The sequence below is a fragment of the Megascapheus bottae genome, chromosome 7 (assembly GCF_031878675.1).
Source record: "Megascapheus bottae isolate mThoBot1 chromosome 7, mThoBot2.hap1, whole genome shotgun sequence".
NCBI lineage: Eukaryota > Metazoa > Chordata > Mammalia > Rodentia > Geomyidae > Megascapheus > Megascapheus bottae.
This window is the reverse complement of record NC_143515.1, coordinates 58,704,336-58,776,424: the sequence shown is the minus strand read 5'-3', so window position 1 is coordinate 58,776,424 and position 72,089 is coordinate 58,704,336. Positions and strand designations below refer to the sequence as shown.

General features: G+C 38.7%; 2 protein-coding genes and 1 long non-coding RNA gene across 6 annotated transcripts; 2 read left to right on the top strand and 1 right to left on the bottom strand.

Moving 5' to 3' along the window:
* Positions 1-28,892: 28,892 nt before the first annotated feature.
* Positions 28,893-71,528, top strand: LOC150060861 (regulator of microtubule dynamics protein 2-like). Its single transcript, XM_090337131.1, has 11 exons — positions 28,893-29,189; positions 38,000-38,461; positions 48,806-48,980; positions 50,394-50,496; positions 54,415-54,475; positions 61,532-61,607; positions 62,999-63,076; positions 64,572-64,670; positions 69,460-69,513; positions 69,607-69,687; positions 71,204-71,528. Exons 2-11 carry the CDS (start codon positions 38,016-38,018, stop codon positions 71,255-71,257), a joined length of 1,227 nt encoding a protein of 408 aa, XP_090193257.1. The 5' UTR covers positions 28,893-29,189; positions 38,000-38,015; the 3' UTR covers positions 71,258-71,528.
* LOC150060863 (uncharacterized) lies at positions 30,436-42,664 on the bottom strand. 4 transcript variants are annotated; one of them, XR_016536276.1, is made up of 6 exons: positions 42,511-42,664; positions 39,722-39,781; positions 36,805-36,944; positions 32,191-32,288; positions 31,253-31,307; positions 30,436-30,660 (listed from the first exon to the last, which is right to left on the bottom strand). It is a non-coding gene; the product is annotated as an uncharacterized LOC150060863 (long non-coding RNA). The 4 variants fall into 4 exon arrangements; XR_016536274.1 differs by having other exon boundaries at positions 36,805-36,901; XR_016536277.1 differs by having other exon boundaries at positions 30,436-30,656; positions 36,805-36,901.
* Positions 42,674-44,857, top strand: LOC150060862 (uncharacterized). Its single transcript, XM_090337129.1, has 2 exons — positions 42,674-42,816; positions 43,635-44,857. Exons 1-2 carry the CDS (start codon positions 42,800-42,802, stop codon positions 44,650-44,652), a joined length of 1,035 nt encoding a protein of 344 aa, XP_090193255.1. The 5' UTR covers positions 42,674-42,799; the 3' UTR covers positions 44,653-44,857.
* Positions 71,529-72,089: the final 561 nt, after the last annotated feature.

The following is a 72,089-nucleotide window of genomic DNA, read 5'->3' as shown; positions in this document are numbered from 1 at the left end:
AGTCTGTATCACTGCAGACCTCCCCACACCAACCCTCAATGCAAGGAGAGCCTGGAATGGGACAATTAAGCACTGAAGGTCACCCACTGCCAACCCATATCGATCTACCCGGTGAAGCTATCATTTACAGTAGATGGTGACACACAAGAATTAAAGGAATTCATGATCACTACATCAGTATTACAAAGAATTCTAAAGGGAGGAATACACTCTAAAGAAAACAATCAAAAACTTTAAAAAGTACACATCAGACAAAAATCACTAGAAGATCATTTAGTAAACATAGAAAGAAGAAAGAAACAAAAAATAGGAAATCAAGACTATGGCAGGAAACAGAACACATCTTTCCATGATAACCCTAAACATTAATATTCTCAATTCCCCAATCAATTAACAGCAGCTTAGATCCAAACCCAAGATCCATCTAATGTTTGCATTCTGTTTTGGGTTGTTCTTGAATTGATTAAAGCTTCCACTAATTATGATATATGGTTCTTAATATATTACTAGTATGTCACATTTATTGAATGGATAAAAGATGTTAATCTCTGATCTTAGATAAAAGAATTCAGCTATAGACATTTTCACAAAATAATATGCCTTTGAATATTTAGAACTATATGAATTATAGGCAATTCAGAAATAGAAATACTTCACCTTTAAAAAATTTTCAGAAATACCCCAACAAGAATGGCCAAGATTTTGAACTCAGACAATGACAGTTGCTGGCAGGGTTGTGGAGAAAAAGGAACCCTACTACACTGCTGGTGGGAATGCAGACTAGTTCAGCTACTCTGGAAAGCAGTGTGGAGGTTTCTTAAAGAACTGAAAATTGACCTTCCCTATGATCCCGCCAAACCACTTCTGGGCATCTACCCTGAACATCATGACCCAAGATATGATAAGGACACCTGCTCAGCTATGTTCATCTCTGCACTATTCACAACAACCAGGCGATGGAAACAATCCAGATGCCCTACTGCAGATGAACTGGTACAGAAAATGTGGTATATATACACAATGGAATTCTACATAGCCAACAGACAAGATAAAATAAGGGCATTCGCAGGGAAGTTGATGAATCTAGAGTGAATCATGTTGAGGGAGACAAGTCAAGACCTAAGGAACAAAAGGAGCATGGTATCCTTAATATGTGGCTATTAAATCCAAAGAGTACAAGAGTGAGGACTCAATATCTGCATACCCAATGCTATGGACATGGTAATGGAAATATAAGCATAACTATAAAGACATAAAAACCTATGACTCTATAGACATAATGTTTTATTTCATAAATTAATATGATTCTATGACATACAAACCCTTAGCCTAATTTTGATTAAGTTCTAAATACTAAGTCCCAGTGATTGTAAATAGAGATTCCCTTCTTGAACACTTGTTTGTTAAACTTGTCATTTAAAATATGATATAAAAATCGTTAATAAATTCTTTAATAAAAAATTTTTCAGAAATAGCTATTTCTTGTATTAATATGTTAATTATATGATAAATGTTACCTTCAAGGCCAACAAACAATGAGTAAAAGTAAAATTGCATATATACACCATCAGAAAAGGAAATAAATATACATATATAATATGATATAAAATCCCATCACATATGTATAATGGATTTTGTTGATCCATTAGGAAGAATAATATGTCATCTTCAGGAAAACCCATGAACCTGAAAAATAAAGAATATCAAATGAAGTTAGTTAGGCTCAGAAGACAAAGAGCACATGTCTCTCCTCTGTAGAAGTCAGACCTTGAATACAAACCTATTTTAAAACACATACAAGATCATATAGATTTGTACACGATCTAATTGACTAACGTATAGTTGAGAGGAGTTGGGTTTCCATGGCTTCCACGGGGTAACCCTTTTGAAAATTAACAATTTAGCAAGATGAATATCAGGAAGCCTAGTCAAGTCTTGCCTAAGAGGACTGGGGGTGAAGGGAGAGGGCAGAAAAAAAAAAGTGGAAAGAGGGATGGTGGGAGAATGTAGTCATCACACTCCATGTACCTATGTGAAATTAGAAGTAGGAAACTTGAGGCAATGGATGGAGGTGGGTATAGATGGGAGGGGGGTTAGAACAATGGAAAAATGACTCTGACCAAGATGCATCATAGACATAAATTGACATGTTACACCCTAACCTGTTTGAACAACTATTTGAAAATAATAATTGTTATGAACAATAATGACCATAGCAGTAATAAATAATAATAATATAATGGAGGTTTGGAAAGGCGAGGCATCTAGTTTCCTTTGGGAAAAGGAAACCCCTGGCTCTACACAGGGCACACAGCAGATTGGCCACACACTTCTCCTGGCCCCCTTGCTCTCTGAAAGAGTTCTTTGTAACTCCTGTAAGAAGGAAACACCTCCACCCCTGGAGAAACATCATTAGCTTCCTGTTGGAACAGACTTAGTTGGGATTTAGCTCTGCACCATTCCACCCACATAGGAAATGGTGAATGAAAGAATAGGAAGGGACAGCCCAGGTACTGCCTTGCAGGGTTAGTTTAACAGGAAAGGTCTGGAGAGTTTAAAGCCAGGGAGGCTGCAGGCATAGAGAGAAACAGAAAAGTTTCTTACCTAGCACCTTTCCTCCATTCTCCAGCAGTGTGTTCTCCATGACCTGTGCTTGAAAGGTCTTGGAGAGTACAGATGGAATCCATGAGCAAAAAGCAGAGGCTGGATTCAAGAATCTTTCTATTGTGTCTTTAGAAGCTGACCAGTCACTACTAGGACTAGAATAGAGTCTTGAGGTCCCCAAGGCCCTGACCATATAATGGAGCTTGGTTAAAGGTCATTTCTAGCTAGAGCTGAAAATGTGAGCATGGACCCCCAGGTGGTGATGGAGAGGTGTTCTGCTCTAGTTGTGTCATCTATGGGTGCTGAAGCAGAAATGCAAGGACCCACCATTGTTCGCAAATATTTGGGAACCTTTTGTTAAAGAAACATTAGAGACATTATGGGGAGCCTCCAAAGGCTTCCTTAAGGTTATGAATAACCTAAAATATACTCAGTGGTGTATACTTAGCTTAAGTACCATATTTTCAGCTTAAGTACCATCCACAGAATCTGCTTAGCATCTGTCCCCCAAGGGTGCCAACCCCTTGCACAGTTACCCCACACTCTTACCAAGAAGTATGGCAAGGACAAGATAAAAAAAAAGTATGAGCTATCTCAACCTAAATGCTTCCGATCCAAGTGTTTTTATTTAATTTTCAAGATTGCTGAAAAGTAAGCTGAACACACCACATTTTTTTTTCCAGTCAGAGGACATGAACTCTGGGCCTGTGCGCTGTCCCTGAGCTCTTCAGCTCAAGGCTACCAACCTGCCCCTTGAGCCACAGTTCTGCTTCCAGTTTTCTAGTGGTTAATTGGAGATGAAAGTCTCAAGAACTTTTAGTGTTTTAGCTGGCTTTGAACAGCGATCCTCAGAGTTCAGCTTCCTGAATAGCTAGGATTACAGGCATGAGCCACCACACCCGGTTACCACATTCTTTTTATGGTTGCAAATGCTTTAGTCTCTTTCTTTCACAGGAATCTACAACATCCAAGGTTATTTACTGGTTCTTGGACAAATAAAGAGCTTAAAGACTCAAGTGTTGAATTCTCAATTTCAATTTTCCTGCTTAGTATGATTTTTCCTATAAGAGGTTGAGTTTACAGTATAATAAAGGTGCAAAGTGGCATACTTAGAATGGGCATTACAATACACTACATTGCTTCATTTGATCCTTATGCCAGGTGCATCACACAAGAAATATTTCAGTTTTATGAGAAAAGGTATGTACTGAGATGTCAAGTAATTTGTCTAAAGGTGGGGAAACCAAATATGTCTAATAAAGAACTCAAAATTTGTAGTTTAGAAATTCAACTTTCCTGTTTTTTTCAATCCTGATAACAAATATATACAAATTATCCAGAGAATTTTTCCTAATGTCCCAAATAAAATGTCCAACTCAATCACATGGCAATCTGAAATTCTTAATTTCTGTCCTCCTTTACCCAACTCGAAATCTTTTCCATCTTTTACCAGATATTCTTGAGTTTGTTTTTGCTTTTCTTTTCTTTTTTTTTTTCTTTTTTTCTTTTCTTTTTTTTTTTTTTTCCAGTGTTAGGCTTGATCTCAGGGCCTGAGCACTGTCCTTGGCTTTCTCTCAAGGCTAGAACTCTACCACTTGAGCTACAGAACCATTTCTGCCTTTTTATGTATGTGGTACCGATGATTCAAACCGAGATCTTTGTGCATGCTAGGAAAGCACTCTACCACTAGGTCAAACTCCCAGCCCTACTCTCTATTTTATTGGATCCTTTTAGGTAACTAAAGGGGCTGATATAGTGTGGAAATTTTATATCTTTTGACCATCAGCGCCATCTACTGTCACATAACAACTTCTCAATGAGAAATGGCTCTTAGTTGGGGAAAGACAATTTTATACAGCACCACTTACTACTAATTATGGGCTCCTGTATATTTTTATATTATATTATGGTAAACAACCCATAGATATAACCAAGTGAAATTTAAATAGAGCGTATGATTATATACTGTCTCCTAGTGCTACTTTGGGCATAGGATTAAAATGTGTGAAGCACAGCTAAACTCTTACCTTTAGTCTTCTCTGTCAAGACACGAACAATTGCAGTAACAGGATTGTTCTGTTTATTAAATGAGGTGTAAAATTTATCCCAAAGGTAGCAGGATGGTCCCTTGGTTACAGGAGGTTTGCTGAGTAGATGGTAGAGACCGGGCTGTGCTGAGCACTTTCTCTCCAGTAATTTTTTTTTTTTTTTGCAAGTCCTGGGCTTGAGTTCAGGGCCTGAGCACTGTCCTTAGAATTTCCTCAAGGTCAGTGTTCTACCCTGAGCCACTGCACCACTTGTGGCTTTTTCTCTGTATATGGTACCAAGGAATCGAACCTGGGTCTAGTGCATGCTAGGCAGACACTCTACCACTAGGCCAAACTCCCGGCCCGCTCTCTGGTAATTCTGAGAGATGAACAGCCTCTTAAATAGTAGGTGCCAGACCAAGATGATGTAGTCAGGTAAGAGCCGGGGTTCGATTAAAATCTTTACCTACTTCCAAATTTGATACTGTTCTTGTCAGATTACCAAAAAAATGATTCTGAATCTCCCTCTAATTCTCACCATTAAGTACTCACCCCACGGCCACCAGTGCAGAAGTCCTGCTCTCATACTGATGCGTTCTCTGTTCTCTGCAGTCTGACATGCACATGTCAGTGGATAGCTACAGCAAGTTAGTCTAACTGTAATATTTAAGAAAGTAAGTTCAGAAAGACTCCTAGAGAGTTCAGTGTGCAGCCTGGATCATAACCAAGATTGAAACAGATGATAAGCCTGTCTGCTTCTGGCTTCTCACCGCACTGTTCATGGTTTTATTTATTTAAATAAACAGTCTTTCTGGAATAGAATTCCTCAAGGGAAAAGTCATGTTTGCTAAATGAATGATGACAAAGGCTTACTTACATATTTTCCCGGTATAAAGAGATGATGCCTTAATAAAGTCTTTGAAGACAAGGATCTTAAATTCTCTCTCCAGCAAAAAGTGATTATTTATTTGAGATTTATTCACTCACATTGAATCAAACTTTCCCTGAAGATCCTTCCTTAAGGAAAACCCACTTTAGAATGCCATCCTTTTCTTGCATTTAATAACCAGATCCAAAGAGAATTTGTCTTGACGTTTCTTTTCCATGGAATATAAGAGGATTTTAACAAGATGCAAAAATGTCAACAACTAGAAACTAATAACATACATGTATAAAACACAAAGTTGTATGCTTAAAATTTATTTTAAAATTAGGGATGTTTTTGTAACTGTAACCCAACCCCTCTATACGTTAAAATAAAAAATTAGGAGTGTTTTTCCATTCATCTGTTTAAAAAATAACAAAAGGGGGGCCGGGAGTTTGGCCTAGTGGTAGAGTGCTTGCCTAGCATGCATGAAGACCCGGGTTCGATTCCTTGGTACGACACACATAGAAAAAAGCCGGAAGTGGTGCTGAGGCTCAAGTGGTGGAGCTCTAGCCTTGAGAAAGTCCAAGGACAGTGCTCAGGCCCTGAGCTCAAGCCCAGGACTGGCAAAAAAAAAAAAAACTAAAAAAAACAAAAGGAACCTACTTCGTGGGCATGTTTTGAGTACTAGTGAAATAGTGTATATAGGACATGTAGACACTTTATCACTTTGTTCTTTCACCCCAAAATACACTTACTGAATTGGCTTATACTTTCCATCTCTTACTGCAGAGGTAGAAAGACATGATTCCTTCCTGCCTCATCATTATGGGCATTGCTGATGATCCTCTACCAAAAAGTAAGCTAACCAACAAGGAAAACTATGTTTTGTTTTGCTTCATTGTGGTAAAGAAAATAGACATCATGTAGAAATGGATTGGACAGAATCTAATACTAATAGGCTAATAGATCTAATACTAATAGGCTGAGAAGGAAAATTCCACAGGGACTCTGAATTTGCATGTGTGTGTGTGTGTGCGCGCGCGCGCGCTAGTCCTAGGGCTTGGACTCAGAGACTGGGCTCTGTCCCTGAACTTTTATGCTCAAGGCTGACACTCTACCACTTGAGCTACATCTCCACTTCCGTTTTATTAGCTGAATATTAGAGTCTCATGGACTTTCCTTCCTGGGCTGACTTTGAACCACAGTCCTCAAAACTCAGGCTCCCGGGTAGCTAGGATTATAGATGTGAGCCAGCAGGGCCTTCCTGTGTAGCAGGCCTATAAAGAAGAACTCACTGAAATGAGTCTTCACGGCAAAGAGAGATGGGATAGAATGACCTTTCTAGGTTTAATGACTTGTTTCTGAGGAAAGGGAATCTAATTTCTCTATCTCTGGGGGGAATGAGGAGTAGGAAAGGAGGGCAGGAGAAATGCAGAGAACGAAAACTTTAGCTCTGAAGCTGCTTCTGAGCCCTTCCGATCATCCCTAGTTCAGAGTTTTTGTTATAATCAAGCCTTACACTTTGAGATCTTAGGTACTAATGATATAACAGAGAGCAGTTCTTTCTCTTATGAAACCCCCATTAAACTTTGGTTTATGGCAGGCAAGGGAGCTACCAAATAAGCAAATGAAAAATGCTAGGAAGAGAAGCAATGAGGAGACAGAGGACTAAGAGTACTGGATACGGCTGGTTTAGAGAGGCTCTGCTGAGATGAGAGCTGATGAAGTTAACTGTATCATGACACTAGCTAACAAAAAGCATCTTTGAGAGAGGACAGAAAATAAGACCCTTGTAATGGAGGTTTGCTTAGCTCACCAAACCCCTTCCCACCTCTACTCCCATACGCAAGACTTTTGGAGTTCATGACTGGATCCCAAAGTTATATTGATTTAAAGTGCATACCTACTGACTATGTTTATGCACATGTATAAAGATATTGTTGGCAAAGACTTGCACCTTGAAATGTGCTTCAGGGAAGATAAAGGAAAGGCGCCATAAAGAAATTCTCTGTGGCTGGTGTATGACTATTTGATTTATAATATCTTAAAGCATGTCTGGGTTTCCAGGAGTCTACTACAGGACTCTATTTAATGTCTATTGATGATGGAAGTGGGCTGTTTGTAATAGAATCCACTGGAAAACAACTAATACTAGAGTGCAGCATGGTGTTTCAATTCTCTTTTAGCCCTGACATTCTATAATTCTATCATATGGTATGGAGCAAAGGGAAAATGCATTACCTGTACTCAGAGTTGAATGAGCCTTTGTGGGTTGACCTGAAGACCTAACACACACTTGTAACTTCTCTGTAAAGAAAAATGAGTTCTGAGTTTCAAATGCTACACTTCCAGACATTCAGAAAACAGACCATTTAAGAACTGGAGACTTCCTGTGGTAGGTAAGAATGTCCCTGGTGACAAAGGGCAGGAAGAGATTAAAGAGCAAAGCCCTGGACTACTGTAGCTGGAACATGACTAGGGGTAACACTGAATGACAGACAACCCAGACAAAGAGCCCTGGGAGAGCTGCAATCTGTTGCCTGTGTGGCTCCAATGCCGTTAAAATATATAGCAGGCAAGGCGCTGCAAAGCCTCTCAAGGAAGTGGGCAGGTAGACCTCTGGAAAACAAGAGTTTCAGAAAGAAAAAAAAACAATGTGCTTTTTCCTTTACATTTTGGAGCATGTGGCCTTCCCTCTAGGCATGCAGAGATATCCCAGTTTCTCAGGATGAAAACTGTTATAGCAAGAATGCAAACTTGGGGGGAAAACTAATTATCCAAAGTAGGATTTTATGACACTATGCTTGAAAACCCAGCTTTGTTCAGAGAGAGAAAGTGGATTCCAATTCTTTGATCTGGTTTTACATGATAATCCAGGCACAGACAGTACCAGAAAAGTATACTTAGGAAATGAAGGGATGTAAGGAAAGTCTTTACTCTGAGGCCAGAGAGATGGAAGAAAGAAGAGAAAGTCTGATCACGCATCAGATCAAAAGTTTCTTTATTTCCCCCCTCGACCTCCGTGTGTGTGTGTGTGTGTGTGTGTGTGTGTGTGTGTGTGTGTGTGTGTGTGTTTTGGAGATAACCAGTACTGCAGTATTTCAGGAGTAGCCATCCAGATAAAGAACATGAAATAATCTCTTCCCCAGAATGAAGATGCAAATCAATTTTAATGATACTCACTTATGGCCTACAGAACTCTCTAACCATATACAAGGTAATGAGTACAGAAGCTGAGGGTTACGGTGGAACAATAAAACCACACAAATCTAAGTGTTTCTTAGGTACAAAACTTAAAAAAATAAGATATTCAAAGAAAATGCATTGAGTCCCAAAACTAACAAAAACAAAACTCCGTATTTTTCACTTAGCCATCGTTGTAGTGCTTTGTATGCTGCATGTAAAATAGCAGCTCAGCACAGTCACACGAAAACGCCATGGGCTGCTGCCAAGAGGTCAGCAAAGTCTGTATCACACATGTTTGCTTAGAAATTATGAATGAGGGGCCGGGAGTTTGGCCTAGTGGTAGGGTGCCTGCCTAGCATGCACGAAGACCCAGGTTCGATTCCTCGGTACCACATACATAGAAAAAGGCTGGAAGTGGTGCTGTGGCTCAAGTGGCAGAGTGCTAGCCTTGAGAAAGTCCAAGAACAGTGCTCAGGCCCTGAGCTCAAGCCCAGGACTGGCAAAAAAAAAAAAAAAAAAGAAATTATGAATGAGGGGCCGGGAGTTTGGCCTAGTGGTTAAAGTGCTTGCCTAGCATGCATGAAGACCCGGGTTCAATTCCTTGGTACCATATATAGAAAATAGCCGGAAGTGATGCTGAGGCTCAAGTGGTAGAGCTCTAGCCTTGAGAAAGTCCAAGGACAGTGCTCAGGCCCTGAGCTCAAGCCCAGGACTGGCAAAAAAAAAAATTATGAATGAAGCTAAAGCAAAAGAAAGTATCCCAGTCATATGTTCTAAAGACACTAGAAGTTGGCATGTTTTGAACTGGCTAACCATTTGGAAGACCAAATCTAAGAACAAATGAGGCTAGCCAAGTACTTTTTTTTTCTCTATGTTGAGAGGAAAAATGGTGCCATTACCAATGATGCTAGGCGAGCAGGCTTTGATCAGCATAGTTCAGATTCGATTCTGAGGAAAGAGCAGTCTATAGGGGCAGTCGAAACTCAGCATGTCACAACTGCGTAACCAACTCAGATGTAAGCCGTAGCATCCTTTTATGGTCTATATATTATTTATGAGTACCAGAATCCATGTAATCATCCAAGCAAGACACCTGACAACAAATTCTGATGCCTTCTCCTCTCTCACCACCATATTCTCACTCCCTCTTTCAATTTTAGCAGGGAGTATCACTGGAACATGTCTGTTTCTCCAAGTCCCTATTCCCATTGCTTTGGTTCAGGCTTTGGTCTTTCTAATTGGTCTAGAATGCTAGCAGAGGAGACATGACAGGAGTGCTCATGAGGCAGCAAAATGTGGAATAAATTTGGTTAGGTCACATGACCATGCATACACACACACACACACACACACACACACACACACACACACATACACACACACACACACACACATACACACACACACACACTGCCTGAGATTCCTTTATGACATCATTAATCATGGGTGGTTAAGTGGAGCAGATATAAAAAAAAAATGAAAGTTTCTAGGTTGAGCAAAGGCAAATGGGCATTTGTGAATAGCAAGATCCCAGCAGCATTCCATCTGACTGAAAGTTTCTTCAGTTCTTGAATGGCAGCTGTATCTTAGCTGATCTATTCTCCATATTTAATCTCCTTAAGGCAGTTTTTATATCTGAAGGAATACTAATCACTGGCGACATTCAAGTATAGCAGGGAGGGGGTTCCCCAGACATCTCTTTGTTCCTCCTCAGTTCAAGACACCAGGATTCCTTTTATGCTGTAAATGACAGTTTCTGACAGTCAAGTCTTTGAAGGCTTTCCAGGTGGTCTGTGGTCTATGGCCCAAATACGATGGATAGGTTTTATTTGAAGCCTACTTTCTACTAGAGATCTGAATTCTCCACAGAAGAGCACTGAAATAGATACTGAACATTATAACCACAAAGGAGGTCACACACACTTCACATGGTTGTGGGGTATATGCAGCCTGTGGTTGCTGCGCCAAGCCTTGAGGTGGGTGGGCCTGGAGATTCCTTTAGTGTGGGTCCATCTGAAACCTCGCTGGGAGTGAAGTGACACCAAATATGGAGAGAGCAATGGGAAGTCAAGCTGACTTGTTGGAGTCTTTAAGACAAGTATTTGTAACTGATCTTTCAACTGAGAGCCCAACTTTATCCCAAGCCTTTACAATTTTATTACAGACCTTAATGGAGATGCCTTGACCACATCATTGCTATGTCCAAGTTTATTTCCAGGAGTACAAACAACTCTTTGCCTTTGAAGTTTAATGCTGAGTCACATGTTAGAAAATGGTTTGGGAAGAGACTGGAGAGAAAAGCCATTCTCAGAAAGGAAAATCATCATTACTCTTTTTCTAGTTTGTTTTTATCTTTTATGTAAGTATTAGGGCTTGAACTCAGGCTCAGACACTGTCCCTTGGGTGTTTTGCTCAAAGTTGGTGTTCCACCACTTGAGCCACACCTCTACTTCTGTCTTTTTGTAGGCAGTTGTAGATAAGAGCCTCATGGACCTTCCTGTCCAGGCTGGCTTTGAACTGAGATACTCAAATCTCAGTTTCCTAAGTAGCTAGGACTACAGGTGAAAGCCACCAGCACCTCACATTCTTTATCCTAGTATCTGTTTGCTCTCCCCATTGGTTCAGAATTCATGGCAAAATACAGATTACTCAGACATGCATTATCTGGTTACCAGTATGTTTTTATTACTCTGCCCTACTCATTAAAAACAAGTAGATACAGCAACTAGGTTCATGAAGAAAACCATTGAACTCATCTTCAACACACTAAATTTTAGTACTTTTCTCTGAGGTGCATATGAGTTTGCTCATTGCCCTACTAAATTGTCTATCTTTTTGTAATCGATACATGATTCTTTATATAGTCTGGATAGTCATCCTTTACCAGCTGTATGTATTGTAAATATATCAGTGTATAGTTTGCCTTTTCATTCTATTTTAAAAGTACCTAATTTTAATATGATCAAATTTATCAGTCCCTTTTTTCAAAGATTAGGGCTTACCATGCATATAGTTCTATTCTTAAGAAGAAAGCAGGAGCTGGGCGCGGTGGCTCACATCTGTAATCCTAGCTACTCAGGAGGCTGAGATCAGAGGATCAAGGTTCAAAGCCAGCCGAGGCACAAAAGGGTATGAGACTCTTATCTCGAATTAACCTCTAGAAAATAAGAAGTGGAGCTTGGCTCAAGGGTAGAGTGGTAGCTTTGAGCTGAAGAGCTCAGGGACAACACCCAGGCCCAGGGTAGGGTGGTAGCCTTGAGCTGAAGAGCTCAGGGACAACACCCAGGCCCAGGGTAGGGTGGTAGCCTTGAGCTGAAGAGCTCAGGGACAACACCCAGGCCCAGGGTAGGGTGGTAGCCTTGAGCTGAAGAGCTCAGGGACAACACCCAGGCCCAGGGTAGGGTGGTAGCCTTGAGCTGAAGAGCTCAGGGACAGCATCCAGGCCGAGTACAAGCCCCATGACCCACAAAAAAAAAAAAAAGAGAGGGGGTGCAGGGAAGGCGAGAAGGAAGGAGGGAAAGAGGGAAAGAAGGGAGGGAGGGAGGGAGGGAGGGAGAAAAACAGGAAGGGAGGAAAGAAGGAAAAAAAGAAAAGAAAAAGATGAAAGAGAAAGTCAAAGAAATGAAGAAAACCAAGAGACCCATGTAAGGCTGTTTAGGGGCTGTTCAGCGGTAGAACATTGGCCCATGGCATATAAGGCCATGAGATTAAGTCCCAGTACTAGAGAACCAAACAAACAAATGAACAAACATGTTGGCTTGTTTATGAAAGGCAAGAACTTCAAGCACTTGCATCCAATGGTTAAGTCTTACTACTGTCTTGTGAAGAGGAGAGAGAAAAATTCCTTTATTAAAAATTCAAACTTAGAAAAATAAGTCAAAATTAGTCTAAGTTTAAAAATGTATTTTTTAATAGAGGATAATGAGTGTTTATCTCTCAAGGAGATGAAGAGGCAATTCTCAGACATCATAATTAGGTTACCTCTGGAGGGGGGGAGGAATGGGGACAGAGGGACACTTAAAGGGCTATAGGATGCATGTGACAATCTGGGTTTTAACCTAAGAGGTGCTTGCACAGCTGCAATAAGTACATATTTCCAAAATGCGTTGTTATGTAACCTACTTTCCCAGTAAATCATTTTAGCAAGTATAATTCTCCTAGCAATAGAATTTGTCATCCTGGTTTAAGGGAGCTGAATGGATATCTGCATTCTGCACAGGAACTGTTGCCATATCCTGTGTATTACATATTCCAGGCCCCATCCAAACTATAGAATCAGAAAGTTCACGATATATCTGCAGAATCAGTCATTTTGTCCAAGTCATTTTCCATAGTTATTTATAGAACTACATTAGAGCAGACTGTAATAATTCACCGGAGATTTGTAGTGGCTCCCTGCTGCCCTCTTGTGACCAATTTTTTCTAAAATACAAAACAAAAAAACAGGCAGAAAATAAAGCACTGAAATATGTAGTTATCACATGAGACAGAAAACAAAAACATCATATCTCACACACATAGCAACACTAAATATTTTTAAACCTTCGCTGCTTTAATTTATATGACAGTGGAACAACAATTGTACATGACAACTTGCACTTTGCCTTGTTGAGAAACAGCTGTGGATAAGATAGATACAGAAAGTAGATCTTGCTCCATGTATCACTAATGCTCAAGTTGTGACAACATGGGTGTGTGCAAATAGTGGGGGTCAAATCCTTTCCCTCTGGGAAAAGAACACAATTCTGGATATCCATATGAAATTCTTTAATATTTATTTGTTGAAAAAATGCTACAGGTAAAATGAAGTCTGGCTATAGAATGAACTCAGCCGACAGGGTTTCAGTTTTCCACTTCTAAACTAATAAAACCAGCCTTTTTCTAGCTTAGAGTTCTTGTGCTTGTGAGTGAAATGCTTCACCACTTCCTGATACCTTTCCTCTAAATACTTGGGATGCAGTAGATGAGGAGCACAGTGGGCTTATATGCAGATGAAAAACAAGAGTGAAAATAAATATATGACATGCCAGATGGTGATATGTTTATGGAAAAGACAGAGCAGACAGATGTGTTCGAAGTTGGGAGGGTGTTACAATAAGGAGACTTTTGAGCAAAGACCATAAAGAGGAGCAGAAATCGATAACACTAAATATTTTTATCATTCATTATGAAGACCAGACATTTGTAGGACTGAAAAGAGCATATTTCTAGAATAGCATCATTTGGAGCGACCTGTAGTGCATGTTGCCCAAATACTCCTTTCTGAACAGCTTTCTGGGAGCTCTGCAGGGACGGCTCCAGTTTGACACCACTTGAAAGTCATTCTCTTTCAAACTCCATCACTATTCCAGCACAAAAACTGTTCACTTTGGCCTGAAACTCAGAGGTTCTTATTTGTTTTGTTCATTTGCGTCTTGCCAGTCCTGGGGCTTGAATTCAGGGCCTGAGCACTGTCCCTGAGCTTCTTTTGCTCAAGTCTAGTACTCTACTACATGAGCAACAGCACCACTTCTGGCTTTTTCTGTGTGTGGTATGGAGGAATTGAACCCAGGGCTTCATGCATGCTAGGCAAGCACTCTACCACTGGGCTACACTCCCAGCCCCCGGAGGTTCTTATTAACCAAGTCACCCACCATACCCAATCAGAAGCATGCATCTCCTTTCTCTTTCATCTGCTATTTTTCTCTCTCCCCTTAACACCACTGTATTCCTACATTTTGCTGCTGAGAACAAGACTGTCACCCACATCCATTCGGGGTCACTTGGAGTCAGACTTGGGCTTCCTTGATGAGAGGGAACTGAAGTTTCTAACCAGGAGTTTACATTGTCACCTGCTTCAAACAGGAGAGTTGAATCTCTTAAAGAAACTCTTCAAAGAAGGGAAACTAACAGAGTATGCCATTTCAATATACACCACATAAACACAAGGATTATTTTGAGCTGGGAACAATTAAGAAATAGGCAAGAAAAAAGAAAAAAATGGGCAAAACGCCTCTCTGTCTTTTCACATAGAGGGCCAGACAGTGCTTAATCTCTGAAGCAACTTGAGAATTTGAAGCCCTTGCTTATACATACCAAACCAGAGGATTCTATGTAACCTTATATTTGCCTTATATTTCCCATCATGGCAAGCAAATGGGGTCCAAAAGATGTAAGCTCCTCTCACCCACCTTCCTCCTTCAAGGACAAGAAGAGAAGGTGAATGAGGGAGGGAAAAAACCAGTCCAGATCTGACTGAGTATACCATAGACTTTCTATGAGTCACTGAGTTGCTTTAAATGAACCACGTCGTTCCATTGCTAAGCTGGCCAGAATACCACCCTCTCCCATATTTGCAGCCAAGCTAGGATAGTTGTCAGCAATTTTATACCAAACCAGAACAGAGAAAGAACTCCGCATCGCTCAACATTCTACCCTAGTGCCATATGGGGAAATGTGCGCTGTGCCTCGCGCCACCAGCACACTTAAGCATTACTGCCTTAGCTGATCACAGATTTTGTAAGGAAAACTCAGAAAAGTATGTGCTGAGTACAAATCAATTCTGAAACCAGGCTTACATAATTCAGTAAAAGATAAGAACGGATGCCTTTATCGATCAGTGTGCAATTATTAACCGAGTGATTTCAATTTAGTGTGTTTCAGTCAACCAATTATATTGTTAAGACATTTGTGGTAGATCCTGTAAGAAGAAGAGGAAGTAAGATCTTTGGATTTCTTTCATAAGGATATTAATTCTATTTGGGAGGGCTCATCTCCTGGCCTAATAAACTCCCAAAGGTCTCACTTTCTAATATCATCAGAACACACACATTTGACTCTTAAGCTTTGTCTCTACATTTCATGGCCTAATTTCTTTCCCTATATCTTCTGAGTGGTTTTTTTTTTTGTTAAAGTTTTATAGATTCTATATTCTGGGCAGTCTCTTCTAATAACGCTGCCAGGCTCATAGCTGTAATCCTAACTACTCAGGAGGCTGAGATCTAAGGATCACAGTTCAAAGCCAGCGTGGGCACGAAAATCCATGAGACTCATCTTCAATTAAACACCAGAAAACCAGACGTGGCACTGTGGCTCAACAGATTAGCCTTGGGCTGAAAAGCTCAAGGACAGCGCCCAGGCCCAGAGTTCAAGTTCCACAACTGACCGCAAAAAAAAAAAAAGTGATTCCCCTGCCCTCCAGTTACTATTCCTTCTTGCCCTTTTCCCTTAATTGACTTAATCAACTCTGCTGAGACCACAGGTCTTTACATAAACTTCTGAACACGCAAGAATTCCTATTTCAAAAGGAAAAATAAATATACAAAAAATTTGCCATCTTGCTGAATCTGTTAGCAACTGATAGGTTCAAGACATCCTCAGATTCCGGAGAATAAAAGTTGAGTATTAAAATGGAACCTAAAAACTATGATAGTATAATTACACAGAGGAGCACTTTTCAGTGCAAGAAATTTCTTGGTATGTTCATAGGTGCTGACATATGGCTTGAAGCTTAAAGATAGTGTTATTTGAAGACAGTATAGTTTATATGCTTTAGAGTCACTGTTTTGTATTTCACAGTTCTGGTTCTTGATTCACATTCCAACTCCTTCTTGGTCAGTGCAGCTGACTCTATTGCTTAATTTTAAACCATAGCAAACCTCTTTCATTTTGCTACTCTCGAGGTCAGAAATCTTGAGACCTGGTTTCCCTGCTTTGCTTATGTGCACTGCTTCCATAAATATGCATTTCACAAAGTTTTCTGAGACCTCTTTTCTTTCCTAGTAACTGATCTTCTCCCTTCCTCCTGTCTTTTATTGCTGCAAAGCAAGCAATAAAACAAAAAGCCTACACTGAAAATGACCAACAGAAATCCATGGTCTGCCCTTCAATGGCATCATTGATTAATGAATCAAAGCCAATAGCTTCCTTAACATCTACTGCCAATCAGATTACTTGATGTTACTTGTATTTGAAAGTATTCCCAGTTGATACATCAACATTTTTTTACTTTCTTCTTCAAACACGCTCAGAGCCCATTACCTTTAAAGTCAAAAAAATAAAAGCCCCCAAACCTCACCAAGTATCAAATGTATCAACCAACCTTAGATATATCACCTCTTCCATGAGCACTTCTCCTAATGACCTCTTTGCTTAAGATTTACAACTACTAGTAATACATGTGTCATTTTCATCACTGTGATTTCCTATATACACAGAATTCACAGGTGGAAGAAGAAATACTACAGTTAATGGAATCAGCAAACATCAAGTCCTGTATGCTGAGAAGACGCACCATCATCTGAATTTTAAGACACTTTAGCAGACCAGCCAAGTCCATATGAATAATACAGTAGGCCATTTAACATTATATACCACAGACATTTCAGAGAGACTATTGTGAGCATAAAGAGCATCGTGTTAATGTCAGTACTCAATGTGACAGCCCCTCCCCTCTGCTATCTCTAAAACTTAAGAGAACTACAAACATTTCTAGAAGTTTCCAGGACATTTCTTACATTTGTGTGTGGTGGGAGCAGGGTACTGAGGACTGAACTCAAAACTAAGTATTTACCCAGCAGATCCACTTCTGATTGTTTTGTTTTTAGTTTCTGATAGGATCTTGCTTTTTATTACTGGCTCAGCACTGAGGTTTTGTGATCTTCCTATCTCTACCTCCTGAGCTGCTAGGATTACAGGATGTGCCACTGTGTCCAGCCCCAGTTTCTTTACCCCCCTGCTTTTCTTTAATAATTCATTTATTAATATTATTATTATTATAGAGGTGATATACAGAAGGATTACAAGTATATGAATCGAGTAATGAGTACATTTCCTTTTGTACAGTGTCTCCTGTTCCCTCACTCTCTCTTAGTCCCTCCCTCTTGTCTCCACCCACAAGTTGCTTAGTTCACGTTCATCAGCATACTTCCAGCTTCGCCCATGCATTTGTCCACCCTTTTTCCCTCATGATCTATGCTCTTCCCCACCCCTTCCAAAGATGCACATTTGAATACTCCATACATAAGGAAAACAGAATCATCAAAAAATAGACTATAGGGCCAGGAGTTTGGCCTAGTGGTAGAGTGCTTGCCTAGCATGCACAAAGACCCAGGTTCGATTCCTCAGTACCAGATACATAGAAAAAAAAAGCTGGAAGTGGTGCTGAGGCCCAACTGGTAGAGCGCTAGCCTTGAGAAAGTCCAAGGACAGTGCTCAGGCCCTGAGCTCAAGCCCAGAACTGGCAAAAAAAAATTAGACTGTAAACTAAAAACAAAAATTGAAAAAAGAAAAGGAAAAAAAGAAGAGAGTTCTCTTGTTTCCTTGAGTTCGTGGTACTTAGGCATTGTACCTTTGCATTTCTCTCCTAAGGGTTTTCTCTTTTGGTCTGGCTGTATGTCAGTATTTAGAATCCTATATAGCTTAATTTCTGCATATCAGAAAGAATATGAGCCTGTTGTCTCTCTGAGCTTTGCTTACCTCACTTAATATGATTTCTTCTAGTTCCATCCATTTTCCTGCAAATGATATTAATTTATTCTTTCTAATGAATGTGTAAAATTCCATCGTGTATAGGTGCCACATTTTTTTGGATCCACTTATTGTGGGGCATCTTGGTGGTTTCTATATCTTGGCTATTGTGAATAGTGCACCAGTGATCATGGATGTGCAGGTGTGTTTATCATATCCTGGCTCACCATGTTCAGGGTAGATGCCTAGGCTAGGACAGCTGGGTTGTAGGGAATATATATGTTTAGGGTTTTTTTGTTGTTGCTTGCTTGCTTGTTTGGTTTGGTTTTTGAACTCTGCACCTGGGCACTGTCCCCAAGTTCTTCAGCTCAAGGCTACTGCCATACCCCTGGAGCCACAGCCCCACTTCCCCTTTTCTAGTGATTAATTGGAGCTGAGAGTTTCATGGTCTTTAGTGATCCTCAGATCTCAGCCTCCTGAGTAGCTAGGATTACAGATGCCTGGCACGTTTAATTTTTTGAGGAACCTCCAGACTGCTTTCCAGAGTGATTGTACTAGTTTACATTCCCACCAGCAGTGCAGTAAGGTTCCTCTGTCCCCACATCCTGCCAACATTTGTTGTTCAAATGTTCCAACAATGCATACTACTTGTTCTTTTAGAAAAAACTCTGTGGGCCTTCTCAGTATAGAGTATGACTGTGTTCACTAAACAGTGTTTCCTAGTAGCAGCCATCGTCTTCCCTTAAAAAAAATATATATATATATATATGGTAAAGTTGATCTTCAGAACTACAGTTTTTTGAACAATAAAAGGAGATTTTCTCAGAAGAGAATTAAATTACAGGGTGGTGAAAATTATACAATAGATTAGATCCTTGCTCTACTTTATTGTCTTTCCCAATATCTCTCTTTTCTGGACTTACCCACATCCACTCTCAGGAAGAGAAACAATATATTCCCATCAATTTCTCTTTTCTGCTGCAGAGCGGATTCCCTGGATCACTGTGCAGGTTGGCCCCCTAACTACATATATAAATGTAGCCCAATTGGCATTTTAGTCTCCACCCAGAACTCTCAGTCACCCAAGATCAAGTTAGACTTGCCCTCTACCCCTAGAGCAGACTAGACTTGCTCTTCATTATTCTCTCTTTCTCCCACCTCAACTCCTGCTCCTCTGCCATCAGTGGAGTTGTGAAGGGTAGGGATTCTTTCTCGTGGGGCTATGTGCCCTCTCCTTGCTTGACTGTGATGCCTCCTATCCCTGAAGAGCTTCTGATGGAGAGAGCCAGTGGAGGTGATATTGGTCCAGTTCTCTTTCTTTAGTCATGACAGTTGATCGAGTGCACTGACTCACTGTAGCCTGGGTATGTGTAAGTGGAAAGTAGAAGTAAGTCTGCCTGTATGCATCTTCTCAAGTCCATTCAGCTGAAGGTAAGTACCACACTGTGAGATGCACAAGTTCCTCCCCTCCTTGCAATGGTCCTGCCTTGTAGTGGTCCACCACTTCCACTGGTGAGATCAGATCCACTCTCAGTATTTCTCAGGCATGTTATCTTTCAATGAATCCAAGTCAGAAAAAGGCATACTTAATCCCTGTTTCTGGCCAACACAACAGAAGCAAACATAGAAAGGTCATAGGAAAGGTTATTGGAGAAGAAATATGGCAGTATGCTACAGGAAGACAGCCCTTCAGCCCATCTCAGCCATCTTATGTGTCTTCCTCATTACAGAGGCTAGTCTCAGGTTAAATGGGGGAGAATTGGAGTTCTGATGGGCTTCCTTTCTGTTTCCTGTAAAGTTGTGATGCCAGAGGCTAAAGATTTCATTCCCTGTCCTTGTTTCCTCATTCTTTTGTCCTTCTTAGTTTCTTATTCTTTTGTAGAGCCCTGTCCCCATTCCTTTGGAAGATTTTAGTTTATCAACTTTTCTTGCCATCTGCAAATTCTTTAGGCTACAATTCACAGACTGTTTTTTTACAAACTCAGATCATTTCCTAACCTGGTCATTCTTTCCCGGGCTTCTCCCAGACTCATTTGCATAGGAGGGTGTTGGGGGCCCAGTAAAACCATGTCTAATAACTTTCTGCTGAGGCATGTAGTAGGGATAAAACACGTGGATCTCTTTGTCCTGTCCATCTTGCATACTGATAGGCTCCCTCACCCAATATAAGGAGGAGGGACTTAGGGAATAAAGAGAGAGAGAGATCTTCCTGCCTTGATGAAGCTGCGTGGTGAAGGTTCGTGCTCGGGGTAAGAAGGCTGGGTGCCGGAGGACATTGGGCCCCTTCCTCTCGTGACTTGGCCTGGTCGGGGTGTGCTTTTCCCCATCCTCCCTACTAGTAGAGAGGGACCGGGGATGAAGGACCCCGACATACTGGCACCCAACGTGGGGCACAAAAAGGGCACGAAAGGGGCACAAAAGAGGCACGAAAGGGCATGAGAGTGCTTAAAAAAGAAAAACCAAAAACTTCTCCCAAACCTAAGGAAAAGACTGAAAAACCAGAGAAACCTGAAAAAAACCCATAAAGAAGGCAACCCAAAAAGAAGCTGCAGCTGTGTCAAAGCGGAGAGGCAAGCATGGCAGAAGCAGCTAGGTGTTTTAATAGTAGAAGATTTTAACAGATTATTCCCAGATCACCTCCGAAGCGCAGGTCACTTCGGGCATGGTAGGGAGGAACCTCGCGGGAGTCTCTGGCCAGAGCAGTGTAAGGGCGAGGATATTTTAGAATAGAACCGGAATGGGTTCAGACCGGAACGACCGTGAATGTGTGTGTGAAAGGGGGTATATATATATATATATATATATATATATATATATATATATATATGCCAGAATAATGGGGTCAGATGTTTCTAAGAACCGAATGGTTAGAGTTATAAAAGATTTACTTAAAGCTAATGGTGCTGCAGTAAAAGAAGCCACGGTTGAAGCTTATGTGGATATGATAGCAAAAGTAAGTCCTTGGTTTAAAGGAAGGACTTCTTAATGTGCCACAATGGGATTTACATAAATTAGATTTGGAGAAAGCGCTGAAACAGGGTGACCTGGAAAGGAAAGGTCTAGGAAAACATCTTCAAGGAAATTCTTAGCCTCTGTTTATAACCCCAAAAAATGACCGCTGTGGAGTTGGTTACTCTTAAGGGCTACTGTGAAATCACTGTTAAACATAACATGGAAATCTGATAATCCTATTTGGGTCCCTCAGTGGCCCTTGTCAAAGAAAAAACTCCAAGCGGCCCAAAAGTTAGTACAAGAACAATTGCAAGCTGGCCACATTGAGCCTTCTGCTTCTCCTTGGAATTCCCCTATTTTTGTAATAGAAAAGAAATCTGGAAAATGGCAACTTCTTCATGATTTGAGGGTTATTAATAATTCTATGCAACTTATGGGTTCCATGTAACCTGGCCTCCCTAATCCTGTAGCTATTCCAAAGGGATATCAAATTATTACTATTGATATTAAGGATTGTTTTTTTTCTATTCCATTACATCCTGAGGATGTTCCAAGGTTTGCTTTTTCAGTACCCGCTATAAATAATGAAAGTCCTTGTCAAAGATTTCAATGGAAAGTCCTACCTCAGGGCATGGCTAACAGCCCTACAATCTGTCAGGTGTATATTGATGCGGCCATTAAGCCCCTTAGAGAAAGTTATCCTGACATGATAGTAATACATTATATGGATGATATTTTATTAGCACACCCTAATTTAAATTTACTTTTACAACCTTTTGGCTTAATGTCGTATGTTAAAGAGTCATGGACTCCATATAGCTGAGGAAAAGGTACAATCAGTTTCTTCCATTTTGTATTTGGGATATCAAATTATGGATATATGTATTAAGCCACAAAAAAATTCAGATTGCTAAAGACAAATTGATTACTTTAAATGATTTTCAACATCTCTTAGGGAATATTAGCCTTGGTACTCTACAGTATGTGCATGTGTCTATTGATACCTATTCTGGATTCACATTTGCTTCCTCTCATGCTGGAGAAAAGGTTAAGGATGTCATATCTCACGTGCTGCATGCATGTGCATCCATGGGGATGCCTAAAAGTATAAAAATAGATAGTTGTCTGGCTTATATATCTGCCTTCTTTGCTCAGTTTTGTGCAACTTTAAATATTGCTCATAAAACAGATATTCTTTATAATCTTCAAGGACAAGGGATAGTAGAGTGTGCACATCAGACATTAAAATTATTACTTTTAAAACAAAAAGGGGGAGATTGGAAGACTCCTAAGGATAGACTTTCTATAGCTCTTTTTACTTTAAACTTTCTAACTCTTGGTGCTGAAGGACGTTCTGCAGGAGATAGACATTTTAATCCTTCTAGAAGTCATAAACCTTTAGTATTGTGGAAAGATATTCTCTCTGGAAACTGGAAAGGACCAGACCCTGTCCTCATGTGGGGGCAAGGAAGTGTTTGTGTTTTTCCACAGGATGCTGTCAGTCTCATTTGGGTGCTGGAGTCACTGACAGGTCAGACGGTGGAGACTCCTCGGAAGCATGTCGGTCAAGATGAAGACTCTTCTATGAGTGCGATTCCCTGAACGAATCCACGCAGCAATGACGATCCTATCAACATCGCTGAGGATAACGCTGCTGGGACCTCAACAGTCTTGGCCACTTCCTCTAACCAATACTTCTTCAGTATTTCTAATTCTTCTATTGCTTGGCTATGATACAGTTTGCTTGTGTGATAGTCTTTGTTTTTCTATTGGTTTCAATCTCTAATTATTAATGTTGTTCTCTTAGTTAATGTTGGAATGTTTCCCTGTTTTCTCTGGCTGTTGTAGTCAGAGCCCCTCAGTGTATACCAGTGCCTGTACAGGTGGAGGAGAATGCTTTCCCGCTCATCAGTAAAAGAGACTTTGGTATTTTCCTGACCATGGTGGTGGCCATTGCCACATCTGCAGCTGCCATTACTGCTGCAAGTATTGCCCTTGCCACTGCAGTTTCTACAGAGAATGCTTTGAACACTGCGTTGTAGATCTCAGAAGCCATTGATCCTCATGTGAGGACTGGAATTGTTATGCGTGATCAATGAATTGATTTATTGTAAAAACAATTGAATATTCTGGAGCAGGTGATAAGCACCTTTTGTGTAGCTGCTTGTTCCAGATTTTGCTTGATGACCTGCCATATAACATTTTCAGTTGAGCAATTAATCTGTCTAATGTTTAGTTTGACAACTTGACGACTTCTCTTTGTACACAAATAATTATCGTTAATCAGACACATGTTGAACTTTAGGTGATTGGTTATCTTTACTATTTTAGGACTTGATCAAAGATGGGCAGGATTGATCAGTTTGGATTTGTTTTTGTGTGCTATAATTGTAATATGTCTATATTGCTTGCCTAAAATAATACAAAGTCAATGCAGAAAGTGAATGCTAATGCGACAGGCGTTTGCTCCCATGGAAATAGGTGCATCCCCTCAAGTCTAGTTTGCTTAAATAGACGGCTGGTAGTCAAAGAGGGGAAGGTCCCAGCTATTAGCCTATCGACCTAAGACAGGGGCCAAGTAAAAAGGACTTGGTGATCCCATGACGGGTAAGAAGAGTAATAAGCTTGGAGACACCTAACGCAGGTACAGCCGATCTAATATGGTGGTAGCCCCACATATCCTAAGTTTTGTCTTTTTTAAGATAAAAACGGGGGAGATATTGGGGGCCGAGTAACGCCGTGTCTAATAACTTTCTGCTGAGGCATGTAGTAGGGATAAAACACGTGGATCTCTTTGTCCTGTCCATCTTGCATACTGATAGGCTCCCTCACCCAATATAAGGAGGAGGGATTTAGGGAATAAGGAGAGAGAGATCTTCCTGCCTTGATGAAGCTGCGTGGCGTCTCTGTTCGTGCTCCGGGGTAAGAGGGCTGAGTGCTGGAGGACATTGGGCCCCTTCCTCTCGTGACTTGGCCTGGTCTGGGGTGTGCTTTTCCCCATCCCCCTACTAGTAGAGAGGGACCAGGGATGAAGGACCCCGACAGGAGGGTTGAGCCAAGACTAACCAGCTGAGTTCCCTCTGGGGGTGAACACCAGTTTTCTTACAAGGCAATAGATTCTTTTGGCAAACCTCTACCCCTTCCCATGCCCCTTAGGTAAAAAGAGACACTGAGTTTCCAGCATGTCACTCTCTTCCTACAGAGATCTCAGAAGCAAGGTCAGGTTTGTGGGGTAGGGAGAGGCTGCTGGCTATTGCTGAGGTGACCTCTCTTCCTCAGTACACAGAGAAGAGCACCGATGACTCAACACCGACTGTTTACAGCTCAAGGCTGAAACTGTCTGAACCATAACACTCTTTGCTGATGTGCTAAGAACCACCAGGCCCAGGAAAAATAAGAATGTCTTCATTTTATATCTTTGTTCTTTGGGTATTCACCAGTGCTGTTCTTTTTCTGTCTGCACCTAGTACTCCTTTTTGTTTTAGGTTGGATTTTTCTCCTTTTTTTAGATACAGTTTACGTTATTTTCAGATGGAATTTGCACAGTAGCATGACAAATAAACAACTTTAGTATAAATATATAAGTATAAATATAAATGTAAAACTTATACTAAATTAGAAAAAAAAACTTTAGAATCATGGGTATTAACAGGCTGTCCAGCCTCTTGCTGTTTTTGTGATCCTCTTTTCACCTAGATTTTCCTTCTCTGTGTTTTGCTTCTTTCTACAATTGTCAATATTTACACCATCTATGATTTGGTTCAGTAATGTTACTGATGCTGTGTATGTGTAACAAGTTATTATTGGAATTGAAAGTTAAATATAGATTCACCCTAGAGAAAAGCCCCAGAGCTGGGAGTCCAATGAAATGTTCCCATGGAGGTGACCTCTATTAATTCTCCTCCTATTCTAGGATATGATTGGTCAGTGAAGACCAGGGTTCCTTCTTGTTCTCTCCCACTTAGAATGAGTATAGAAGTAAGTCAGGTAAGTGGTTAATTTTATTTATATATCCACTTATTAGTTCATCCATCTAAGATCAAGATATATATTACTGAATGTCAAGTATTGAGATAGGAAAATGAGTAAGATGTGGACTACCCTTTTAAGAAATTATCCAACATTTCTGTAGTATATTCTTTTGAGCTGGAGCATTAAGAAGCCTACCGAAGCACTCTTTTCTTCTCTAGAAGAATGTGCCTATGTTCAATCCCTTTACTAAGGCTCAGAGTCTATGAAGTATCATGTTACTATATGGTCTATCAACAAGTAGAGTGAAAAAGATGCTGCCAAACACTACACAGAATGGATTTCTCACAACAAATAATCCTCTGGTCCAAAAAGTCAATAGCACTGACATTGAGAAACTCTGTTCCAAAGAGATCAAAAGACACTTATCTGGGAAATTAAAAACACTTTGCCCTTCATGATGATAGTAGCTTTAGTAGTTGGTGAGTGGGTTAAGCAGGTGGAAGCTACCTGAGAGAAGAAACTTCAAACTTTTTAATAGCCCAAGAGGGGAGGCTGAGCTAATAGAATGTTTATTTATTCTTTTTTTAAAAAATTAATGTATAGAGGGGTTACAGTTACATTTATCAGGTAATGGGTGCATTACTTCTTGCAAATTGATGCCCCTTCTCATGTTTTTGTCTTCATTTCCCTCCCCCCACCCCCTCTCCATCATCTTGTTTTCCCCCTTCCCTTACTCTACCACTAGGCCAAACTCCGGGACCTGGAAAATTTATTTATTTAAAATACTCCAATGACAGAGTTTTTAAAGTATTTGAATTAGGTATACTTTTGAAGCAACAATGTAAGCCATAGTAGCAATATATTACTTTACTGTTCTTATTTCTTTAAAGGGAGAGAAACTAATACTCATACCTCAAAACTGCAGTTCATCAAGGAAGATAATGAAAGCATCTTGTCTCCGACTAGATTCGCACAAGTAGATATATTATGAAAATCCTTTAAACTACTGTACTCTCTCTGCAGTATTACTCCATTTCTAAATGTAAATATTCAAATTTATTCAAGTCAGTTAAAGTTTCTCTTCTATTAAGTAGGACACTCCTTGAGTTACACTCTTTGATTGTGTCCAGAAGAAAGGTTCTTTCTGGTTCCTACTGTCTGAGAAGTAAGATGCTTCTGATACCACGAAAACAGGTAAGTATAAAAAAGTATAAAGTCATTACAGTTAAATTGTCTTACTTTTAATTCTTAAGGAGTATTGGAAGGCTGTTTTGCCTACGTAAGGCCACCAAAAAGCCCTGTGGCTAAATGGCTGATATTTTCCTTGCAATTGCTGGAAATCTAGCAGAGCCTGTGGCTGATGAAGAATTCTTTTTGTGCCGGCAGATTACACAAATGGAGAGTGGATTTTCTCTTGTCCTTGGACACTGGACAGTTATCAGCCGGAAGGGACATGTCTACTTTATCCATTTTAGATGTCAAGGCCATTACAACAGATAAAACATTATTAAACAAATGCAGTACAGTGCCTGCCTAGAAAATATGATCTAACAGAAAAAAACCCATATTTATGTAGATATACAATGTATTCAGATTGCCTACTTTATAAAACAGGCATTCTGCTAAAAATCACTAAATTTTAGATGAAATCTTTTTTTCTAGATTTACTTCCCTGAATCAGAGTCCAACTGTGTCATAATTATAGTTTTAACAATGATTAATCTACCATTGTTGGAACTGTGGAGTAAATTCATTCTATAGATATATTTATATACCAAGAGTTCTGTTTTGTTGTGTTCTATGTTGATCTTCTGAACAATTTCTTGGACAAAATCTCCTTAGGAAAGCAGACCTACAAAACTGCTAACCCCTAGCTTTTTCCAGGAGAATATTACACAAAATTGACTTCACACCCAAGATCAAAATGAAATATTTTGTTCCTATTCTAAATAAAACTAGTTATTTTTACTCCTGTTTTATAACATTTTGTCTGATGAATGTTCAACTTTTAAAATGTTTCAACTCTGCACATGACCTTGGCTTGTGACCATGACATACACACAAAGATGTCCTGGACCACTTTCTCTCATGATGAAAGAATGAGGGAGGGCATTTGCAGAAGTGTGTTTGAGTCCACTTAGTGGTGTATCTATTGCCATATTTTGAGAAGGCTACAAACATCGGTGTAAGAATACAACTTAAAAATTCTTCTGAAATCTCTGAAGATACTTCATTCTTGTGTTGAAACAATCTGGAAAAATCGCTGATAACCACTGAGCAAGGTTAGTATCTATTAGGCAAATGTACTGGTTATGCCTGAAGGCAACTTCACTAACAAAATAGAAAGTTTCTAATATGAAATGTCTCTTAATGAGGTATTTATTTTTTTCAGTAAATTGGTTTAACCCTGAATTTCTAAACAGTTTTACAGAAAACGCTTATTTATCATTTTTACAAATCTCTCTAAAATACCACTTTACTCTTTGGCATCAGGAATACTGAGCTAACCATTCTATTGCATTTAAATGATTAGTAATTTGTTTCACTAACCCGTCTTATGAAAATATTTATTAAATGCCCTTTCCTACAATTTTTCAAAGACAGCATTTTTCCTTGGAAAGACCATTTTAGTCAGTTACTTCCAGAAATTTGTCTTTTGTAAATTTCTTGTGGTTTGGCGATCTTCAAAAAAAACCCTCAAAACCTTATTTACATTAAACTTTGTGCTATTTTTCCTTTTCCCCCAAACTCTCTTACCTAATTTGAACACTGGTGGGCACATAGTAAGCCACTTGGGCTACCCTCCACGAGGTAGTATGTTTGCAAACCATAGGACAGGAGTGAGGGAAAATAGTTCTCAGAAAGGCATCTTTCAAACCAGAGAAGAAAATGAAGTATTACACTGCTCTTCACTTTTGTGTGTATAGTACTAGGGACTGAACACAAGGCCTCAAAAATTTGAGCCATGCCCCAGCACCTGCTTTTTTTTCTTAACTTTTAATAAAATGAGTGGCTAGGCTTCAGTATTGCTTTATATAGCAAGAAAATGGGACTGGAAGTGTGGCTCAAGTGGTAGAATGCCAAACTACTGAGCATTAAGAGTCTAAGTTCAAGCCTCAGTACTGCCAAAAACAAAAAGAAACACTAAAAGGTAAACCTCCTAAATATAAAATTCTCAAAGCTCTGTCAGTAGATAAAAACCTATGTATTGCACAATTCATCTGATTCCATGGAGAACGTTGCATGTTTTGATAAACAGGAATATAATCGCTTTTAATTATTTTTCAGGAAGTTGATGAGTAATTTAGTGACTGAATTCTATATACGCTCAAATCTAATCCAGTAATGCTAGAGTATGTGAACAGATTTTTACAGAATTTATTTGCCAAATAATACAAACGACTACAGAAAAGTGAAACTGTCAAACTGAACACCAAAGGAAAAGATGGTAGTTTTTAGTGGGAGGGATGTAAAGAATTTTACTCACTAAAAGGGAACATTAAAAATACCTTATATTCACCTCTGAAATATCACAGTGTGCTACATGTGCTGATAAAAAAGAGCAAAGGGATTTTCATCGTCTCTGCTCCATGCATGGCAGGGACACACTCTCAAAACTCAGTGAGTAAATCGGAAGATCACTAAAGAAGAAAAACAACTAAGTCACGGTCCGTGTAAGCACAAAAGGGAAACGGGTTGGCGTGGAGAGCTGCCCGTGGACGGTGCGGGGCCGGGAGTGCGGGGAGGTTACCGGGCCGGCGGGGTCCGGGGGCGCTGGGGAGGCGGGGCCGGGGCGGAGGCCGCGGCGGCGGCGGAGCCGCCCGGGGCCGGGGCGGGCCAGGCAAGGGAGAGGTCGGCTCGCTTCTCCGGCGGCCAGGCTGCGGGGCGCCCGTCCCGGGGAGCCCTGGTCCCCGCCGGAGGAGGCGGGAGCCGTGGCTCAGTCGCCCCCGCCGGCTCCGCCCCTCGAGCCTCCGCCATCCGGGTCGGGACGCAGCGGCCGCGGCGCCGGACCTCGGGACCCGCGGGCTCCCGGGACACAGCCTGCTGGGTCCGCCGCTTCCGGATCGCCCGCGGGTCCCGGTGTGGGATTTCCCTGGTCCCCCGCGGCCGAGGACCCCGCCCAGCGAACGCAGGTGCGTACGGACGAGAGGAAGGGGCGACTGGGAGGGCGGGAGGCCCCCGCGGCGGCGGGCGCGCGGCCGGCGGCGGAAGCGCTTCTGGGGGCGGCGGCTGCACTTCCGGGTCGCGGCATTGCTTCCCCCCCACGCAGCGGGCTAGCGCGCGGCCGTCATTTTCCCGCGCTGGACTCTCCGTCCGCGTCCTCCACGTCCGCGTCCGCCTGGGCAAAGCCGCAGCCGCCCGGGGGTCGCGGGTATGTCCACGCCGGACGCCCCTCCTCCCCGGGCCGCGGCGGGCTGGCGGCGAGCCCCGGAGTGTGTCACCCGGCCCCTCACCTTCGGAGCCGCCCTGCCGGCGCAGGGGCCCGGAGTCTAAAAGAAACCGTGAGACCCGGGACTGAGGACCGAGCTTCACCGCGGGGTCGGCTCTTCCGGGTCCCCACGGGGGATCCGATCTCAGAGGAACCCAGAGCCTCAGGCTTGTCTGCCGCCTCTCCTCCTGCCGCTCGTGCAGAATTGATTGTCCACCCCTACCTCGGGGTGGTCATTTGGGGGAGTTTGTAACCCTCCCCGCGGACTCAGCCGATAGGTGAACGTAGCTACTAGCTGCGTGCCGGAAGCATTTTCTGTTTGAACACTGGAACCTGAAAGTTAACATCCTCATCACGATCGAGTTTTCTGTAAAGTCAGCTTTGGATTGATTGCACTCGAATTTGCCCTAAGAGAACAAGAATTGCCGCAGGAATTCTTTGTATTTGATTGCTCGTCAGAGTAAATGCGATTAGCTCAACAAAAACTTTTAACTACTGTATTGTTACACCATAGTTCAGACATGTATTATTAACATAATTAAACGTATAAGAACTAAATTTTGGACAGCCGTTAAAATTATACTGCGGGCAAGCAGCTATTCTAACTTACTGCTTTTATACTTCATTTTAAAATCATATCACTTTTCAAATTATTGGCAGGAAAACACCTTCATTTTGTACTGATAGAACATTCAAATAGTGGGCCGGGAGTTTGGCCTAGTGGTTAAAGTGCTTGCCTAGCATGCATGAAGACCCGGGTTCGATTCCTCGGTACCACATACATAGAAAAAAGCCGGAAGTGTTGCTGAGGCTCAACTGGTAGAGCTCTGGCCTTGACAAAGTCCAAGGACAGTGCTCAGACCCTGAGCTCAAGCCCAGGGCTGGCAAAAAAAAAAAACAAAAACATTCAAATAGCTTGAGCTAGTGATTGTGATCCTCTCCTCCCCCCGTTAATTTTCATAGTTCTAAAGTCTTATTTCATGTTGGAACATCTCTGCTCTGTCAGCATTCTTTGTGTCCTTGTTGATGCTTGATTCTTCCAAATGCAGCTGAATGCATCAAGGGAGTTAGAAGGTGACCAGGGAAACTTCTCACTTCGTCCTTGGATAACCCCCTGCGTAAATAAGTTGATAGCTGTGTGAAGCTTGCTTCTCTGCAAAATCATCTTGACCTACCTCCAAAAGATAATGTAGAGCTGTTATAAATTCCTAAAGAATGACCAAAGTTCATTTCTCACATGTTTAAACCTGATTCTGCCTCAGAGATAGTTTTTTCTCCAAAATAGCTTTTGCATTTGTTTAATAGATGAATATTTTCAAACCAGGCTATGTAACATATATGAAATTCTAGGCTGGCACCTAGTAAGAATGGGACAAAGAAACAAAGCATTCTATATAGGTAGATTTTTGTTAGATGTCTACATTACCAAATGGCATCTTACATTAATCTCATATATGTGCGTGTGTGTGTGTGTGTGTGTGTGTGTATGTGTGTTGCTAGGGATCTAGCTGTAGACTTCACACATGCTGAAGGATATACCTCTACCATGGAGCTATACCCCTGTCCTAATGTTTTTATCAATCAAAACCAATGAGGTGGGGAGGGGAAAAAAACCTCAAGATGATCAAATTTAAATGATTATTAGCTGCAATACAAATGTAAGTTGTAGGCAATGGTAACTTTTTTTGTGTGTATAGTAATCTCAAGATAATTTAGTTTTGTGAAATAATGGTTTGTGGAAATAAAATTAAACCACTCAATAATTACCTAAAACTTCAGCTTGAATTTATAGATGGGTTGGAATCTGCTTCTGACATATTTCCTATATGGGTGCAAGTGGGCACATGGTTAGATTTACAGTTCTCAGTTCTCCAATCAGTAAAATTATTTTTTTTAGTTAAAAAAAATCAATCCCAGGCAAAATACCCAAGGTCAGGCAAGCCAGATTAAACCCCAAGGCTTGCTCTGTAATCCTAGGTTTGGAAGTGATTGTTAACCTCTCAAAGACTTCATCTACATCTGAGATAATTTATAGATTATTTTACCAGCAGTCCTTCTCATTAACAATTCAGTCTGCAATGAATTAGAGCATCCAAGTAGGATAATACCTTCAATTCCTACATATAGTGTAGGATAATAGGAATCTAAAGAGAAGCATTCTTTTAAGCAGACTTCTCAGCAATAGATTTTGATGCATATTGTTTCAGAACATTTGAAATTTGCATTCAGTTGCCTAGGTATCATGTGTGGAAAAATAATGCTTTGGCAGAAGATATAGAATCTTAGAATATAAGCTCTGAGAAGCCAAATTTCAGGTATGAAACGCCATTTGGAATTTCCATCTTTCCAGTATTTTTTTCATATGTTTTTTATTGTAATTAATAGAAGTAACCCAGACAGAAGGTGCATTAATTCACATACATTGATACCCTTCCACCTGTCTTGGACCCCATTTCCCTCCCCCCACCCCCATCCCTCATCTTGTTTTCCCCCCTTCCCTATCCAATTTCAAATAACCAAATACAAATATATCCAATATATCACTTTCCAGTATTTTTGTTCCAGTTCTCACAGGTGTTGTCTTCCTATTTAGCACAAGATACAAAGAGAACTTTCTTAAACTCCTACCACAGTGTCTACCTACCTGCCTGACTGTTCGCACAACTGCCCTTTCATTACAATGAATGAATGGTTTGTATTCTCACCCGGCTTATCTCTTGTGCACCGAAGTCCATCACCTTTGCCTTCTCCAGTTTATTGCTGTACAGTGTTCTAATCTTTCTTCTACTTCATCAGATTTTTCCTGAATTGGATTTTTGTTGGCAAACAAAAATGCTATTATTGATCCTTTGGTACTAGTTCTCCTATGGCATCATTGCTCTTTTTTCCCTTCAGTTTCTATTTGTTCATCTGTTCTTTCTACCTTCTTTTGGCCTAAGTGAATAATTTCAGTATTCCATTTGTATCTACTCTCCTGGTTGATCTACAATTTTTATGTTTAGTGGTTACTCTAGGGCCTTTTTTTTTCTTTTTTTTTAATGGTTACTCAGGTTTACAATTATGCATCTTTAAGTTAATATCATTACTGTTCTCTAAATATGAGCCATAAGTAGTATATGTTAGGAAAATGGAGGAAAACAAAGACAATAGGCTGGACACGATCATCAACAGGTGAGGACTGTTTATTGAGAAACAGTGAGGGGCACAGACCTTCCCTCGGGTTTGGAGGTTGTACATCCGAGCTGGGACAGGACCTTGTGTTTTATGAGGTCTGAACAGGGAGCAGAAGTTAATGTAAAAGCCATTGGGTCCAGGGAGGTGGGCCCATGATGAGATGTTTACAGCCAGGCTTAGGTAAATTTCCCGGCTGGAGTAAGGCAGTCTATATTTATTTTTGGTGGCTTGCCTGGTATCTTTAATGCACCTGAGAAAACACAGTGGGAGTCAATCCTCCCTATTCCATCTTTGAATACATAGAAAGAATGTACCTAGGGTCCGAGAGTTTGGCCTAGTGGTAGAGTGCTTGCCTAGCATACATGAAGACCTGGGTTTGATTCCTCGATACTACATACATAGAAAAAGACAGAAATGGTGCTGTGGCTCATGTGGTAGAGTTCTAGCCTTGAGAAAGCCCAAGGACAGTGCTCAGGCCCTGAGTTCAAGGCCCAGGACTGGCAAAAATGAGGGGAGAGTCATGTCCTCTTTGGGTACATAAAAAGAATGGGCCTAGAGGGGCGCAACATGGAGTTATGAGAAAAAGCAGATTCCCATCATTTGAAACCCTGAAGAAGTATAAAAGGTTGAAGGGCTTTGTGGTCTTTTCTGGCGACTTCTTGCTGACATGGGGGCATCGAGTCACTGGGGCTGGGGTGTTTAGGGTCAAGGTCTGCTCTGAGCAGGGCAGGGCAAGTACAAGCAAAGCCTCAGGTAATAGAATGGCCTTGATGTGCTCCCAGGTAGTATCCTGAGTGAAGGCTGTTATCCTGTTAAGGAGAAACTTGAAAAAGGTGAGATCAGGCAAACAAGGTATCAGGACTAGTTGATATGAATGACAGGAATACACTCCCTTGGCCCATGCCAGAAAAGTTCCATTTGGAGCGTAATCCCAGTTATGGCCTATTCCAGAGAAGGAGGTATTTCCATGTAACCGGATTATAGATGTCTGGACTACATAGTATGGATGGGAAATAGAAAGAGCAGGTAACAAAGGCACGAATGCAAGTATTAGATAGGCATGCTTATGAGCTATTTTCTTTTGATCCCGCAGCTCAGGATAAGCATAAAGTGATTCTATTCAGGATCTGACACAATCCCTTCTTAGCTGAGAAGTCTTCCTAACTGCCTCTGTGTGGTGCCTAGTCACCAGGACTGTCCAGGTGGATCTGAGAGACTTCTTGCTGGGATGACATATCCCAGTAAGGTTATAGAGCCTGTGCTCCCTTTATTCCTAATTCAAGCAACAAGGAGATCCCAAGCTTTTAAGCTTGGGAGTTTGGCCTAATGGTAGAGTGCCTAGCGTGCATGAAGACCTGGGTTCGATTCCTCAGAACCACATACATAGAAAAAGCTGGAAATGGTTCTGTGGCTCAAGTGATAGAGCTCTAGCCTTGAGAAAGCCCAAGGACAGCACTCAGGCCCTGAGCTCAAGCCCCAAACTGCCAAAAAAAAAGCTGTTAAGCAGGGCTAAGACTCAAAGTTAAATCTGATGAACTTGTCCCTGTTCCTCTTGTCACCTGTCCCTCTGTGAGTCTGAGGGTAAATTCTATCATGACCAACTCAGTAAACATGAGAGTGTTTAAAAAAACAACTGATTAAACAGTCTAGTTAGGTTTTAACTGGACACAGCAAACTGACACTAAACAGTGGAAAATGGCACTTAAGTTGAAAGATGTTCATTTGAAGGACTTTCATGTAAATGAAACATTTAAGTGAACTTTGGTTTAGTTGCCACTTAGTTTTGTGTGACAAACTTAAGAATGTACAATTACTTTCCTTGATAAAGATGTTTCCATTGAACAAAGCACATTTAGTAATGAACTCTTTTGACATGAGATTTACAGTTGCAGCCAAGGAAAATAAATTTCAGGAAATATCAGTACACCATGATCAGATAACAGTTTTTACAATGAGATTGTGTTGAATGTGGCTGTAAATTTTTTTGAATTTCAGTAACAAAATGGCAAAAGACATTTTTGTCCACTATGCGATAGAACCACGTGCTATGTTAGAAGATGGGCAATACTAAACAAAATAAAAATAAAAATAAGATTTAGCCATCAACAAAGAGAATTCAACAGAATCTCCATGCTTAAATGAACACTGATAATAAGAATAGAAAATTTTGGCAAAGCTTGGAGGGCCAGTGAAGGTCACATGAATTCTCACCTCATGGTCTTTGTCCCTTTCTAGGTGGATGTGCAGGATATGCAGTGAATTGGGGGAGATAGTGGTTTTTCCTTAGGGCCTATAGCAACCTGATAGAGGAGTTTGCCTTAAGGAAGAAATTAAGAATCCAGATTTTGAAGTGAATAGGCTCAGGAAAGAGAAAAGGAATGGATTAGTGTCCGAGTCCAGAAGGCAAAATGGATGTTTGTTTGTGCTGTGCCATCTGCTCCCGGGCTTGGAGCAGACAGACAACTTTTACAACGGAGAAAGGAGGAATGTAGTCACAACAGCAAGATGGAGAAGAAATTTGGGCTTGTGGAACTGCTGAGCCAGGACAGTTAGCCTTTAAGAAGGAACCTAAAGGGGGTCCCTGGGATCCTGCCTTGCTCTCAAGGGTACAAGCCAAAGGTCTGTTAGCAGGAATAGGGGGATGTGATGGTAAATGACTTCCAGTCTGAGGGTCATCGGAGAGAGAGATAGAACTTGCTACAGTGCAAAGAAAAGGACTTGGTGAGCAGAGCAGGAGAGTAGGAGAGGAGGGCCCCTTGGAGTAGAGGTCAGAGAAGGACTTGATGGACAGAACAGGACAAGCAGAGATTTCTGCAGTGTAGGTAAAGGAGGACTTGGTAAGCAAGACCAGGTGAGCAGAGAGGTCTCTGGAGTGGAGGAAGAGGAGGACTTGGGTGTAGGGGACCTTGGATTCCTTACATTTCGTTGGAGAATGGTTTTAAATGAGTAAGAGTAAAATCAAAGCTTTCAAACTGAGGCCAATCTTGGCCATTGTTTACATGGTAGTAGGCTAGATTTTGGTAGACAAACAGAATCTCTGACTCCAAATCATTCAGCCCAGTAGCCTTAAGATTAGACTCCTGGTTAGCCAAAGGAATGTCTCTGGGAGACAATTTGGAAAGTTTGGTTAGGACTGCGGGGACTGCCCTGCTGCTCTAGGCATTCCCCCGGCTTTGGGAAGGTACACGGATGAATCCCGATAATAAGGAGAGGGCATCCCCAAAGTCCTAATTAAAGGGTATGAGAGCCAGCAAATGAGAGAGACCCCTGGAGTCTCCAGGGACCCCCAACAGACAGGACAGGAGGGAAGGAGAGACTCCTCCTCGACCCTGGGATCTGGGTCGTGGCACCTCCCGCTTGGACCCAGCTGCTGTGGGATGGTGGGTGGACTCAGTCAAAAGGTAAAGCGCCTCCAGGAGAGAGATAAGCACTTTTACACAGATCACCAATGATACCTCAAGCCATGGGAGTGGCCAGCCACGGGGTTTGCACCACTTACATAGGCAAAGGTCGTGTCAGGCGGCTGGTTAAGCTCCGTGGGCTCTGCCTGCTTCCAGAGGCAAAAGTCTTGAGAAGAGAAGGTAAAAGTCTTGATGAAGAGGTGGCCAGGAGGCGGGTGGAGGGGACCCAGTTATTCCTGATGCTATCCTCTCCTGGGTCTCAGTACCAAATGGTAGGAAAATGGAGAACAGAAAAGGAATAGGCCAGACTAAGATCCTCAACAGGCGAGGACTGTTTATTGAGAAACAGCAAGAGACACAGATGGGACTGGGAGTTGTGCATCTGAGCTGGGACAGGACCTTGTGTTTTATGAGGTCTGAACAGCCGGTAGAAGTTACTGCAAAAGCCATTGGGTCAAGGGAGGTGGGGCTCCTGATGCGATGTTTACTGCCAGGTAAATTGCCCTGCTGGAGTGAGGCAGGCCACACTTATCTTTGGTGGCTTGCCTGGTAACTTGAATGCACCTGGGAAAACGGTGTGAGCTAATCCTTGAGTGTATATACTTTCATCTTTCCCTCCTCATGCTTTGGACTATTGTCATCCTTTTTCTACATATGTTATAAACCCTGTGGTATGTTGTTAACATCTTTATCAAACAAATACTTTACAAAGAGATTTTAAAATGAGAAAAATTTTATATTTACCTGTGTATTTTCCTCCAGTTAGGAACCTGTGCGAATTATAGTACTTGTTTCTTTTCCTTTTCTTAGTATCCTAGGTAGCAGCGCCTTGTTAGCCTATCTTGGAGAAAATTTCAGGAAGAACAGAAGATACTGGTCTTTACCTGTGTGTCCAAATTTCTAATTGTTATCATTTGCCATCTGCTTGAAAAACACTGTTAACATTTCTGATACTACATGTGCATTGGTAATGAATCGTCAGTATTTTTTAAAAATCTAAAATAGAAATGATTATTTTACCTTCACTGGGTACAGAAACTAAAGTGGAATGTTTCTTCCAAGCTTTTCAAAATGTCACTCCATTATTTTCTTGCTTGACTAAGTCCCCTGAGACCACCTACTCTAACCTTCTCCTTCTCTATGCCATAATGGTCCTCTTTTTTTCTGGCTTCTTTAAAGATGTTCTCTTTATCACTAATTTTTGTTGGACCTAATAGTATTATATCTTGGTTAGTTTTCTTATTCTGTCTCACTTATGTTTACTTTCTTATATATGTGGCTTTATATTTTTTGTTAAATTTGGGGATGTTTTGGTCACTGCTTTTCCTTCTAACTTTATGTACTTTTAGACTGCTTAGTACTGCCTTATAGGCAATGCTTATTTTGTATTTTCCTCTGCATGCTTCATTTTGGATGATTTTTATTACAGTATCTATAAATTCAGTGATGTTTGGTTGCTCACCAGTCATTTTCTACTGTTAATCAAACTTAGTAAAAAGGATTTTTGTATATTTTATTTTTCAACTCAGAACTTCTATTTGCTTCAGCTTAATACTGAAGACTTAGTAAGGCCAAGAAATCTAGCATATTAATTGTGTACAAAACATCAGAGAAAGTTGAGAATAATTTTAAATCTTAAAGCATTTTCTCAGATATTTATAATGATACTTTTGGCTTTAATTCTCACTTTGTAAACATAAATTTCAGATTAGGTGGCATGTGGAATACAGGCTGAATTAAAAGTTGATGTTTTACACTGCACTTCTTTAATATCCTTAAACTATTGCCACTGAATGGTGATAGAGGGCTGACTTATAATAGACTGTAGCTTACAATTTATCAGGTTAAACTTCGCTTTTATTAATTGACAAAGACACTAATATTTTTCTTGGACAAAGTCCAGAAAAAAATTCACTTACATTTATGCTTTTGATTTTAGAAACGAAAGACAAGACATGCCTCATTCCACATACAAAGGACTAATACTTGGCGTCATGGTGGGTACTGCTGGACTGCTGATTTTGTGGTACTACAAGGTCCGTAAGCCAAGAACAGCAATGAGTTTACCTACATTTCTTTCTCTGGGGAATTCATTTGATTCTGTAATAGTTCAAGATGAAATGTGCAGTGACACAGGAACAATAATGATCTTCCAAAAAAGGCAGCTTCAAATTCTGGAAAAACTCAATGAATTGCTGACAAATGTGGAAGAACTCAAGGAGGATATCAGATTTCTTAAAGAAACTATCCCAAAGTTGGAAGAATATATACAAGATGAACTTGGAGGGAAGATAACAGCTCATAAGACAAGCCCTCAGCACAGAGCTAGAAAGAGAAAGCCCACAGCCGTTCAAACATCAGCAACAAGTAATAGTTCAGAGGAAGCAGAAAGTGAAGGAGGGTAAGTTTCCTTATTTTCCACGTGGAATTGCTTATTTCTTGCATTATTGCTATTATTTAGACTCATTATGTATATTTTGCTATGACCAAGAAATGAAAGTAATTATTTTGATTTAGATGATAATCAGATCATACTCAGAATCATCTGTGCTAGATTATTTAGACCATATTAGTAGAGGAAATATTAGTGAGTGGTAATGTTATTATATGATTATTGCAAAGACAGTCACTAATTACCAAAATTAATAATTATTTTTATGTGATCACTATATGACCTCTTATATAAGAACTCCCTAAACCAATACTGTCAAACAGAATTTACTATGCTGATGGAAATAGGCAACATAAATGTCATCTTAGTATAGTACTTACTAACCAACTTTGGCTGGCTCTTAAGCACTGAAAATATGGATGGTACAACTGAGGAAGTGAATGTTTTACTATTCTATTTCATTGCAATTAGAGTTTTACTTAATCATAAGTGAATTTAAATAGCTACTTGGGGTTAGTAGATACTAAATTTTAGTGCAGGCCTCAAAAGATTTGAGAATATATGTCTCAAACATATATGGTTAATTCATTGAATTCTATCACAAAGGACACATAATTTTTTCATGTAAAAACATTGTATGAACTAAGAAATTGTGTTTGACTAGTAGTTTTTGAAAAGCAAGATAGGCTAGTTAAAAAAATAAAGGAACTAGTGAACATACGAAGGCAAGAACTGTTATCTTCAATATGAGATTCCTAATGCCTAGGACAGAGTAGTTAATATTACTTTCATGAATGATCATTTGCAGAGTTGCCATGAAATTAGGAGGAGGAATTTGGAGAAAAGAAATCTATAATATAGAGTAAGGATAAAAGGGTAATTGCATAGATAAAGAAATGTAAGTACTTGTTCATAAGTCTTAGAGATCACTGCTAGAACTGGAATTGTTAAGCATCATATATATATATATATATATATATATGTATATATATTTGCCAATTTGAGCTCAGGGCTGAGCACTGTCCTTGGACTTTCTCAAAGCTAGAGCTCTACCACTTGAGCCTCGGCACCACTTCTGGCTTTTTTTTCTATATATGTGGTACCTAGGATTGAACCCGGGTCTTCGTGCATGCTAGGCAAGCACTCTACCACTAGGCCAAACTCCGGGGCCCATTAAGCATCTTTTTAAATATGAACTCCAGGGATAAGACACAATTCTCTAGGAATAAGCTTTCAGTGATATACTTTCTCCAACTATTCCCTACTTACTAAAGTTTCTACAGTCTCCCAAAGTAACACCATCAGTTGCAAAATCTTCCATTCGTGCACCTATTTGAGAGACATTTAATATCCAAACCATAATATATGTTACTAAATCATACTTCAAAAGTATGATCAATGTAAGAGAATTCTTTTTTTATTTTTATTTTTTATTGTTATTATAAAGGTGATATCCAGAAGGGCTACAGTTACATAGGTAAGGTAATGAGTACATTTGTTTTTAGATACTGTTACCCCTTCCTTTGCTGTTACCCAATTTTTCCCTCCTGTCTTTACCCACAAGTTATGTAGTTCATTCTCAACATAGTGTCTAGTGAAAGATGCACTTGTGTAAGAAAATTCTTATGTTATCATACAAATTAAATTTTAGCCAACAAAATAGAGATTATTTATTAATTTCCAATTTGCATTTCTTTTTTTTCTTTTTTTTCCCAGTGTCAGTATTACAGGGTTTCATGCCCTTGCTTTTTTTGTTTTTTATCACATTGACCCTCTACCACTTGAGTCATGCCTCCAATCCAGCTTTTTCTGATGATTAGTTGGAGATTAAAAAAAAAAAACTGGCCAGGAATTTGGCCTAGTCATAGAGTGCTTGCCTAGCATGCACAAAGGCCTGGGTTCGATTCCTCAGTACCACATACATAGAAAGAAGTGGAAGTGGCGCTGTGGCTCAAGTGGTAGAGCTCTAGCCTTGAGGGAAAAAAAATGTCCGAAGACAGTGCTCAGGCCCTGAGTTCAATCCCCCTGACTGGCAAAAAGAAAAAAAAACCCTCTGTAGACTTTCTGCTCCGCTGAGTAGCTAGGGTTGTAGGTTTGAGCCCTTGGCACCTGGAAATTTCAATTTCTTACTAGAAAGATTGAGTATTTCCTCATAGTATAATTGCTAATAGCTCTTCTCTTCCATGAGTCTCTTTAAAAACAAAAAAGAAAGCTTGTATTTCAGTGGCTCATGCCTGTAATCCTAACTACTCAGGAGGCTGAGATCTAAGGATCATGATTCAAATCCAGCCTGGGCAGGAAGGTCCATAAGATCCTTATCTCCAGTTAACCATCAAAAAGCCAGAAGAGGAGCCATGGTTCAAGTGGTAGAGCACTAGTCTTGAACAAAAATTAAAAACTTCAGGGACAGAACCCAGACCCTGAGTTCAAGTTCCAGGACTGGTACAGAGAGACAGACAAGAGAAAAAGGATATCACTAATCAGTTGAAGTCCCTTTTATTCATCGAATGTGTGTCTATTCTGTGTCATACACTGTCTGGACTTTTGGTTTGCTGTGAAAAAACAAAGTTTGACACATTTAACTTTTTAAGTAACCATATGTTAAAGAGATTTGCTCTAAGTGTCTTTTAAACAGAGCCCCAAGGACCAAAGATAAAGCAACACATGCTAAGTACCACTAGAGCCTCTTGAGAACAGCCTGCTGAGAGCTTGAAGGCACTTGAAGCTTGAAGCCTGCATGAGACTCATCCAACTGTAGTCTACGAAAGGAGACTGCTACAGGGTGAGGGAAGCATTTCCTCAGGGAAGCTTGTTTATGTGCTGAGCATCCCAGCAGTATGTGTGCAAAACCCAGATGCTGTAAGAAAGGATATCACTGCACAAGCAAAATCTAGAATGTGGGAAGAGGAAAAGAGAGCATACCACATAGCCTTCTAAAACCAGTACGACAGTGGGTGGAGCTGAATGAACTTGCAAAAGAAGACAAACTATTACTCAACATAGAAAAAGAACCAAAGGACAAAAGTGTGACCGAACCCAAGGAACCACAGGGTTTCAATTTAGACTCACTCTTATCCTAGCTCTTCAGCTTTTAACAAGCTGTGTCAATCAGTGCTTTACACCTGGATTTGTCTGAAAATGTAGTTAACAATGCATGTCTTAATATTGCTTTGTCTGAAGTGGGATGATGCTGAAGATGCTTTATATTGCACCTAATCTGTAATAAATTATTTAAAAATAAGTTGTTTCTGCTGGACATGGTGGCTCACACCTGTAATCCTAGCTACTCAGGAGGCTGAGATCTGAGGATCACAGTTCAAAGCCAGCCTGGGCACAATAAGACCTGAGACTCTTTATTTCCAGTTAATCACTAAAAAATTAGAAGTGGGGCTGTGGCTCCAGGGGTAGGGCGGTAGCCTTGAGCTGGAGAGCTCAGGGACAACGCCTAGGCCCAGGGGTAGGGTGGTGGCCTTAAGCTGAAGAGCTCAGGGACAGCACCCGGGCCCATGACCCACAAAAAAAAAAGTTGTTTCCTCAATAAGGAAATGAATCAAATGGAACAAATGCCTTAGAATAGATATAGAAAAATATTTCATTAATTTTAGGTATTGGGTTGGGAAAGGGAAATAGTTATTATTGTCTCATAATTTTGTTAATCTCATCATTAGTTAAGTATAAGATAAAGAAGAGTGGCATAGAAGGTCTCCACAATCTGTGCGTGGCATAGAAGGTCTCCACAATCTGTGCGTGTAGCCTTGACAATCAGATGGCATACATTATTATCATTGTGGAGAAAGTGGAGAAAGCTGTTGGGGTAGAGGGGTAGGAAATAATGCTTGTTACTAAATTTTTCTCTTCATTTCAAAATCTTTAAACCAAAGTCTGTAACAGTCCTCTTCCATGTCACTAGAGGATATAAAAACCTGAGATCAAGAACATTCAAGTAAAAGATGAATGAATGAAACTTCTGGTTCAAAAAGGAAAGACACTCCTAAGGAAATAACAGCAATTATCATTCATGTTACTGCCCCTCATCCAGTGGGATTTTTTCTTTTTACCTTTGATTTGTTGGCTAACTTCTTGAATGTATTGAAGTCAGAATCTGCATTCCACCACCACATGAATTGCAGCTTTTCAGAAAGGTGAGCCACAAAACAATTTTATTCTAAACTGATGTCATTAGATTCTAGAGTCTGCTATCATCACATTCTGGGTCGTTGCCATGTTAATTCCACATGTAGCATAAGTATTCAGTCTTCTGACCTGTTCCACCTACACAGGGCATTTTACAGTTTAAAGATGATGGCCTAGAAGGGAAGGGAAGAGTAACTTTAGATTTAATTAAATATGGGAAAATGCTTAAGGTAAGTGTTTCAAAATAAAACAACAGGACCAGGAGTTTGGCCTAGTGGCAGAGTGCTTGCCTAGCATGCACAAAGATCCAGGTTCAATTCCTCAAGACCGTATACACAGAAAAAGCTGGAACTAGTAGTGTGGCTCAAGTGGTGGAGCTCTAGCCTTGAGAATGCCAGGCCCTGAGTTCAAGCCCCAGGACTGGTAAAACAAAATAAAACAGCAACAACAACAACAAAAAACACTTCTTGTGTTTTGTGCCTCATATGGTAAAGAACACTGAAAATATTCATAAGCTAAGCTTTACTGCTTTCTTATTTCCTATAAAAAATGGGTATATAGAATAGCCTGGATATTTTGTTGGAACATCCTCCCCAGAGAGATTCCTCTTGACTCATGGTTAATATTTTAAAATTTCATTAGTAAACTGAATGAGTATAGTTGTCTGTTATATATAATAATTTAATAGTTTCACGTAGATAATTATGGTGTATTAACTTTAAACCTGGAAATTCTGTTTTTCTGAGGTTCTTTAGCTCTGATATCTTCTCCTGTGTTTCCCTTTGTCTTTCTTTTGGTTTGCTTTTCTAAGTGATTCAACTTCCTTCCCCAAGCTTTAACACAGTGAGCAGATGTTATAAGGAGATTGAGATAATCTACCTATATATCCTACACATGCATTCTTTTGGATGCATCTCTGGGGCTCTCAGCTTCAGCTACTCTGTAGGCAATAAGATGGATGTTATTCATTAGGAGTCTTGGCAGGTCTCCTTTCTACTTCCTTTAAAAAAAATTTTTTTTTGCTCACTTGCATGTTCTTTCACTCTAGCTGCTACAAAGAGGACCAGACCTTCCAATCAGAGCATACTGAAGATCAAGTCACTTCAGAAGTCGACCATCATGAATCGTCCTGCATTCCACAACCAACTATATCTTTTGGTTTTTTAACATCTCATCCTTCTGCAGCATATAAAAGCCACTCACCGAAAAGAAGTAGAAAACTCTCTTCTATACCAAATGCATGTACCCCTTCATATTTCTCTGAAAAACGACAATCTTTATTGGCTAAATTTCGTAAAAACCATTCTTCCCTTTCTCGGCAACAAAGTAGAGCTAACTTTGATACTCAAGAAGACATAAACTACAATGATAAAAAATCTCCCTCAGACATTTTTGACACTGTCAAATCCGGAAGACGATTTTCTTCCCGTAGACTAAGTATAGTTTCCTGCTACAAGAGTTCCATTCTTTTTGATTCTCAATCAAGTAATCAGGATCTATTGAATCTAAATGAAATTGAGCTCTTCTCTAAAATCCCAAGTAATCCCGATATTCCAAAACAAAAAAGTTTCTCTGACCATGAATATGTCCCTAAGCATGTCATGAGTTTTGATGCAAAAGCTCCCACTGCAATCCGTCGGAGCTCCATAGACAGAACCTTCCTTACACAAAGCATGGCATCTTCATTTGCTCTTCCAACTGTTGTGTCCTCCTCCAATCAAGCAAATAGATTTGCTGTTGATAGGCAAGAAAGTAGTCTATTATTTAAAAAAGATGCAAAAGATTACCTTCATTCCGGGTTTCAAAATCATACTGCAAGTTATTCTTCAGCTGGGATTCAGCAGTCCTCTGAAAATATAACTCACCCTGCCTTCCATAATGTTGGATTCTCTAAAGAAAATGCCAATAGCTTTATTCAAGGTCAAAATAATATTGACTCAAACTTCATTGAAGAAGAAAACTTAGCTGACTTACCTGAGGATGAAGACAACCCTTCATCTACTGAAGTTTCTGAAACAAGGTCTCTTAGACTTTTATCTTGTCTTGGAATAGCAACTCACAAATAGATGCCTTCCATTTGTCACACTCTGAAGCCTGTAAGACATCACCATGTGCTTCTCTTGGAAGTTTTCTTCCTGTGCTTCACTACCAATTTGGAAAAGAGAAAAGGATTCCTATATTGTGGTCTAAATTTAATTGCTATAGTTTGGAAATTCAGTTTAGTGGCATTATTGGAATGTGGAAGCCAACAATGATTTCATGAGTTTCAGAAATTTTTCACACTGAGGTTTAGAGATTGGCTACTTGCAGATTTCTAATATATTGTCTGAAAATGGCATCAAGCTTTGCTGTATATGTTGTGAATGCATTACTTTAAGAAGGTAGTGCCTTCTTCCATCATACTTTAACCTGTAGATCTCCATTCTTGCATCATCTGTAGCACTATATTGATCAGTTCACACATTTTCATACATATTGGCCTTAGTAGCTGTCTTTCTCCTGCTAAACAGCCCACTAATGTTGCCATTAATACAAGAATCAAATTATAAGGAAACAGTGTTTTAATAGAAGTACATAGAATTTTTAGGAAACATGTTTTAACTAATTTTTTATGGTAGTACTCAGAGCCTTGCACTTGCTGGCCAGGTACCACTGAGCTTTTTAGCCCTGTCTTTCACTGATTATTTTTAGGATATGATCTTGCCAGGGCCCTTCTGAGCCAGAATCTCTACCTATTTTAGGCTTTTCATTGTTAGGATCAGAGACCTGTTCCTTTCTGGGCTAGCCTTCAACTATGATCCTCTCATTTTCACCCTCTCACGTAGGTAAGATTACAAGAATGAGCTACTGGCGCCTGACTTAACTAAATAATTTTAATACACACTTCTACCTGCAGAAAAATCTGAAGATTGAAGAATTCTGAGTTAGGAGATACAAGACGTGTGTATTGATCTCCCTAAACTATACTTTTAAAAGTGAAAATGTTAAATGTTTCTAATTAGGCAAAATATAAATATAGGTTATCAAAGTAAGTGAAAATTGACTGTAAGTAATTAAAACACTTGTTAGGATATACTTAGCCTTTATAGAGAGAAAATTTACATTACTTTTAATCTAACCCCCTCCCCAATCTTTATCATTAGGCTTAGATGTTATTTTTATATTTATTGGTTCCCCCTTACCTCTCCTTAGCATGATTTTTTTCAGTTTCTAATTTAATCATTGTTTTACTTCTATTTGCATTTATTTTGGGCTTAATTCATTTCCATGCTAGAAGTTTTTCTATGCAGCTTCTTATGGGTTAAGAACAATTTGGTTATGTTTTCAGTAGGATACTCTCAGTGTGATAGGGAATGTGCAATTAAGGGTTCATTCTACTCCAAACTTTGTTAGCGTGCTTACATGGGTATAGTCAATGACTAGAGAATCTGTGCCTAAACATTTAAAGTCAGCATTGCTTGCATTTTTGAGTGCATAAAATAAAAATTCCCACTGGGTCCACCAGCCTTATGTCCCATCCTGCTATTTAGCCCACGTCAGTCTACTGACAAAATTGTAATGCTTGTTTAAAGTGACGTCTTGCAGATCCTCAGTAGCTTTTTGGATATGATAGCAGTTTTTTCATATCAGTTTCTCTTTGAATACAAAGTTTTGAACTTCTCAGTTTACATGATTTTATAGGGTTTTCTGGGACAAGAAAGTAGTGAACTATTTTTGCAAGGTACCTCAACCACTTACAAGAAGAGCTTTTTAAATGTGTTAAACTTATACTTTTCACTTATAATGATACCCACAAAACATAAAATTTATCACTATAATTTTTTTTGCCAGTCCTGAGGCTTGAACTCGGGGCCTGGGCACTATCCTTGGGCTTTCTCAAGGCTAATGCTTTACCATTTGAGCCACAGCACCATTTCTGGCTTTTTCTATATGTGGTACCAAGGAATTGGTACAGTCTTCATGCATGTGAGGCAAGCACTCTATCACTAGGTGAAATTTCTGGCCCCATACAGTTGCTCATTTTTTTTAAATTTTTTTTTTTTGCCAGTTGTGGGGTTTGAACTCAGGGCCTGAGCACTATCCCTGGACTTTTCTCAAGGCTAGAACTCTACCACTTGAGCCACAGCACCACTTCCAGCTGTTTTCTATGTATGTGGTACCAAGGAATCGAACCTGGGTCTTCGTGCATGCTAGGCAAGCACTCTACCAGTAAGCCAAACTCCTGGCCAAGTTGCTCATTTTTTAAGTTGATTATTGGTGTTTATTGTCAAGTTATAATTGTTCTTTATTATTATTCCTTTTCAGTATATGCTTTGCAAGTATTTTCTCATATTCTATGTATTAAGTTTTTAGGAGTGTTGCATCCTAATATTACTAAGCCTTTCAACCATGACTGTAAGATTTATATATTAGGTCTTTAACTTCAACAACTTTTCATCTTTAGTTGCCATGCATTTCTTTGTTGAATCATATCACAAATGGAATTGTCTTTATTCAACTTTGAATTGTTCATTTGCAATACAGACAGTTGATTTTGTATATTGACTTTATCCTGCACCCTTACACTGGTTCAGGCTTTGGGAGGCTTTATGTATGGACTGTTGAAAGGTTTTAGATTTTTGCTCTGATTTGGGCATCTGTGGCAGGGTTTTAAGTAAAGGAATAACATAATTTGATGGACGTTTTTGAAGATTCTGAATAACTAACATGTTAAGAAAAGACTATACAAATCATGGATCAAAGCCCCAGGAGACCTGAAGGGGTGACCATTGCAGTATTTTGACATTAGTGGGGTAGAACAGTGTGATAAGACAGTGAGAAAGTGAAAAATGGCTAAATTCTGGATATATTCCCTAGATTGAAACATAGAACTTGATATAGACTACATGTTGCATAGGAGAGGGAAAAAAAAAAAGAAGAAAAGAGACAAATAATTCCAAGACTTTTGCCTTGAGCAAATGGAAAAATAGTTTCTACTAATAAAGAATATTTTTGGAAGAATGTTTTCTTTTGAGTCCTAATATTTGGAATTGGGAGCAGTTCACCCAGGAACTTAGTTTTACCCTTGGTTTTTGTCATGGGAGCTGTAAGTTATGAGACTTATTCCATTGGCTGCTGAAAACTGGATGTAATATTTGTATCCCTTATATAGCAAAAGTACAGATAATCTAAAATGTGTGACTTTTATTGCCCATATTTGTATTTGTCCTTGGTTTTAATTTTTTCTCAATATTTCTAGTTTGTTCTTATAGTATATGTCTTACATTTTGCTGTTGTCATTTGGTTTTTACTTCATTTTCTCTCAGTCTGGGGATTGAACCCCAAGCCTTGTATGTGGGAGGAAAACCCTTTGTCATTGAGCTATGTCCCAGCCCTTGGTATGTTTTTTGTACTTCCTGAAAATCTTTTTAGAACAGGTAGGGTTTAAATAACTGAAAACAACACATTGTTTGCATTGGGTGCCACCAAAAATAGTACAATATGAAGGATAACATTAATTTTAAGTTAAAGTTAAAATACAGCATGATTTTCAACTATAGATAAACAAAATATGCATACACATATTTTTCTTTAGTGATGTAGAGTTCTTATCACTCTGTACCATCCATTCAACAACATTTAGCCAATGTGTATAATATCCAGGCTCTGTTCTGGGCACTTGAAAATTGCAGTGAAACTACTTGTGTAAGAGATTAGTAAATTACATAGTATATTATAAGTAATATGCTACATCATATTATGTTAAAGGGGGATATCTAGTATATCAGGAAATTGAAACAGAAGGCAATGTGGGAATTACAGCTTTAAATACCATGATCTGGATGGGGCCACCCAGAAAATATTATTTGTGCAGAGACTACAAAGAGGTGAGGATATGTGTTACATGGTTGTCTAAGGAACAGTATTAAACACACACACACACACACACACACACACACACACACACACACACACACACACACACACACACACACACACACAAAACCAGAAGGTAGAAGTCCTAAGTAGGAGCAAGACCGGTTTTACTGGACATCCTGAGTCAAAGTCAGAGAGGTATTCGTGTTGAAGGAGCTGGGGAGTTGCACAAGGTTGGCCCACTTAAGCTTTTCCTCTGACAGCAGACACCCTTACAGTTTTGGACATACCTTTTTTAAAGGGTCTGTCTGCCTGTGAATGTATCGCTTCCAAAGGAGATGACAATTGTTCCTGCAATTTTAGGTATATGACAGCTAATACTGACACAGAAGAACAGAATTTCCCAGTGCCAAAAGCATTTAACACACATGTAGAGGAACTGAAGTTAGACATCCTTCTGCAGAAGGCAGATTGTTTACGCTTGAGTGAAACTGGCAAGATGGAAAGTTTTGAACTACTCTGTGATCACAAAGAAAAGGTATGTGACAGTAATATACTTGCATTTTTTATTTTTGACTAATATAGTATCCCATTCATTTTGTAACCATAACACTTGTATCAACAGACTTTATAAAGTGATATGGATTTTTCTATAAAATTATTAGAGCCTTTAAAAAGTATGCAAGAGTTGATTATATTTATCTAAAGTCTTAAATATAAGAACTTCACTTATAATTGTATAGCTTGACTTTTATTTTCTATTAGTTTCTATATTTACTACCTATTTTATAAGTGGTAAAGAAGATGCTGTGCACCAAGGCATATTGTGTTTTCTCTAGAGAGAAGGATAATTATTTCGTTGTTATTATTGCTAGTCCTAGGACTTGAACTCAAAGCCTATACATTATCCCTGAGCCTCTTTATTCTCTAGGCTAACATTCTACCACTTGAGCCACAGCACCACTTATGGCTTTTTCTGAGTAGTTTATTAAAGGTAAGAGTCTCAAGGACTTTCCTGTACAGGCTGGCTTCAAATCCCAATCCTCAGATCTCAGATGTAAGCCATCAGTTCTGGATTTTGTTTTCTTTTTTTATTTATTTTCTTCAATTAGTTTAAGTAATTGTAAAAGATTCTAATTCATCATGTCCATTTGTGAGTATAGTGCATCTTGGTCAGTGTTACCTCATTTATCATTCTCCCTCATTTTCCCAACCCCATGCTATTATGTTTTCTATATTATTATCATTATAATAACTATTATATTATAGAAAGCCATTTCTATCAATGGTCATTTTGCAGTGTTTCATACTGGACTTGAATTCAAAAACCCATTCCTCTCACTACAACCCAAGGACAAATAAGTATTTCCAGTGAACAATTTGAGTCTAGTTATTGAGAATTTGCCTAAACACATATCTAAACCCCAAGTAGCCTAAGTTGGCCAATACATAATGTACCCAAACATCACATTCTGCACCAAGCAGATGTATAGGAATTATCTATCAATGAAATATTTTAAAACTGTAAAGATGACTAGGGTTATATTTAATTCAAGTAACAAGTATGACTATTCTTCAGTATAGGATCTTCAGTGTATAGACATTAACTAAAGTACTCATTCAACTATTACATTGAAAGTAGATAACTTGGAAAGGGAAATAAGAGAATGGAGAATTGATTGATTCTATCCTCTGTAATTTTCTCTTCTGTATAAGTGGATCAAATGTCTAAATGACTTTCATTGCTTTTTAAGATCCAGTCAGCACTATATTAAGTCATAAATACCTATGAATACTTGGATGTAAATGCTATATATGTAAATATTCATAGGCATAAATTCAGTCATCTACAAGTACCAGTTGATCTGCTTATTTTTAATAGTCACAGTGGAAACAGTTGTAGTCTGAACAAATTAATAAGTTAACCTAATGTACAGTTCTATCTTTTCAGTTTAAAGATGAAGTTGAGTTTATGTGGCGGTTTGCCCGTGCTTATAGAGACATGTATGAGCTATCTACAAATACACAAGAAAAGAAACACTATGCTAATATCGGTAAGTCACTTGTCAAGATTGATCTAGGCTAAGAGCTAGAGACTGTGGTACAGAGCCAGCCCTGGCAGATGAGACTCCATCTCATTAAGCAACAAAATGTTAAACTGGAGATTTTGGTCAAGTGATAGAGTGCCAGCATGGGCAAGAAAGCTGAGGGGAGAGCACAGGGTTCTGAGTTCAAGCCCCAGGTCTGCATAAACACACACACACACACACACACGCACACACACGCACACACACGCACACACACACACTCTATAACCTATTTCAATATATCACACCTTAATACGAAAAAAATACACAGTATATGATAACCCCCTTTTGGAGTTAAATTTTTTTTCAAAATTATTTAAGCATATTAAAGTAAGCAACTAAATAAATTCAGATTTTACCCTTTAAACTTTAAAGAAATCACACAAAGGGATTGGGAGTTTGGCCTAGTGATAGAGTGCTTGCCTAGCATGCACGAAGACTCAAGTTTAATTCCTTGGTAACGCGTACATAGTAAAAGCTGAAAGTGATGCTTTGGCTCAAGTGTTAGAGCTCTAGCCTTGAGAAAGCCCAAGAACAGTGCTCAGGCCCTGGGTTCAAGCTCCAGGACTGGCAAAGAAAAATTTTTATAAAAAGAAGTCACACAAAAATATAAAATCCTCATAATATTAGAGGAATAGTAAAAGGCAGAGGACAGTAATCTCTGGCATTAACCACCACAATTTCACTATTATTTTTTTACTTCAATAGAACTCCAGGGACCACAAAATGTGTTTTACTGAGCTAGAATTAACTTTGATTTAATTGTTGCTTAAGCTGAACAAAGAGTACATGGTGGCCTTATACTTTCTGTCATTATACTTGGTTGTATATTTTCAAAATTTCCACACTAGCAATACAAAATAACCATAATATAAAATTGTTCGTGGTGGTATATCTTTTTATTATTTATTTTGAGATCTTTTTAATCTATTTTTGAGGCCTAGACTTGCCATATAACCCAAGATGGCTATGAACTTACAGTCCTTTTGCCTTAGCTTCCTAATGCTAAGAATATAGGTATGCACCATCTTGTCTAGCAATTGTGTTTTTATTTTATCTTGATTCTCACTGAATCAGATCAAATGACCTCTTACAAATTTTCCTAACCACCATTTATTCAAGCTTGTACATTATAAATTTTACCTCATAATCCCTTTTATTCTCTTTTTAGTGGAAAGCCTTTTCTTCTCCTGCTTTCCTTTTAAGATAAAGTGAAGAAGAAACAGCAAGAGAAATCTCCTCCCAGTCTAGCTCTGTCATTTTTATTTGCATGAAGGAAGTATTACCAAACTATTTGTGATATTCCTTTTCTACTTGTGATTTCCTTGCAAAATGATGTCTGCACTTCAACTTTTTGCGGGTTTTGTAGGAGTCCACTTTGCAGACCCTATAAGTTAGTCCTAGAAGAGACTTATTAACTTAAAGAAAAGTTAAAATATAACCAAAGAGAAAAGAAGTTACCTTCATCTAATGACAGAGTTCAAGCATATCTATGTAAAAACATTTGCCACTCATTCATATTAAATCCATCCCTTTTCTGTGTACTATCTTTTCCTGAGCTTTATGCCAGCAGGTAGGGATAGGATAGCAAAATAGATATGGTCTCAAAAGTGGCTGTGGGGAACCATTTGACTTAATAGGGAATGTAATATCATTCAATCATACATATAAATGAATAAACTGAAGTAAGCTATTATGAGAAAAAAGAGAAGGCCAGACATAGAGACTCAGTCCCCACGTATACAGGAGGCAGAAACTAGGAGGATCACACAGTTCAAGACAGGCCCAGGCAAAATGGTAGACCTCTCTCAATCAATGAGCCAAGTATCATAGCCCACATCTATAGTCCCTCCTGTAAGGGAGTTAACAGGAGAAACTTAGTCTTTCCCTGGACCTGGGCAAAACCTCAACACCCTACCTAAAAAATAACTAAAGCAAAAAAGGTCTGGGGATATAGTTCAAGTGAGAGAACAGGAGCCCAGCAAGTAAGTTCAAACCCCAGGATAAATGGAAGAAAAGGAAGGAAAATTCACTGAAAATTATAAAAGGGAGGCAAAGAAGGACAGATACATGATTTTGGGAGTACCAAAATTAAGAGACTTTTGATATGGAGCAGACCAATAAAGAGACAGCCCATTAATTATAATTGAATGTATGCTTAGTAAGGTCATGAACTAATAACCAGGAAGCTAAGAATGAAACTCAGACCAACTGTTGAAGAATGTTACATTATGAAGGAGAAATGTTAAAGTTATTTTTCTTCTTATATTAAGATGTTTTAAAGAAAAGACTTGATCACTAGAACAATTCTTTCTTTTTTTCTTTTTGTGGGTCATGGGGCTTGAGCTCAGTCTCAGCTCTTCAGCTCCTGCCCTACCCTTAATCTAAGCCCCACTTCCAGTTTTCTAGAGGTTAATGAGTCTCAGGTCCTTTGTGCCTGGGCTGGCTTTGAACCTTGATCCTCAGACCTCAGCCTCCTGAGTAGCTAGGATTACAGGTGTGAGCCACGGGCACCCTCCTGGCACAATTCTTTCATAACGCTTGAAGTTAGTGTATCATTGTGTAGTATGTGACTTATTTAGATTGACCATAACTTGTACTCCAAGTAAAATATAAATCTTATACTAAAAAATATAGTATCATTTTCCTAATTAAGTGATCATTATGAATGCTTCAAAAAGACTACCCAATATATTAAGAGAAATAGCTTTCCTTTCATTCTCAAGCTGTGTAAGGGAGGCTTTGAACACTGCATTGTGCCCAGTGCTGTACTCAGAGAGAAGGGTCACCTCTGCATTGGGGCATGTTCTGGTGTGCTAAAAGTCTCGTTCTTTGGCAAGAGCTTGAAATGCTGATGGAGATTATTTGTTGAAACCAAATCTTACTGTAAGGCCTGAGTGCTGGGACTATAGAACCAAGCTTGATTTAGTTTTTATTGTTTTTACATTAAAGAGAATGTCTCTAATCATTAAAAATAAAAAATGAACTCCCTTAATATTTGACCACAATGTAATACCAGCTATCACTCACTGAAATGCTTCCAGTTTTTCCAATTTAAGATCTTCTTCTTAATGAATATAGTTTCATAACGCCACTTTAACCAAGTGACAAATAGAATGGTTCTGGAAGGAAAGAGCCTTATTATAGCAAATTATTTAAAACAATCATATAGAACGGCTGTTTTTTACATATCATTGAATGGTCTCTTCAAGGCGAAAGAAAATAGAGAAGGAAAGAGATATGAAACAAAATGACCCCTTTTGAGAAAGATTCTCCAACTCTAGTCATGCCATTAGACAAACCTTCATCCAAAGCAATTACTGCATGAGTAAACGCTATGCGAGAAGCTATCTAAAACTAAGTAGAAAAATTCTCATGTCCCTGAGGTGGATCATTGTTGTGAAAGATTAGGCAAGACTTTCTCAGGGAGTATTCCTTGCTCCTGTAGACAGTTACTCTTGCTGTGCTCTTTTTATATTTTGCTTCTTGTTTTGTTTTTATATATGGATTTCTTGTCTGTATACATGCTGTTTACTGAGCAAAAGTACTTAGGTGTCAAGGCTTGTGTTTTATTTTCAGATCTTCACATGATATGGTCCTTAGTGGGCACTTAGTAAATGTTACTCAGGTAATGATTTGAATAACTTTCCTTGCATTTGACTAAATTAATCAATCCGGTAGATCTCAAAGTTGCGCATACATTAGAATCATTGGTTGCTGAAGTCTACCACTAACCTAGGCATTTCACTCATGTAGTGAAAATGTGCTTCTCAAACAAGTTTCCACGTGGAACTTATGCTTTTCTTGGGACCTCTTGCTGAATTCGAGATTTATCTCCTATCAACTCAGAAGAAGGTGCTAAATGTAAATACATTTGTTTTTCAGGAAAAAATATAGGTGAAAAAGCTATTAGTAGAGCACCTACAAATGGATACTGCCATCTGTGGTAAGTATTCCAGAATTACATGGTCTTAAGCACTCTAATATGCCTCTTTGGACATTGCAGTAGATTTTTTTAAAAATATGACTAGTGCATTGAATTTGTCACCACATTCATTAAAAAGTGTACTTAGTAGATACTTCAGCTACTGTTTTTGTTAAGTTTATTTGCAAGTATTTCTTACTAGGCGTATTTTAAATGTATGTAAGGTAGTTATTCATTGAATATTTCATAAGTAACTACTAAGTCTGATGGCTTTGAAGATAAATAATTAAATCTAGTAAATATAACATGTTGTTTTGCAAAACATGTTGAAATAATGTATTTCTAAACAAAGTGTAAAAAAATGTATTAAGGAATAACTCATATGAATCACTTTCTTCCAACTTGGTAAGTCATGAGATATAAGGAAAGAGCAAAAAAAAAACTATTCATGATTATAATGGATTTTAGACGCTTTGTATATTGAGAATTATAAAATACAAATAAAAAGAAACACATGTTTTAATTTATTAGTCTTCCTTTTACTTCTAGTATTGTGTTTACTTTGTATATCTTTAATTATTTTTGTTTTGTTTTTCTCATCAATGACACAGGAACCTTAGACTAGAAAGACACAATAATAGCCAGGCAAAGGGGCTCACGCCTGTAATCCTATCTACTCAGGAGGCTGAGATCTGAGGATCACAGTTCAAAGCCAAAGCCAGCCTGGGCACTAAAGAAAACTCTTATCTCCAATTAAACACTAGAAAATGATAAGTGGGGTTGTGGCTCCAGAGGTAAGGCGGTAGCCTTGAGCTGAAGAGCTCAGGAACAGCGCCCAGGCCCAGAGTTCAAGCCCCATGACCCACCAAAAAAAAAAAGATAAGTGCATGACTCTCCTCAGTAATCTGCTCCTTTCCAATTATTTTATTCCATAGGGACACTGTTAGGCGAAATCTCTCTCAGAACAGCTTCTTTGTCATAGCTTCCCATCTGTCTCTCAGGAAACTGCTTTTTTTTCTGCTGAACTTAAGTGTAAATCCTTTTTTCTAAAGCAGCCTTGTTTCTTTATTCTGCTATCAGCAGAGGGAGCTCCAGTCACAAGATTGCTCCTAAAACTTCATAGACTGGAATCCAGTAATATTTTGATTTTGTATGTGTCCCAAATTTAAAACAGACGCCAAAATATGAAAAGCTCTTTAGAAGGTAGAACCTGTAAATCATTTCCCTACATGCTGTCTTGATTTATGAATTGAAATATGAAGTAAAGAAAATATTATTTGTAGAGTTGTGCCCCTGCAACAACTATAGAAGAAAAAGGTACTTAAGCAATTAACAGTATGGGTATGGATTAGTAAAATCACTAGATATTTCCTAGATATTTCACTTACATACGTTTCATTTACATAGTATAAGTATATACTAAACATACATGTGTGTTAAGGTACCACTTTTAAGGAGTAATATTGAATTTATACTGAGAAAGCTATACTTTCTGTATCTCCTTTGAAATTTTAAGTACTGAGAAGCTGGTCAGCTAGATTAGGATGCAGAAATAATACCTTAATAGTCGCAAAACATTTTTTTTTTGTGGGTCATAGGGCTTGAACTCAACCTGGGCGCTGTCCCTGAGCTCTTCAGCTCAAGGCTACCACCCTGCCCTTGAGCCAAGCTTTACTTCCATTTTGTAGTTCTGTAGAGGCTAATTGGAGATAAGAATCTCAGGTCCTATTGTGCCTGTGCTGGCTTTGAACTTTGATCCTCAGATCTCAGCCTCCTGAGTAGCTAGGATTACAGGCGTGAGCCACCATGCCCAGCTCCAATAACAATTTTTTTATCTTTAAGGTTGACCTTCTCATTGTCCCTCCCCCACTTCCATTCTCTTTCTACTTTTCTTACCTCCTTGTCTCTATCCTCCTCCTCAGTTGCTCTTCCTCTGCCTCCTCTTCCCTTCTTGTCTTCTTCCTTCTCCTCTACGTTCATCTGTATGCATGAAGAGTCACATTCAATAAGCTAATCCTCCTTGAGGACATTTATCATTGAGAATTTCAATTTTTACAAAAGAACAATATGAAATCTTCTCTAAGGGCTTTGGAAGTGTGATGAGCTCCATCTTGTAGGCATTGATCATGCAAAACTCACCTTTAGTGGACTCCACCACTGATCTCCTTTGTCTGTTTCACTTTTTCTTGTGAATTACATGCCTTGTTTCTAACAATATTCTTTTCTGTGAGGTAGTCTTCCAGCACATCTACAAAGTAATGATCTAGTTGTTTTTCACCTGACTAGTCTTAATCAATTTCTGATTAAAATATATTTCAAATTAATAAAGATTTAATAAATATTAATGCAGTTCAGACTTCATTCTTGGAATATATTATGTTTACTGAACACAAAAGTCCTCATTCAGGACTTAAATATTAGAGGTTTATGATTATGAAAAGAAAAGCAACTTTGACTTGTAAAATGTAGGCAAACTGATTACATAGTAAATTATAATAAAATGGTAAAACATGATCTTAACTTGCTGGAGTCCTTTTCAGTCCTTAAGAGGTTAGTAAAACCTTTCCTCATCATTCTGCATGAATGACAGACTATGGCTTGCAAGGCAAATTTATTTTGTCAACCAAGATTTATGGGAGATAGCCACATGCATTCATTTATTCGCAGTAACAGGTTTGATCTGGTTGCAAAGTCTGAAATATTTATTATCTGGCCCTGAAACAAATTTTACTTTCCTTTACTCAGTATAAACCCATAGTTTACAGAATTGTATGATGGTTTGAAAGAGAAGATGTAATTGCTAAGGATAATTTTCATGCACAGTTAATTTTTGGAAACTATATCAAAAATATTATTTTATCAGCATAAGATAGTAATTACCTTTATCTTTTCCAAAATGAGATTGCTTTGTAATGTTAAACCTGTGTAAGTTTCTAGATTTTTGTGGTTTTGTTGTACCAGTCTAAAATACTTCTGGAATCATGAGAATAAAGTGGATTTGCAGCTTGTTGCCCAAATAGGTCTGGCTTTAATTGCAAATAATGTCTTACAGATTGGTTGTATTCTACTGTTTGCAAATTGTATCCACATGCCTCCTAGCATGTGATTCGTAGAACAGCCTGTTTCCATTTTCTTAACAAGGTTAGGAAAGCACAAGTGTGTGTGTGTGTGTGTGTGTGTGTGTGCATGTGCGTGTGTGTGCGTGCTTGTGTGCATGTGTGTATGTGTTGATAAGCAACCAGGGCCACACAGTAAGTGAGAAAACAAAAATTAGAACCCAGATTTTGTTGTCTCATCTGCTCTGCTTTTGTTTTGTTATAGTAAGTAGGCTGCCACTGATTTCTTACCATTAAAGGATCATTGAAATGGGCTGGGAGATTGGCCTAGTGATACAGTGCTTGCCTAGCATGCACAAACACTGGGTTGGATTCCGCCGTACCTCATACATAGAAAAAGCCAGAAGTGAAGCTGTGGCTCAAGTGGTAGAGCTCTAGCCTTGAGAAAGTCCAAGGACAGAGCTCAGGCCCTGAGTTCAAGCCCCAGGACTGGCAAAAAAAAAAAATTGTCAAGGGGCCGGGAGCGTAGCCTAGTGGTAGAGTGCTCACCTAGCATGCATGAAGCCCTGGGTCCGATTCCTCAGTACCATATACACGGAAAAAGCCAGATGTGGAATTATGGCTCAACTGGCTGAGCTTTAGCCTTGAGCAAAAAGTATCCAAGGACAGTGCCCAGGCCCTGAGTTCAAGCCCCAGGACTGGCGGGGAAAAAAAAAAAGGATCATTGGAATTGAATGTAAAATTCTGCAGGGAAGTTGGGCACAGTGGCTCATGTTTATAATTCTACCTATTCAAGAGGCTTAAGAACTAAGGATCACAGTTTGAAGCTAGCCCAGTTAAGAAAGTCCGGCTCAAATGGCAGAATACTAGCCTTGAGTGAAAAACCTAGGAGACAGCTCCCAGGCCCTGAGTTCAAATTCTAGCAAAGGTTTTATATAGAGAGATATAGATATATGTATATATGTGTGCATATGTGTGTATGTATGCATGTATATGTTATTAAACATGTCACATATATATATTAGGGAAACAGTTTAGTATTTGTTGGAACAATGCAGTTGTCAACCACTAAGGATTATTTCAATCAATGAAAAGAAAAGAAAATACTAAATTCTTTTTATTATTATTATTATTTTTTTTTTGCCAGTCCTGGGCTTTAGCTCAATGCCTGAGCACTATCCTTGGACTTTGTCAAGGTTAGAGCTCTACCATTTGAGCCTCAGCACCGCTTCCAGCTTTTTTCTATGCATGTGGTACCAAGGAATCGAACCCGGGTCTTCGTGCATGCTAGGCAAGCACTCTACCACTAGGCCAAACTCCCGGCCCAAATACTAAATTCTTATCAAAGCATTAACAGTTATAACCTCTGGATGGAGTTAATATCCCATATTGTGAACAAATTTTCTTTACCATGAAGTATGAGAAATAAAAAATTAAAATAGCCAGGCACAGTGGCTCACACCTATAATCCTAGCTACTCAGAAGGCTTAGCTCTGAGGATCATGGTTCAAAGGCAGCCTGGACATGAAAATCCATAATATTCTTACCTCCAGTTAACCACATTCTGTGATATCAGTACCTTAATATTAAAACCAGACAAAAATAATATAATAAAAGATAAGATAGTATCTTCCATAAATATAGATGCAAATATCCTCACTGGAATAGCAAACTGAATCCCAGTAATGTATTGGCTGAACATTTGAAAATTTATTAATATATTACTTTAGCAGGCCAAAGGAAAAAATTACATGATCATGATACAGGATAATCACTTACAAAATTGGACATGCCTATACATACTAACACATGTACACATAAAACCTCTCAGCAAATTAGGAACAGAAGAGAACTTCCTCAACTTAATAAAAGCAGTACTAAAAACATATAGGTAATAGAGAAACAATATTAATGGTAGAAACTTTCCTGTTACTAAAATAAAGCTAAGATTAGTAACAGTTAAGGCTGTCCCTTCTTATCACTGCTTTTCAACATTCTAGTCAAAATTCTAGCTTAATACAATAAGACAAGAAAAGTAAATAAAACTATTCAGACTTGGAGGAAAGAAATAAAACTTTTTGCTTGTTGATGACATAATTTTCTGAAGAATTCCAAAATAAATAACAAAAAAGAAAGGTTGAACAGTTATAACAGGTTACAGGATACAAGAAAAGCCAGACACTAAGGGATGCAGGGGGTGGAGTGGGGGGAACAAGATGATTGGGAGGGGATGGGAGGAGGGAAATGGGGACAAAACATGAGAAGGGGTATCAATGTGTGAGAAGTAATGTACCTTCTACCTGGTAAATATAACTGTAACTCCTGTATACATTACCCCAACAATAAAAAATAAATATATGAATAAAAAGAAAAGCCAGACACTCTTCTATCTACTAGGAATCTGTAACACAATAAAATACATTGCATTATCATCCCCAAATTGAAATGCTTAGGTAAAAAATGTAGGTAAAAATATGGTAAATAGTAAAATATATATGAGAGCAACTATAAAACTCTTACGAAAGATATAAAAAATCTTAGTGGAGAGGTATTTCAGGGTCCCAGACAAAGGAACTCAACATTGTCATGATTCCAGTTTTTTCCAACTTTATCAGTAGATTCAAATACAATCCTACTCAAAATCTCAGCTATTTCCTTTGTTGATATTAATGAACACAGTATACTTAAAAGGCAAAAGGGGGGCGGGAGTTTGGCCTAGTGGTTAAAGTGCTTGCCTAGCATGCACGAAGACCTGGGTTCGATTCCTTGGTACCACATACATAGACAAAAGCCGGAAATGGTGATGAGGCTCAAGTGGTAGAGTGCTAACCTTGAGAAAGTCCAAGAACAGGGCTCAGGCCCTGAGCTCAATCCCAGGACTGGCAAAAAAAAAAAAGGCAAAAGAACCAACTCAGAGGTGAAGATAAAAACCAAAGAATTAAAGTACTTGATTTCAAGACTATAAAGCTATAGTAATCAAAACAGAATAATGGTATAAAGAATTAAAGTACTTGATTTCAAGACTATAAAGCTATAGTAATCAAAACAGAATAATGGTATAGAGCATTAATTCTTCTGGGCACAATGGCTCATGCCTGTAATCCTAGCTACTCAGGAGGCTGAGATCTGAGAATCGTGATTCAAAGCCATCCCGAGCACTAAAAAACTAAAGAGACCATGAGACTCTTATCTCCAATTAACCACTAGAAAAGCAGAAGTGGAGCTGTGGCTCAAGAGGAAGAGTGGTAGCCTTGAGCTGAAGAGCTCAGGGACAGGGCCCAGGCCCAGGGATAGGGTGGTAGCCTTGAGCTGAAAAGCTCAGGGACAGCATCCAGGCCCAGAGTTCAAGCTTGATGACAAAACACACACATACACACACACACACATACACACATTAATTCATAATCACTCTAATTGTAATCTGAAGAAAAATGTAACACTGTGTGGCTTTTTTGTACAAAATACACAAATAGAATTGATCCAATTAGTTTCCTTTTTAATATGCTTCAAATAAGCAGGTGGCTCTATTTCATGTTTTTGATCAAAACCTGAATTTGGGATATATATGGGAAGAGTAAATGAATAAGATATAGTGTTTGGATAGTTTATCAGTTGCCTTTTATCCCAAAGTTGTTTGAACCTAAATGGTTCAGAATTAAACTTTTGAATCAAAAAAAAAAAAAAAAACTTTCTCAGTACCACATACATGGAAAAAGCTGGAAGTGGTGCTGTGGCTCAAGTGATAGGGCTCTAGCCAAGGACTGTGCTCAAGCCTTGAGTTCAAGCCCCAGGACTGGCAAAAAAGAAAAGAATCCATGCCAGGAGGCGGGTGGGCGGTATCAAGTATATTTTTGTAGAACAGTGAAATAGTTCTATAAGTTACTGCAGTTATAGCTACATGTCATTTTATATTTGTCAGAATTCATTATAGCATTTTCCAGATTAAGGAAATATTTTGTTTGTTTTATATGTGGAAATTACACTTACAGACATGACTGAGATAATGCTTTATCCTTTTCAGGTATGCAGTTTTGTGTGGATGTGTATCTGAGTTTGAAGGCTTACAAAACAAAATCAACTATGGACATCACTTCAAGGTATTTCTTGAAGAAAAAAAATCTCTTGTTTCCATTTCCAGGAGTTCATTTTGATCAATCTTACATATTCCTCCGCTAAGAGTAGTCTCCTTTGGTTTCACTGTGTGTGAATGTCCCAAGTCCTGTATAATTTATTATGTCCTGGTGTATTATGAGAGAAAATATGCACCATTTGTCTGATCTTAGAAGTTAGTTCTTGATACTTAGATATGTTTCAAGTATGGAAGGTAAGCTCTCTTATTCTTTTGTCATTTAAGCAGAAGGAAATAAAATGGTACTTTTTTAATAATACACTGATAGAAACAAACTATTTGAGTGGTTAAATATTATCACAGATCGTATAAAAATTCAAAGAGTAGAGAATTATTTATGTTTATAAAGATTAAGGAGGGGCCGGGAGTTTGGCCTAGTGGTTAAAGTGCTTGCCTAGCATGCATGAAGACCCGGGTTCAATTCCTCGGTACCACATACATAGAAAAAAGCCGGAAGTGGTGCTGAGGCTCAAGTGGTAGAGCTCTAGCCTTGAGAAAGTCCAAGAACAGTGCTCAGGCCCTGAGCTCAAGCCCAGGACTGGCAAAAAAATAAAAAAATAAAAAAATAAAGATTAAGGATTGACCTGTTGTCATTATAACTATGACAAGGACTCGTCAATAACTTCTGCATACTGACTTCGTAAAGGGAATAGGAACTAGTCTAGATAACCTCTTGGCATCAGTGATTGCAGGAGGTAGAAAACAGTTCTTTGCTGTTTTCTGAAATCATTCTGGCCAGGCAACAGGAATTCATTCCTCGTTCATATTGTTCTGTTCATATTATTCCTCCCAATCCATCCTTCTCCATACTCCATGTCATTTGGAATCTGTAACCCTCCCTGGGCAAGTCTAGTGAGATCAGAGGCAAACATTTGGCTTGACTGTTTTCTCTTCTTGTAGCATTTGTGCTTATGATTACATATTGACTTTCTTACATAGTTTGGCTTCTCTTTGTAAGTGTTTTTTGTTGTTGTTGTTTGTTTTTGTTTTGTGCCAGTCCTGGGGCTTGAACTCCCAGCCTGGGCACTGTGCTTAGACACTTTTTTGTGCAAGGCTAGTGCCCTGCCACTTGAGCCACAGCACTACTTCTGGCTTTTTCTGAGTATGTGGTACCAAGGAATCGAACCCAAGACTTCATGCATGCAAGGTGAGCGCTCAACCACTAGGCTATGTTCCCAGCCCTAATTTGCAAGTGTTTTTGATCATTGAATTGTTATGCATATTTATATTAATGGTGAGGACTGATGAGGTTTCCAGAATGGTGGAAGATCCCCTTAGAGTTCACTGGGGTTGGGATTGGCGTCATTCAGAAATATCTCAAACTTGAAAGTTGACATTTCCTTTGGATGTTTCTTTCAGGAGCATCTTGATGTGGCAATTCAACTTTTACCTTCAGAACCATTTTTGTATTACCTCAAGGGAAGATACTGTTACACTGTAAGTTGAGTGTCTGTATTCTCATCAATCTTATTTGAATGCATTATGAGGCTACATACATTTTCAGTCATTGACTCATTCTTTGATTTTTTTAATGTGATGCTTATTGGAGGGAGCAATTGGAGTGAAATTAATTTAAAATACATGTTTTATCATTTATTGTGAATTTATAATTTGCATATTATAATTTCTGATGTCTGTATCTTATAATACGTAAGCTGGCATTTCCTGTATTTATACACAATATTATATGTACATGGATGTATTTTTCTTCTTTCTTGTCCTACCAAGAGGTCGCAGAATATTTGGGGCTCTCTGTTGGGATCAGGCACTCCCATAGTACATGTATGTGTGGGTGCACTCATAGTTCTGTGGGAAGGCTACTTTTCATCCTGCAAGGATTAAAAGCAAAAATATGTACTAACTTGGTGGCAGAAGATGGTTCGACATTCTACCCACAAAAATGTCTTAAAATGTGTGTGTATTGTTCCTTCTTTAAGGAATTTAGCTTAGAAGGGATATGAGACACATTGAAATAGTTTAAATGTGAGTACCAGTCATCCTACGACCAGTGTTTTAAGTAATTTTACTATTTTACAGAAATGTAATAGAATGCAAAAATATTCTGAATATAACAATTTGCAAATGTCAAAATGTATGAAAAAGTTACCACAACAGGAAAGTGCTATTTTGTAAATATGGAAAGTGGGCTGAGAAAAACCAGTAACCTTTCCATTAAGGCCAAAAGAAAAATTCAATTATCTCTGTGTCTATCTCTGCTATGGTAACAGATCAGTAATTGCTTGGAGCTAAGAAAAGGGCCAGTAGACCTAACTGCCAGAGCCTAAGAGAGAACTTTGTGGGATGCAGGAAACATAGTCTATTGGTTGTTGTGGTAGTTTGGGATTGTGTACATTTATGAGAACTCACAATAATATAAAAATTTAAATAATATGTAAAATTCTATTAGGTTTATCCATCTATAAAGATGATTTAAAATATTCATAATCAAGAATTATAACAAAATAAGTAAAAATTATATTAGTCAAATTGTAAACAAAATACATCTGATGCATATATACTCAGCTGTACCTACACACATAAACTTAAAGGCAAAATTGTCTCCAGATATAAAGATAGTACGAGTAAAATAATAAGTCAATTGACCAAGGAAGTGTTTCAAAGCTGGCATGTTCCTAGTCACAGCCTCAAAACTCTGAAATATGACTGGAGATGTGGCTCAAATATTATAGTACCTGCCTAACAAGTTTTAACCTCTGTACCACACCAAAAAAACTATAAAATAAGCATTATATTTGATTACAAGTAATAAGATATTAATATTATCACTATAAGGAAAAGATCACTCAAGTACTTATATTTGTTTTATCTGTAAGCCTACACATAGATATGTGTATACATTTATGTCTAATCGAAGAGATTAGATTCAAAAGGTAAATGACTCTCTAAGAATGATATTGCTCTGCTTTTGCAGATCTCAAAACTGAGTTGGATTGAGAAAAAAATGGCTGCTACTCTGTTTGGGAAAATACCATCCTCAACTCTACAAGAATCGTTATACAACTTCCTGAAGGTATATTTTCTCATATTTTAATGTCAGACTGCCCGCTGTTTTCACTAGTCCCTGCTACCCCTGAAGTCAAGGAAAAGTGTCTCTTTTTTGTTGTCTAGTTCTCTGATTGGAATCCCAGTGTCAGTCCTAGTTTTCACAGTGCTCTGTTTTGAGCATCAGATGATGCTCAAATACATTTCATACATTAATGTTTTAGATCCTGTAGTTAGGTTCATTTAGAAACAACAAGATACTTTTTTTTTTTTTCCAGTCCTGGGCTTGAGCTTGGGGCCTGAGCACTGTCCTTGGACTTTCTCAAGGCTAGAGCTCTACCACTTGGGCCTCAGCACCACTTCCAGCTTTTTCTATGTATGTGGTACCGAGGAATCGAACCTGGGTCTTTGTGCATGCTAGGCAAGCACTTTACCACTAGGCCAAACTCCTGGCCCCACAACAAGATACTTTTAAAAAATAATTCAGCTGCCTACATGAGACTTTAGATACAGCAGCCCAGTCTTACCACCCTCCTACCAAATCTGGAAGCAGTTCCACCACATGTGAGCATGTGCAGGAACAGGCAGGCTCTAATTCTAATTCACACTTGCTTCCTGCACTCCTCATGATTCTAATAGAAAACCTGTTTAATCTCAACTAAAATATGCCAGTAGGAGAATTATTTTAGAAACCACTTCCTAACTTGCAGACACTTCTGTAAAAGACTCTTAGGAGATCAGATCAGGTATTTTTATTCTTACATTAAACTGTAAAGCTGTTATATTAATATAACTTGGAAGAGTAATATGAAGAAGACAGGCAGTCATGGAAACATATAATATATCCATTCTATAATTAACATCTGGTTGGGCTCACTCCCCTCTCTGGAAACGATTATAAAAAATCTTCCAGCTGTAAATTAAGGATCCTAGTCTAAGGATCTGAAATCATCTATGTCTCAAAATCGGAAACTGGAATAAGTTAGCTCTCAAAAATATCCGATTTTGGAGTTCTGCCACTAGCCACCTCTTCACAGAGTTCAAGGGATCAGGACTTTGTCTCTGGGCAGAGCATCATCCAGTTGGGTCCCAAACAGGTTGAGAACACTAGCTTTAAAATAGGAAAAGTGACGCTGGGCCCTAAGGCTTTTCGGCCTCTATGACCTGGATGTATTTCTTTATTTCTCTTCCTTGTAAATTGTTCATCTATGAAGTGGGCATAGTAATACCACTTTATATGACTTTCGTAAGGATTATACAAAACAATACATGCAATCATCTTGTCCCAGAGTCTAGCATGCTAAGGACTCCATATATACATATATATATATATATATGCACACACACACACATACATACACACACATACATACATATATATATATATATATATGCTATTTTGTTCCTTATCATGGGAAATCTGGTCTTTCTCCTCAGCCTCAGAGGTGACTAATGATTCCCCATGACTCCCCTGTGGAAATGCTTTCAAGCTATATCATGATTCCCAGCTCATCCAAAATTCTGCCACTTTTCACTAGGGAAGTGACTCTCCACAGAGGCTCCATGTTATCATTATCAGAGTTTTAAAATATATCACCCAAGGCCATGACTCGGAGTACAGGTTTGAGAATCTCTGGGTACACTGAAGTATAGTTTATATATAATGAACTACACCCATTTTGACATACAATTCAATGAAATCTGACAAGTTTATATACCTGTGTAATCATCATCATTCCAAAACTAGTGCATTATTTTTGGCCCTTTCTGGGCAGCTTTCACATCTCTTTTTCTAGGTAACCACTGCTCTGCTAACACCATAGATTAGTTTTGCCTAGTCTAAAATTTTATATAAATGGAATCATACAACTTTTGCTTTTGTGTATATCTGACTTCTTTCACTTAAAATAATGTTTTTAGATTATTTTTATTAAGTAATATTCTCTTATAGATATGCCACAAGATTTATACATTATCTATGAACATCTGAGTTGTTTCTAGTTTGTGGCTATTTTAAATAAAGCTTCCATAAATATTTATATGCAAACATTTGTGTGGGCATGTTTTTATTTCTCTTAGGTATATATCTAGCGACAGAATGGCTGCATAGATAACATGTAGTTTTAAAGTTTGATCAGTGTTTTTGAAGCTCCCAGAATGATTCCTGACAACCCATGGCAGGATTGGGAACTGCTGAGCCTGAGGATGAGTGAACGTAGGAGAAAACAGGATGACAAAAACTGAAAGGCAGCCCGCCTTGATTTCACATACAGTTTGCCATTGGAGGATCTCTGTCTGGTCCTCATTAGTTGCTTCCTCGGCTACTAAGCTTTCTTTTATGCCCTGTTATAGTTAAAGAAAAAAAAGAAGCAAGGGATTCCTTGAAGTTATGAGATATTTCAAAGCACAGCTTATTATTCAACAATGAATATGAAGCACCCTACCGAGCATAATGTCAAGTATAGGGAATGCAGAAATGACCAACAGAGTTCCTGCGTTCAGAAAACTTGGGCAGCCAAGAGTCACATTCTTTAGCACAGATTATGATGAAGACTGTTCTAAAAGTCTCTAGAAACTTTGTTTTAATTAAAACTTTATACTGAATACTGCTTGTAATTCATTAAGGAATTTGGTTAAAAAATCAGAATCATACTCACTTTAGAAACTCAGTATTATTCATAGCCTGACTGTGTTCCTTGGGGATTTTTGTATGTGTTTGTATGGTGGTCCTAGGGCTTGACCTCAGGACCTGAGTACTGTCCCTGAGCTTTTGGGCTCAAGGCCAGCACTTTGCCCCTTGAGCTGCAGCTCCATGTCTGACTTTTCGGTAGTTAATTGGAAGTAAGAGTCTCATAGACCTTCTTGCCTGGGAAAGTCTTTCCTGGCTCCAGTCCACAATCCTTAGATCTCAGCCTTCTGAGAAACTGGGACTACAGTCATGAGCTTCCAATGCTCAGCTTTTCATTTGTTTGTTTGTTTTTTTTAGCCATAAGAGAAAAATAAAAAGTAGAGTGTTCTGATTTATAATAACTTTGATTAATTAAATGTAGGCAGTAAATATGTATAAAGAATTCAAAAGTATACATTAAAAAATAAGGTACTAAAAAAATAAAAAAATAAGGTACTTAGGGATGCATGAATTGAGGCAAATTAATCCAGTTTGGATTTGTATAGAGATGAGGTGACTACTAGACCTAGAAGGAGGAAAAGTTGACCAAATTTCAGTCTAAGCCCTTCCTGCTAGAGTAGGTCAAGAATAATACTGAACTAGAAATGTTGAAATGGAAATGGTTTGATAAGAGAAGAGGGCGAGCCAGACTTTACCAGCACCATGGGATGCTCCATAGGATATGCAAAGCCAGGCCTTGCTGGGACTGAACTACAGCTTCCTTTGGCCTTACTGTCTCTATCCCACTCTACAGTTACACATATGTTTTATTCTCTTTCCAACATAATCGCATGTGTACACAATGTAGAGGATCAAGTATGTTCTTTGATATTGATAATGGTGGAAATGGAGAACGTCTTTTAGGGAATACTGATAGTATGGGATGTGCTCATAGGAATAATGAAGTAAAACTTTGAATGCTAGCATGAAAATGTGTTTGCAATACCTGAGGGGGAGGAAGAGTTTGAGACTCACATTTAGAAAATGGTCTCATTTTAAGATTTCTGTCAAAAGCCAATTGAATGTCTTTTTTTTTCCTTTGCCCTGTACTTTTACAAAAGATCTGATACACAGTGTGTGTCAAAATTGAAGTTGGAAGAAAATTTGAAAGGAGAAGCTTTTACCTTTTAAATTTTGGAAATGTCAGGATTGTTTGTGTCTTGCAAAACAAACATATTTTTGGAAGGTTTTAGAAGTATTTTTCTCTTCAATTCAACTTCTTTCTAGGCTGGGAATTGGGATTAGCACTTTGCTGTAGCAATACCCTATCCAGAAAAGAAGTCTTCTGTCCCAGGGATAGTGACGGGTGCATAAAGGAGAAACAGTGAAAAGTCCCTTCTTAAATAAAATGACTTTCTTGGGCCGGGAGTTTGGCCTAGTGGTTAAAGTGCTTGCCTAGCATTCATGAAGACCCGGGTTCGATTCCTCGGTACTACATACATAGAAAAAAGCCGGAAGTGGGGCTAAGGCTCAAGTGGTAGAGCTCTAGCCTTGAGAAAGTCCAAGGACAGTGCTCATGCCCTGAGCCCAAGCCCAGGACTGGCAAAAAAATAAAAATAAAAAATAAAAAAATAAAATGACTTTCTTACATCCCTTGACTGCTGATGTCTACTGCTTGAAATAGGTGGTTTTTTAAATTTTTTTATTAAATAATTATTAACATTGATTTTTTACATCATATTTCAAATGTCATATTTAAGAAACAAGTATTCAAGAAGGGAATCTCTATATTTGAAATTGGTGTTTAAAGGATCTATCTTTCCTTTAAAAAACATTTGAAGTAATTGACATTATTCAGTCATGTTTGAATTCATCCAAAGTCACCAGTTAGTCTAGTGAAAGATATATGCATATTTATGTACATATGCATATAGAGAGAGATGTATATATACACATTTTTGTAAATTTCCTTTTTTTGAAATTACTTTATGTGATCAATTTTACTTTAATGGCTAAATGCAAAGACTGTGTTTTTACCCCAAAGATACTGATAAATGTTACTGACTAGGAGTCAACTGTGAAATAACCACATTAAGTACTTAGCACAGTTTGGTTCATATCTGTTCAATTGAAATACATCCTCTTTACTTGTGGCTAATGTTATTATTGTGACACTTGTCTGTTACTCTGTTGCTTTCTCTTAAATCAGGCTGAAGAACTCCAGTCTGGCTACTCTATATCCAATTACATGTATTTGGCCAAGGTAATGAAGACCACTTGTTTAAAGATTACTTTGAATCCATTTACATAAAAATGAGATTACTATCTGTAATAAAATTATTTTTTTCATTTCTAGTGTTGTTTTGATCTTGATAAAAGTCAGGATGCTTGGAAGTTTTGTAACATGGCATTATTACTCCCTATTGTTTCCAAAGAGGTAAGTTTACACAGTGACAAGAGTATTATGCAAGGGAAAATACAAACAGCTAGCTTAGAATACATGGATTTTTCTTTATTTGCTTACTAAATATGCATGTTTTTATTTTGCAGTTTTATTAAAATTTAATAGAATGATGTATGTAAGATGTACAACTTGATGTTTTAATATATGTATAGACTATGAAATGATCGTTGCCATCAGACAAAGTGACATACCTATCACCACAGTTATCTTTTTTTACTGCTGTTGACACAGAAGATTTCATCTTTTGGCAGATTTCAAGAATACAATGCAGTGTTATTAACTATAGTCACCAGCTGTTATCTCCACAGCTTACTCATACTGTACTTGAAAGTTTTTCATGTCAGGGGAAAGGGGAAAGAGGAGATGCAGTTCACCCTTCTATTTTCTGCTTCTGTGATAGCATTTTCTTTTATTCAAAAACATTTTGACTTTTTGGCCTCAGATAGCCTTAAACCTTACAGGGATTTATTGAACAGGAACTGAGGCCATGTTCTACTTTGTAAGTAGAAATGTGTCAAAATAGCCTAGTAGCAAGGCTGTCTCAGACCTTTGTTTGCTCAGCCCTCACTATTCTGCCCTTTTTTCTGACTAATGCAAAGTAACATTCAGCCTCTTTGTTGTCCAGGTCTATGGATTAAGTAACTCCTCAGAAGAACTCATTTCATCTTTGGTTAACATGTCAGTGCTAGTGTGAATGGTGGTCTATAACTACATGTAAGAATGGAACGTTCTCACATTATGAAGTTCTTCCATTCTTTACCTAGTAACTGTTGAAAAAGGCCAATGCAATCCTGAGTATACTATCACTAAATGATCCTCCTTGCTTTAAAGAAAAAAACTGTTTTTACTTGGATTTTACCTGTGCTATGAAGTTTCCCATTTTTCTCTCCTTCTGTGACATAACCTGTCCCTGGGAGATCAGTTGAATCACTAATGGACCTTCACATCATGGCAGCTAGCATACAATGCATCATCATGCTGGCTAGGGGTAAGACTAGAGAGAACAGGAAGGAGCTGATGATGAAACTGTACAGCAGATGACTTAGACAAATTGTCCCACTTAGAGCACAGTGAATGAGCGCTAATGGGATTAAGTCCTGAGCTCTCAGCAGTGTGTGGCCATAAAAATATGAAAAGGCCACGAAACGTATCGTGGGGGGGGGGTGTGGGTGTGTGTGGGTGTGTGGGTGTGTGTGGGTGTTGAGAGAGAGAGAAAGAGGCGGGGGAATGCGAGAGCGAGCACGTGGAGGCTTCCTCACATCTCATAGCTGAGGAGATGAATAGCAGCCCTGCTCACGTGCTGGTGGATCCACTGTGCGAACTTACATGGAAGACATTCCTCTCCTGAGTCTGGCACTTCAGTTCTGATGGAGGAAAAGCCTGACGATAGCTCACATTCTCATAGTTCAAAAAATTGCGCCTTTACTATGACCTGTTTCAATGTACTGGAGTAAGTGTGTGAAATTTCATTATGTTTGTCTTTTTATAGGACAAAGAAGCACATAAAGAAGTGAAAAAAATAATTACTGCCTTGAAGAGGTAAATAAAAGAACTTACTCTTCAAAAATCCGATGGGGTCTACTAAAGTTTAACTTTCTCACAGTTGTATTTTTAATCACCATTTTTTCTTTACTATGTAAGGGTAATGTGCTCACATTTGAAGGTATAACTGTGTTTCTGCATAATGACTATTAGTAGCATTATAAAACAAATCATGTTATTAGGAAAATTTATTTACTATAATGTCAGTATATAATGATCTCTACACATGTATGCTTTGTATTTTTCCTATCAATAAACTATCGCCTTTGGAATATTTCTTTAAATAAAATACTCAAATCAACCCAATAAAGAAATTCTGATAAATATTGAATCTTTGTTTCAATAAATATTTTGCAAAGCAAAATAATTTTATTAATGTTGAAAACTGGAAGTAATGAGCACAGTTGTTGGTAGTAAAACCCAAAGAAGAAATACAACTACTAAATGGAGATACATGATACATTGTAATAAAATACTGCTTTACTATCAAATTTGCAAGAGTTTCTCTTCTTTCAGAAAATAGAAAAGGCAATATTGCCATAAGATGAAATGGTCTCATATGCTGTTTACCGGAGAGCATTTTGGGGAACAAGCCATTGGTAAAATGTACCTAGAACCTTTAAACTACAGAAACTCCAACCTTGCCCTTCCATTTTATAGAGATAATGCTAAAGAAAAAGGTACAATACTTTATATTCAAATGTTCAGAACAATATAACCATATCCAATTTTAAGAGAACAGTTACATTTATTTGATATTAAAAATAGTTATTTGTTTGATCCTTGCTGTTAGGATTGAGTGAAGCTCATTCCGGACTACAAAGGTAGATTCT

Coding starts and splice junctions, on each gene's coding strand:
- LOC150060861 (XM_090337131.1), top strand. CDS start 38,016: ATGCCTCATTCCACATACAAAGGACTAATACTTGGCGTCATGGTGGGT. Junction 50,497..54,414: donor GAAACACTATGCTAATATCG/GTAAGTCACTTG, acceptor TTTGTTTTTCAG/GAAAAAATATAGGTGAAAAA. Junction 54,476..61,531: donor AATGGATACTGCCATCTGTG/GTAAGTATTCCA, acceptor TATCCTTTTCAG/GTATGCAGTTTTGTGTGGAT.